Source organism: Phaseolus vulgaris, chromosome 7, assembly GCF_000499845.2.
Source record: "Phaseolus vulgaris cultivar G19833 chromosome 7, P. vulgaris v2.0, whole genome shotgun sequence".
Lineage (NCBI taxonomy): Eukaryota > Viridiplantae > Streptophyta > Magnoliopsida > Fabales > Fabaceae > Phaseolus > Phaseolus vulgaris.
The window spans coordinates 30,153,270-30,212,090 of record NC_023753.2 but is presented as its reverse complement, the minus strand read 5'-3'; the positions used below and the strand labels follow the sequence as shown (position 1 = coordinate 30,212,090).

Sequence of the window (58,821 nt, the reverse complement as noted above, 5' to 3'; positions counted from 1 at the left end):
ACATCTTATTTTACTAATTAGATATGTTGGTCACTTCATTATTTTTTTATTAAAATTTTATTTGAATTAAGTATAATTATAGCTTTTTTTTTTAATAATTGTTGCTATATTGTGTTGCGATTGTCTAGTCACCACATATACAATACGAAAGAAATGATTAGTGATGAAAAATTAAAAGTTATATTGTCTTTAACATGTAGAGATTAATTTATCAGAAACAAAAAAAAAAAAAAAAACATCCATAGATTCGTCACTGATTCTTTTCTTTAACACTTAGTGTCAATCATAAGTGGGGTTCCATGCTATGCTTAATAATATAAGCATTGAATGGATCTAAAAACGCTTCAATTTGTATAATAAACTGTAACAATAAATTATTCTATCCATTTATAAATTGTTACTAGGGTGTGCATAATCTATAAATAGATTTCAATAAGAAATAGATTAAGAAATTAAAAAATCTAATTTATAATACTCAGTACCAACAAATGGGCACTGACTCTTCAAAGTCATGCCTCGAAAGGACTAGGGAGCAATACCTAAATTGCTTAATTTTAAAATTATTTTTCGGGAAGTGACTTGAATATGGAAGTATGAATCACCAATATCCTATAATAATATTTAGATTTACTTTTATTTCATTTTTATGTAAATTTATGTACTTTTAATTAAAATTTATTTTATTATTTTATTTAGTACTTCAATTTTTTATATTTTCAATTGAATATGTAGTTTTGTTATTGGATGACATGATTATTATTTTATTTCGTTATCTTAACTTATTTATTAATAAATGTGAGATCTTTTTTTTTTTGCTTAATGTAAAACAACATATAATTTTTATTGAAAACGTGCTTAAAAGAATAAGATATTATCGTCATAATTTACATTAATAGTGATTATGGCAATGACTTGTTGTGAAAATCAATAAAAAGCATGATGATAATTTTATTTAATATATTTTTAATAAAAATAATAAAATTTATTTTATATTAACCATAAAACATCACATCTTTTCATTATAATTAAGTAAGATGATAAAATAAGTAAAAAAAGGTAGTTAATTAGATATCAATTTAAAAATTATTTAATAATAGAAATTAATTTAGAAAGGAAAAAATATTTAGTTTTTAAAATAGTCTTTAATTTAGTCAATATAAAAATTAATTATTTTTTATTTTTAAAATTTTTTTCTATTTAATAATTTTCTTGTATTTTACACTAACAGGAAAATTAAATGGTAAGAATTCAGCTGTAAAATAATTTTTTAAAATACTTAATAAAACAATTTTTTTATAAAAACTCAATTAAAAAAGCTTAAATTTTTTTAAAAAAATAAAACTTAATTAAGTCTAATATTTATTAGTCATATTTTTTTAACATTGTATTCTCATAAGAATCTCAACTACTTTACCATATTAACACCATTTATGAAATTATTTAATTATATATTACTTAATACAAACATAATTAAATTAAAGTATGTAGTTTAAAAGCTCACATCTTAACATAAGTAAGTAAGATATAAAGCAAAATAATATTAATATCACATAGTTAATAGGAAAATTAAATAATTCAATTAGAAAATATAATTTAAGTATTCTATAAAAACAAAACAAAAATTGAATTAAAGACTTAATAAAAATATTTAAATTTACGGTAAACTTAAAACTTAATTAAGCTTAATATTTATTACTAACGTTCATTTTAATCATAATCAGCTCAACTTTACCAGATTATAACACCATTTATGAAATTAATTATATATTACTTAATACAAGCAAGGTTCCATAATTGATTAAAGTATATATAGCTCCAACGTATCCTTTTTTTTAATTTTTTATTGCAAATATAACAAATACTTTTTTATGTACGGATTATGTGTCTGCTAACATAAAAAAAAAAAAAAATGTCTTTTACTCAAACTTGTCGATAACATTTTACTTTGGAGACATTTTCCGCACTTTTTGAGAAAACAAAAGGTTTCAACAATAACATATGTAAGATGTCAATAGAAATCAGACAAAAAGTTTTTCTTTTTTGAAAAAATGTTTTTCAATAATGTGTAATAGATTTATCCATATAATTATTTTTAACATTTTTCCTATGTAACACAGTCACTGACACAGACACTGACACGACACAGACACAGATACAGAGATACGTAAAATCTCTAAAATGTAGGACACGGGGACACGGATCTATATATTATATAATTATAAATTATATAAATTGACAATAAAGATTTATATGTTCAAGTATGTTCCATATTATTTTTGGAGCGGAAAGATGTTTTTCATGACTGGTTCATAATGATTTGTTTCTTAGTTTTATAATCATAATAACAATTTATACAATAAAGTTTGAATTTTGAAAAAAATTAATATATTTTTTATTTTTAAAATTGTGATAAAACCGTATTAGAATTGTAAAAAATTTGATAAATATTTTTTGAATTAGACACTTTACGGATATGTGTCCTACAGATATCATACGGGTATCAGTATCCGACACACCATTTAAGAGGAGTGTCCGAGCTTCATAATTTTTCCCTACCTAAAAGATTATCCTTCTCAACTTTTATTTCCAGGTTTATCCATATAACTTTTTATGATTTTACGTATAAAAAACTATTTTTTATCGTACTCAAACGAAACTATCTCAAACTCGTTTTTAACCCAAAAAAGTAATTATACATATCAATTAAAACAATAACCAATTATACGTATAATTAGCCAATAAAATAAATTAATTTTGCTAACATTACTAAACACATCACTAAGACAAAAATAGAATGCAGGAGCATGTGGATGAGCAACTAGGTTAAGCTTTTCTATAACCACTCTTCTTTGTTTCACGCTGACAGGGAAAAAGCCTAATACTGATGCAAGGTGCAAGTGATTAAATGCAATCACAAGAAATATTAAAATGAATGAGAGAAAAATGTTGAGCTTCGAATCCTTGGATGCATGCGACCATGCACTACTTTTATGGTGTGTGAGCACATGGACTTTCACCAACACTGTGGTTTGTGAGAGGAAACTACAATCTTCAATACATAAAGATAAATTGGCTTCGTCATTGATTTGGGAATAACGCGGTCAGAAGTAAGAGCAATGAAGAAGAAAAGAAACAGAAGATTTAAAGGAAAAAAAGATACGTATGCCACATTTTACTGATAGATTTATTCAAAACATAGAGTCCAAGGCTTACGAGAGAGAGAGAGAGAGAGAGAGAGAGAGAGAGAGAGAGAGAGAGAGAGAGAGAGAGAGAGAGAGAGGAGAGAGAGAGAGAGAGAGAGAGAGAGAGAGTGCAGTACACTTCCATCGTCAGAATTTTGCAGATACCATGTGCTTCAAAGCAACCACAAAGCTTCCAAAAAATTCTAAAATAGGGAAAGGAAACCTAACTTTTAGCTTTTCTTTTTTTGGTCAAATACATCCGTAACCTATGAGGCTACAACTATTTAATCTAAGTTGAATTATGTAACACATAACTTGGTTGACAGATAGTGATGATGGTGCCGTTGAAGGTGCCATTCGGTTTCTTCTGGTTACACAATGCTCAGAAATTTCTTAGCCAAATTGCTGACAACAACTTAGAATCCACCCAGGTTAATTACCCCAAACTTACCAATAGAGGAATTAGTATATTTCGAAGTTACGAAAATTTGGCATTTCCCCAAAACCTATTGTTTAATCAGCAGCACTGTTAATATTGTCCAATTACAGAACCATTAAAGGAAATGTTAGACCCAACTGCTACTCCATTGAATGATTCAAAAGTGTTGTTACATAATAGATATATACGTTGAAAATGAAGAGTGCTATAATTAACAATTAACCCAATTTGTTTATTTTGTCTCATACGTATACAATAACGATTAATATATATATATATATATTATAAGCATCTTGTCAGTTGTCACCACCACTGATACGTTGATCATGTGGTTAAGATGCTTCTAAGAAAGGGAACTGTAGCAGCAAGAAATTAGACGACCCCCTCATCTTCTTTTGTCATTAATTTTAGTGGGGGCCTCTCTAATTTAGTGTGGATTTAATAATTATTATTTTAGATTTTAATTAATAGCCATTAGTAGACAGTACAGTACGTTTATGGCTTCTTCTGGTTGTTTTCATGCATAAAAACAACAACAGGAGCATATGTATGTAATGTATACATTAATGTGACTGCTTCTGCATGTGTGAGGTGGAACAGTGAAGACGTATATCATCAGGAAAATAACAAAAATAAAAAAACACGACATGTCGAAATATCGACTCTACTTTTGACTACCGAGGTTATCCACACACACCCAGTGCAGTGGGTAGATACAAAGAACCCTTTTTTTTAAATTCATTTTCAGCTTTCTTTCGCCGCAAAATATGCATTTAACACCCAATCATAATTCAAATTATATATATATATACGTGGTAAATCAGAAGAAACTAAATCATTTTTGGAAGACTCTGATATAGGTCTACCTTTGTAGCAGCTTTTTTTAATGTCTGTGTTAGTACATACTGTAATAAATAATCAATATAGAATCTATCTGTGGGGTTATATAATTTATATTTCAGTCCTCATATCACGTTTTCATTTAATTCGAGTAAAACATCGGAATAAATTAATAAGTTGATTAGTCTATAGCCAGTTTGAATTAGTTTTTTTTTTGTTTCCTCTGTACACAAAGCTATACTTGTCGTTTTGTACATGCTGATAAATACCTGCTTGAAACAAAACAAAGTGAATAGACAATAAAATGGTTTTGCTGGAGCCGTAAATATCAAAATTATTTTTAAGTATTTTGTCATTTGATGCCTTCAAAACCTCACTTCAATGTTGTTATTGAGTTGTGTATTATGCATGAAAATGGATGTTAATTACAAAGCGAAAATCAAGTATAAGTATATTACAGCGTAGAATAAAAGTAAATGACAACCCACATACTCTAGGAATCCCATATTCAATCTACTTTGGTTGGTTACATGCTACCCTGCTAGGGCAAAAAAGAATCTTGTATATATAAGATTAATTAGCTGTGCAAAGCAAGTACCGTCCATTAGAAATTCAACCCAGAGAACAAAGAAAATGAGATATTGATTAGGTAAATCCACACTAACCATTATTAATTAAAAGTGGATGTGGTTAGGGCTATGAATGATTATTTAGGCATTAGGCCGGTTTGATCCAGAAGCCGGAGACTTATTCACACAGGTCAATTCTTTGAATAAGGCATGGAAGCATCAAAGGGTACTGATTTATACACATATATCAATTTCATTGGACATATGTGTCTGTGTATATAAATTGATTTCCTTAATTTAAGGTTATTTTTGGAGACAAGTGAAAGTGCAAGCTAAACCAATTATGTTTTGCATATGAAGATATGCATATTTTGTCAAGCATGCTATTGGGCAGATACAACGCACATATATATATATGTGTGTCTGTTTGTGTTTGTGCTGAAGTCTTGGTTTGGTTAACTCTAGGGTTCAATTTGTATACATGGATGGATAAGTTTTGAGCAAATGCATGCATGCCGCGTCGACGATGGAGTGGGTAAGATTATCAAAGTTGTTTTAGATCTTACTCTCACCTTTGCTTCACGATCACTCAGAGAGGGTTAATTCAAGACTAATTCAGAATCAACAAAAGGTTTGGAATTGGTTCATTGGTCGAATCTAGCTAAAGATACCAAAAAATTTGTCCCTAATGAGGTTTGATTTCAAGGATTCAGATTTTGTTGTTGCCGAAGAAGGACGAAACACACATGCCTGCTGGTCTACACTGCCCTTGTCCCTAATGAATGACATCCTATATGTATTAAAATTAACTAATCACATATTTAATCATCACCACTCCTATTTTTGTTATTGTAGCTAATATATTAATCTTTTGGCTTTTAGAAAAAAAACACACCATTCTCCTTTCTCCTAATGTATAACAGCTCATCCTTATGTCATTGCTTATGAGAGAAATCATATATATTAGTTAATGTTTTGATCTCTGTACATAAATACACATGTTAAGCTAACAACAAAACTGCTTGTATGTATTATATATATATTTGAGATCCAAAAAAGCTTTCTTTAGTCAATTACTTAAAGCAGACTGACCATTGTTCCAAGATTTGAGGATGTTGTCTGTACACCTTGTCTTTATGCAATTGGTGGCATTGCTCTGGTGCTAACATGTTATAAGCTTTCAATTTCATAGTGTGCACGTATATGTGAAAATAAATTGGAGCAGCCAGGGATGAGCAATTTCAAAGTGACATGGTTAATTAGAATGTGGAAGAAAGTGATGAGCGAAAAAGGCATATTTTGGGATAACTGTTTGAAAAGAAGGTTGAATTGATTTGTTTTCCAAAACACATACACGGGTATTCTGTTGTTGAACGTGAACATAGGTATATAGCAGAAGAAATTAATTGAGCAGGGGTGGGAGAGTGGAGAAGAGTGAATAACTTACTTGAACCCTTTTGTCTTATAGCTGGCTGTCAATATTAATGCATAGAATAAAGTGCAGAGAGGGTTCAAAATGACAAGTAATTGAGAGAAAAGTCTTTGCTTTATTCTCACTTCAGGAACTATAGCTAGCTATATACTGTGTCTGTGTGAGTGTGTGGAAGCAAAAACTTATTACCCCTTTAATCCTTTTTCATCACCCTTGTGGTGGGGTCCTCATAATCAATGCTTTATTCCCTCAAATCCAACTCACCCCTTTCCATATACACATTAATGTGCAGACACAGCACAAGTGAAGTGAGTATATTATTGAGTAAATTCATCCTCACACAGTTTCACCCAAAAAGAAATTCAATGGATTCAATATGCCAATGAACCAAACCCACGTTGGTCAATTTCAGAAGCCAGTTCAGCATGGAAATCAATCGCAAAAGGTAAGCACTTTTCTTCCCCAAACGTATATCCTAACGTACAGGGCAAAATCAATTTCAATTGTAAGAAAAGGGCTTCACTCACAACCCCTACCTACCTTCTTTACGTCTCCATCCAAAATACCTTTGAATAATTATTGTGATTCTTTATAGTGAAAAGTTCATTCACATCCAATCAAATTCTTCTCAAGGCTTTTAGTGTCTCCAGGTGATAGGAAGCTTTCTCCAGTTTTCTAAAACATCATTATACACATAGTGGAATTGTCAATCTGTGTTATATGGCTATAATTAACCTCTTTGATTATGCACATCCTTCACACTGTCACCACACGTGCTACCTAGCAAAAACATGGTTGGTATCCTTGTTGGTTTTCACTACCTACCTAACATTATAAATTGTGTGTTATATAACTGGGAAACTATATATAAATATATATCCCTTGACACCTTATCAAAATTGAGTGTGAAGAGAACGACACTATATAAAACAACAAATTATGATGATTAACTCTTCATTAATGAACCCTCCCACTAATTATAAACAACACCTTTCTACTATACCTTCATTTCTTAGGTGTATGTATGTATGTATAGCCATATTGTTATATATGTGCCATGCATGCATGGTTTCTTGGAGAGAAGGTGTGCATATAGAATATAGATGAGCAAATGAACGAATGAGGAACCGGGTCCTATGCATGCATGGTTAAGGTTTTTGGAAGCAGACATAGATGTATATATCGATATATATAAGGTAGAGGTAGTGTTTGGCCCCCATGCAGACCAAACATATCTTTTGATTTGTTATTGCTCTTGGCTGTTTGATTGGACATAAAGGAATTTGTCATTATGAATTAGAATAGCACATGATGTAGGCATCTGGACCATACATTGCCCCAGTTGTGATGCAACTGCATCCTACAACATCACTGTACAGTTCCCTCGTGTCATGGATCGAGCAAGGGAGGGACAAGAATCAAAACAACGGCTAGAGAGAAGAAAACCACCTTGCCAAAGCGGAAAGCGGTTTCGACCTTGGATCTGGATTCTGGAAACAAACAAGACAAACAAACACGTTCACTCCCCTTCTCTTTGAGTTTGACATTGACATTGATAAGGATGTTTCACAAACAGTTCATTAGATGTGCTGAATCTAATCACAAACTACAAAAGCTACTACCACTGCTAATGCCTCAACTGTCTATAGCTATGATCCTCATCATGTTTCATCAAATCTTAGATCTTAAAACAAATACTACTGCATCTCCAATTTTATATAGTAGAAGAAACTTCTTTTATACCACCATAAATATTTTTCATAGGTTTTATTAATAAAAAGTTGCAACGATCGATGTATAATTTTTTAGGCAAATATGATAGCTTCTTGCTAAAATATAGGGTGAGTTGAGTTGCTAATTTGTGTTTTTTATCCTGCAGGTATGCAGATGAATTAAAAATTAGCTGTTACTCGAAGCATGATTGCTAACCTTGTTGACCAGAAAGAGCTGATAGCGGACCTTAAAAAAATAAATAGAGAAAGTGAAAAGGGATGAAATATATTTGTACATGTACTACATCAAATTCACATGCTCAAAAATTTAGATTAAGGAACAAAAAGTAAAGTACATAAAAAGAAATATAGTTGAAAGTAAAGTTGATTGAATTAAGAAAAAAAATAAGTAATTTAATTGATATAATAAATTAAAAATAAATATTAATTTAATAAATTAAATATAAATATTCACTAAAAAATGTTTTTTAACAATTACCAAAATTGGTCCTAAATTGATTTTCCATTGAAAAAATTTATTCCAATCACAAAAAGGTTTAGTCGTCCAAATTCGCCCAAATTCTACGAGACTAATTTAGCAATAAAAAATAAAATATTTTTAATGATTAATTCGAGCTATTATTATAAATATTGTTGTTATTATTTAGTGTTATACTACTAGCAATTTTTTGTGATCATAATATTATTATTATTATATTAGTATTATTATTATTATTATTATATTAGAATTATTATTATTACAATTAATGTTAATAGTAATCAAAATAATTATAATTAGGATAATAAAATAATTATAATTTAGTTGCTAATTAATAGTAAATTTAGTCATCAAAATTAGATTAGTCACTAATTTATAGTAATTTAACCACTAAAATTAAATTAATCACTAATTTTTAGTAATTTAGTGACCAAAACTAAATCGGTAACTAATTTACAACAATTTACTTTGTATTTAGTGACCGAAATCAAATTCATCACTAATTTGTAGTAATTTAACTATCAAAATTAAATAAATCACTAATTTTTAGTGATTTAACAATCAAAATTAAATTTATCTTTAATTTATAATAATTTATTTCTATTTAGTGATGGAAACTAAATTAATCATTATTTTATAGTAATTTAATAATCAAAATCAATTCGATTACTAATTTATAATTATTTAATAATCAAAACCAAATCAATTATCCATTAATCAATTGTCCATTTTAGTTGTAAGTTATGACCAAAATATTTTAATTTCTAAAATTGATCACTACATAATTCTTTTAGTAATTAGAATACTTTTTTTCTTATTTATAAAATAAATCTCATAACTAATAGGTTTGATTTATAATATAGTTGTAAATTTTTCATATCTGCTCACGTCATTATATTTTTTTTTAATTAAAAAAAAGTTTAAATATAAATTGAAGAATCCAAATAAAATTTCACCATAAAAATTGAGCACAAATTAAAATATTGTTTATAAAAAAAAGTTGCACCACAAATTACCAAATTAATTTAAATAAATTATTTTTATTTTTAATAACTTTATATAATTTTGATGCTTTAAATAAAGAATGAAAATTCATGGTAATCAGCAACCATATTTAAATAAAGTACTGATATTAATTCACATATAGTGTGACAACCATTAATCCAGATTATAAAATTTTAAAAAAATAAAATTGTTTAATTTCCTGCTACAATGTAGGAAAACACAAAGTTTTAAATCACATCTAAAAGAGTTTTGTCCTCGTATGGTCCGTACGAATGAGACAACTTTTCAGTCCCATCAATGGATCGATCGATATTACGAATCCAATTACGTTTAAGCAGAATTAGTGAAGCTAACCAACAGTTAAGAGTTAGATAATGTATTTCTAAATGTGACCTAACTTCCTAATCTGATCCTGTAAGAAAGGTCCACTAAAATAATATAAATAGCACAAATTTCAAGAATCAAGTACGTCATTACACAGTACTCAGAATATCGAGTGTCGAATACTAAACCAGACTTGAGCGTCAAAGTGCCTTCTGCAGGTACCATCTGAGTCTGGATTTCGTGGAGGCCGAGGAGTGGAACGAGTAGAGGAGAGGAAGGAGCTTGCAGGGAGAGGAACTAAAGTGCAAACCGACCAACCGACCAAGGAATCAGAAGAGTAGTTTCAATCGCTCTCTGAGCCCCAACCCCGTTTGAGAACAATTGGCGCCCACCGTGGGGCTGAGAGAATTCATGTGAAGAAGAAAGTAAATGGTATCAACCCGAAGCATGGCTAGCGAAAGGATGTCCGAAGCTGTTCAGATGCCATTGTTGGTGTCTCTACAAAGAGAAATGGCTGAGATAAGGAGAAGAAGTAAGGAGGTCAGCCGGAAGAATGAGGATGAGATTCTAGCTCTCCGAAAGGAGAACGAAGAGATGAGAATGAAACTTGAGGAAGGGAGACCGTTGTTGGACCGACCAATCTTGTCGGTAGATACTTCACCACTCCTATCGACCCCAAGACAGTTGAGGAGGCAAAGGACAAATTTCACACACAGGAGGTTTTGACAACGAGTCATATCCGAACAAGTCGGCCCCTACGACCGATACCCGGCGCTCGATTCACCAACATTTACCGAAACCATAATCGGAGTACCATTGTCGGACAAGTGGAAAGACTTCATCAGAGATCGCTATGATGGCACGACAGATCCGAACGAACACATGGACGTGTATACCATGCACATGAGTCCTTGAGGAAGTTCATTGATAGGTTCAAAAAGGTAGCTATGAGCATCCAGAACCTAAGTACGGACGTGGTCATGCATACGTATGTAATTTTTGGCGCCATGGAGCGGGAATCAAAATCCGTATGTAAATATTAGCACCATAAAATAAAATTAGCAGTGAATGGGATTCGAAGCCAAGTTCCTTCAGCAATCCTTCAACAATCAAGTAAAATTTAACCACTACACCAAGCAAATTCTTTAGTTTTATTATGATTTTTATTATACTTATTATTATTAATAATACTAACAATATTAACAATATTAATAATATTAATAATACTAACAATACTAATAATATTAATAATACTAACAATATTAATAATACTAACAATACTAACAATATTAATAATACTAACAATATTAATAATACTAACAATACTAACAATATTAATAATACTAACAATACTAACAATATTAATAATACTAACAATATTAATAATACTAACAATAATAATAATACTAACAATATTAACATATGAATCACATTTAATTTATCTATAATCTACTTGAATCTAAACATAATTTATTATATTATCTATTAGTATGAATCAAATTTAATATATGTCATACTCATAGTCATCATATTACCTATTACATTAAAATCAACTATCATATTAATTATTATTTTACGATCATATTGACTTAATTAAGTTCATTATAGGTAGTTGGTTTTACTTGTGTGTTATAGTAAAGAATATTGTCAACAAACAATATTATCTTTTAACATAAAATGATGACTTTTACATTAACTATTAATTAAATCTCTAATACAGATTACTAGTTAGCATATCATTATAGTTTAAACTATATTAATTATTTCATAAATCTATGTAAAAGGTTGTTACTAAATAACCCTTTCTACTAATATATAATATAAATCATAATGACAAAGTGATTAAATAATTTATAATTTAAAATATTTTAAAAATTATACATTATATCAATTTTAATCTATGTAAGTAAATATTTGAAAATAAGATTTTTTTTATCGACAAAGAATAAAAAAAATTAAACAAAACATTTTAAGGATATTTCAATCCTTATACAAGAATCTCAAATCAGAAAAAAAGTGTAAGATACAAGCACCTATATAGCCATCTAACAAAAACTTCACAACTACCTATAATAACCTATATTTGAAAATAAGATATCAAATAATTTTATATTAATATATATATATATATATATATATATATATAATATGAAAGTAAATTTAAATTTAACCATGAGTTTAAAAAAATTAATGATTAAATAAAGAAATATATTAATCAATATATATGTATTTATAGTATTAAAGTTATATTAATATTATATAATTTCTTCCTTTTTCTCTCTATCTATCTATATCCGGATAAAAGTAATATTGATAATATGAATATAATATTAATAATATGAATATTAATACTAATAATATTAATACTAATAATATTAATAATAATATTAATAAATATTAATAATAATTTGAATATTAATACTAATAATATTAATAATATTAATAATAATATTAATAATATTAATAATAATATTAATAATATTAATAATAATATTAATAATATTAATAATAATATTAATAATATTAATAATAATGTTAATAATAATATTAATAATAATGTTAATAATAATAATAATATTAATAATATGAATATAATGTTAATAATAATATTAATTATAACATTAATAAATATTAATAATATGAATAATATTAATAATAATATTAATAAATATTAATAATATTAATAATAATATTAATAAATATTAATAATATGAATATAATGTTAATAATAATATTAATTATAACATTAATAAATATTAATAATATTAATAAATATTAATAATATTAATAATATAAATATAATTTATTTTATTATTATTATTATTATTAATTATATTAATATGTATAAATTATATTAATATGTATAAGTATAATAAAAATGATAATATGACTAAAGAACTTGTCTGGTCTAGTGGTTACATCAGAGTAGTTTTTTTAATTATATAAGATGCTTAGAAATTCCTATAATGCTTCTAATAAATATTGATAAAGCAAATGGACTATACAATGGAACAAATTTACAAGTCAATGATCTAGAAAAAAAAATGTAGTGTGGTGATAAAATATTTCTACCTAGAATGGACTTGATTCTTTCAACTTCAAGATTGCCTTTTAAGTTTCAAAGAGGACAGTTTTCAATATTTATGTACTTTGCAATGACAATAAATAAAATTTAAGGTCAAACATTGTCTAAAGTTGAGTTTTATCTTCCATGTCCAGTATTCACACATTGTCAGTTGTATGTTGTTGTTTATAGAGTTAATTCTAAGAAATGGTTAAAAATACTGATTTTGGATGAAGATGAAAATGTAGCTCCTTCAATAACAAATGAAGTGTACGAGGAAACATTTGATTTTTTTTATTTGAAACATTATGTTACATCATAGATATGATGAATTAATATTATGTTACTTTAAAGTCATTTCATTTGTTGCTTCTTTATTTTTCATATATGAAGTTACAATCTCATTCCATACTCCTTCGTAATGACAAGTTTGTTTTTTTATACAGAAACTCTTATGCAAAAGTCATTTGTACCGGTATGTTTTTTTACTATGATTTTTACATTAAAGTTATTGGGATAATTTCCATAATGCACATTTACAATTTTTTGTTTTTACTAACTGTATTCGTTCTTATTATTGATTACTTCCAAGAATTACAATTTGATTTTTAAGCACCATTAAACATTGAGTCTAATTTTGTAATATATAAGGACCACTGAACTCTAATGAAAAAAATATTTGTGTTGTGTAATTTGATTTACTGTTGTTTACTATTTATGTTTTTTACTATTTATGTTTTTTAGATCGTTGTTTCATAACCAAAATTTTGGGTAGGTTATTTATTTTATTTGCAGGAAACACCAACTTATTACAATAATGGACCTCAATGAAATTGGTAGCTAAGAGCTAGACAATACTAATTATTCATTGTGTGCATTATAAGTTGATAATGTGCTTTTCATCTGCATTCTATTTTTGTTATATTTTTTTTCCATTCATTTTCTGGATTTTTGTAATATGTTGACATAATTTTATTTGGTCAACACTAAATACTTGACGGTACATAAAACCACATAAAAAACTTAGTCATCAAATATTTAAATTATCCATGTTTTTCATATACTTTCTGAATGTCTTCTAAAAGTATACATATCTTTGTATGTTGATAGTTTTAAATATGTTGTAATGTACTCATATCCATGATAATATTTTTTCTTTTTGTTTATATTAATTTCATGCCTTATTGATAAGGCATTGTCATTGCTTTTTTATATGCTAAACATGAAATACTCTTTTAGTTGTTTTGTTTAGATATTTGTATGAGTTGTTAGCACTTTCATATGGTTTGATATCGTTATGTTTTAAGCACCTTAATAGGACCGATATTTTTGTCATTTTATGTATTATTGTTGGAGTGTTGCATAAATTGATGTGCTTAACATCAAACACCTGTTTTGCTTTAGATACGCACATATATTTATCAATATTACATACTTGAATAACACTTATATTGAAATTATGACTTCAATAATTCAATAATTACTTTTATGCTTTCTAAATCGGTTGGGACTAGACAAATGAACCAATATCGGTATCGGAGGTCGTTTGACTGACCAGAATTAATACACCAAGGTAAAATAAAAAGATACGCGATAAATCAGGTAATTTCATTTAAGTTATGATACATATTAAATACGATTCGTTCATCAATTAAAGATGGCAAAGCGAGGTGGACTGTACAGGTTGGCCCACGGCCTGTTGAAAAAACCCAGGACGGGCTGCCTATTCCAACCCACATAACCCACAACCCATGTGGGCTAAGCGCGGGGCGGGACAGGCTGGTCTATATGACCCACATAACTTAAAAATCTATAAATTTCTTTCTGCACCCTCATATTTTCTTCATGCAGTCTCATCTCTCATATTTTGAAAGTTTTACTCACATCTTATTATGCATGTGTCATGATAATAATATTGTGAGACCATTTATCTAATACATCTAAATAAATAAAAATTAAATTTATTCAAAATTTTCTATTTAAAAAATTATTTTTTATTTATTTTTAAAAAAATAAATCATGTGGGCTAGCCCGCAGGTCAATCCTTATGCAAAGCGGGTCAGCCTGCATTGCCATTCCTACCATCAATGATACAGTCCACTACAAACTCTATAAATAAGCATGTTATACAAAAAGAATAAGGTACATTTTGATCAATATATTAATTATACCTAAACATTGAATACTTATTTGATCACTGGAGAATCATTTACATATACACTCTCGATCGAAACCTAAAGAACTAACATGAGAAAAAAAAAGGAAAACATAATCCTCAATGAAAACCATCTTCTCTTAATATTATATTTTTTTATTTTTTTTTTGTCAGTGTGAATCTTAACTTTATCTTCTATTTTATTATAATTTGTATTTGTATACTAATTTTATTATCATAATTTATACAATTTCCATTTTGAATTTAACTTTTTTTTCTAACTGTATCTATTTCTATTTTTTATTACTTACAATATGATATAGTGTTTTGCAATCATTATCTGTCAATGCACATGTAACATTGTAATAAATATAATATCGTTTACAAATATAATTCATTTTTTTTTCTTAATATTGCAATTTAGAATTTTTTTTAAATAAATTCCGTGCACGGTTAAAGAACTAGTCTTATATTATACATAAAAACAAGTGTGATAGGAAGGTTTGTTTTGCTCTACTAGGTATAGATTATAGTGTGGTATAAATACAGAAGTTTGACACGCGTCTATTAGTTAATGTTCCTAAAGTAATTAGTGGTCTGATTTATATATATTTTTTATTACCAATAAAACAATAATTCAAACTTTACTAGAAACAAAATGGCAACTTTACTTTTTATTTAAATATTGTGTTAATATGATTAGTATTTTTTAATTGAATTAAAAAAATTATCTTAAACTTTAACTAATTTAAAAGTTATAATATTTTTTATTTTAATTAAATTTATCTCAACCTAATTTTTTAAATGAAATTTAAATGTACAGTAATTTGAGACAGAAAGTGTCGGCGACACTCAAGAATAAGCAGGTACGACAAGGACACCTGTCGAAACTCACTTCCAATAATGTTCTCCAAAGTTAAATTTATTTAAATTATAAATTTTGTGAACTATATTTTTATTAATAAATATCACTCATAATTTACAAATTTTAAGGAGTCTATTAATTATAAGCTAATTATAGTTAGACTCCACCTTAAAACTAAAACGTCATTTGTATCAGGTTGTATATCAATCCGCAAATAAATAATAAACATTTAATTAGAAATGATAAAATGACCTGATTCAGAATTTACAATTATTTGAAAAAGTTTGAAACTTTTCTTTATTGTATTTAAGTTTAATTTTAAAGATCTAAATTAAATTCAAAATTTTCTTCTTCTCCGTATTCTGTTTCTCACAGCAATCCATGTAGGTGTATTTTGAATTTTAACTAAAATACTAAAAATAATTTTCATTTTCTATTAAAATGTTTGACACTTATTTTATTTTATTTAAAAATAAATAGTACCTCAAATTTTAATTGACTTAAAACACTATATTTAATTGTTATTTTTCAACTCCATTTAAATCTAATTATAGTTTAACTTCGTAAGTGAAAACTATTCCTTCACTAATTTAGCATATTAAAACAACACGCTAAAGAAAAATGAAATGAAATGAAAGGTTAGTTAAGAAAAAGAGAAAACAAATTAAATAACACTTAAACAAATTCCTGTACCTATAAATTGTTATATATAAACACTGTTTGCATTTTATTAGTATTTATTTTATTGATGTTTATTAAAAAAATTAACTAGCTATCCTTTATTATTGTTCTCTCTTTTAATACCAACTTTTTTTTTCATTAGACATAGCACTTTTCTTAAAATATAAAATATCAGTTATTATTTAAATGAGATAATGTTAATGTTTTAATAATAACTTTTTACATCTTATATATAACTTAAATATAATTTCATTATTGGAAAATTATACGAGTATTTATTTTTGTTCTTATAAAAAAACTATCCTTGAAAATTTTAATTTTATTTAGTTTAACTATTAAAACATCTCTCATAAAGATGTTATAGTTAAAATCTTAAATTTAAAATTTGGTAAAAAATTTCTTGGAGGAAAATTTGATATGGCATGGAGAAATCTAAATTTTAACATCTTGCGTCTGAGATTTAAAAAAAAAAAAAATATTTTTTTAAGTTGTGAAAAATTAAAATGATTTAAACTTTAAGATGTTAAATTTTATAAATAAAAAGTATTTTTCAATCTTAATATAATAATTAAATAACTTTTTTATATTATAAAAAATTAAAATGTTGATAAAAAAATGTAAATCTTATAATATTTTATATTGAAACAAAACATACAAAAAAATATTCAAAATAATGTGATAAATAGAATTTATTAAAATAAAATAAGACTTACGAAAAGATTTATGAGATTCTTCATTGAAAATATTTTTTTTATAAGTTTTCATGGCTAGACTGAACAATAATATGTAATCATATAAAAAACATAAAAAAAATTATTAAAAGAAAAAAAAATGGAAGACCAAAACTCCCATAATTTTCATGTGATGCATTAAAAATACTCTTTCTACATCTCATATTATGATACAAACCAGTATCCCTAAGTTAAAATAAAAATGAAAAACTAAAATAAGTATTATTTTTTTATCTTGAATAAAATTGAGAACAAAAGTCGTAATTTTAAATTTTTTTAAAAAAAAGATAGAAAGTACATATACAAAAACAAACCATTGTTTTATAAAAACTAAAAACAATATTTTAAAATTTAGAGATATTATAACTAAAGATTTAAAAAAAAAATTAAAGACATATTTTGAACATAATTAAAAATATATTTGAACTTTGTTTAATCTTTACAAAAATTATCAATGAAAACTATTTTTACAAAAATTAAAGATATATTTAAACTTAAACATACATAACAAAATTCTTAAGTAATTTTAAAAATTATTTAAAATATGTTTTTTGAAATATATTACAGTATCTAGTGATTAAATTTTAATTATTTTCTATAAAAATGATAAAACAAAATAACTTTATGTGTATGATAAAAAAATAGTTACGTGTGAGAATAAAACATAGCCTGAGTCATGAGCCGAACAGTTTGAAACCTGGGAGCCCACACCAATTGGATTTGCCATATTCATGCTCTTTGTTTCCTCACTTTCATCAATATTTCCTATATTAGATATACATATTTTTTATTATTATTTTAAATATTATTTATTTGAGTGGGTACGATTATGAGTTGTAAAAAATCTAAATACTGAATATAACACTATTTTCAATTTTAATTTAAAATAATTATAATTAAATTCAAATAATTTCACTACCCAACAACAAATATGTAGCTAAATTGCTTCAATAATTTTGTTCAATCCATATCTTGTACTACATATAATGATATAATGATAACTTGTACGAGACACTCAAATTATTAGAGCTTACTTTTTTTTCCTATTTTATCAAAAGAAAAACATGGAATCCTCTAGTATTATCTAGAATTTAAAATTTTAATTTAACTCAAAAAATAATAATTTAACAAAATAAAGTTAGTTTCTTATATATTATAATTTTCTATATTTTTAAATAATATAGAATAAAGTTTTCAAAATAAACTATTTAACTCAGTTCATTTGTCAATTAAGGAAAAAGTTTGATCCATCCTACCACGGGTTAGTAGATTAAGCAAACCATCTCACTTAATTTTGAAAATTCAAAAATGTAGAATTTTAGTTTATTTTTTCTTCTTCAGTCTACTTTTTTTTTCTTGTATAAAAAATATAACCAAATTTAAATTTTTTAAAATAACCATGAAAAAAACATAATATTAATATGTATATAATAACCATAACATACGTTAATGTATACAAAATTACTTGTAATTAATTATTCTAAATATTATACTAACATGCATGCCAAAATGCAAATAATAAATTATAATTCTAAACAATCAATACAACATATTTATTTGAAAACATTTGATATTAATGTGACATTATAATACCTTAATAAAGTTTACACTCATATAAGCATGAAATAATAATCATTATTCAATAATGACTATTCTTAAATGATGAGGAAATCACAAGTAAAACTTGCAAGAACGTGATTAATTTTTATCATTGTCTCCATTAATCAAGTTTAAACTCGTTTCAAACTAAACATTTTCTTTAATTTGTAAATTGACTCAAGTTAAAAAGAAATCTTCTAATTAGAAGATTTTTGTTTGTTTTCTCTCCTCCTCGAAGGGTTTTGGTGCCACTAAGATTTGTGTAGGTGGTCATTCATTCTCCAACTTGGTGGTGGACGGTGGTGGCGCAGGGGTCGTGAGTGCTAGTTGGTGACGGTGCGACAGTTTACTGAGACGCTGGTAGTGGCTTTCCAAGGTTTGCATCCAAGGTGTATTATTTCCTTAAATTTCTTCTTGAAAATTCTATTGCACACAACCAAAGTTGCCACCTTTTTCATGTAGCCAGTTCTAATTTGTGGTAAAGTCACGATTTTTATTGAAATTTGTGGTAAAGTCACGAATTTTATCAACATTGGTGGTAAAGTCAAGATTTTTAGGTGGTGGGCTAGTGGGAAGGTGGCGGTTGGAGTGACCTGGTCGACAACTTGTTAGCTATTGGGAATGGTGGAGGGTTCTAAGGGTTTCCTTATCCCATGGAATTGTTTGATGGATCGAGAAGTATCTCCTGATAACAACGTATATGTTATTCCTAGTCAAAGAAAGACATATGCTCAGACTTTGGGAAATACATGTGACATTCATTTTTCCCAGCTACCTACTCCTTGTATTAAGGGAGACAAGATTGTTGTCTGGATTGACGAGACAAATTACTTTGCTAGTCTTGAGAATTGCAAGACCCATCTTCATGGTTGAGTTATTCTATCTAAGGGAGATAAACCTCTCACACTTGGATTTAACTAAAAAGTTGCAGCTGGTGTGGAAAGCTTTTGGACCGTGGAAAGTCATTCCTCTTGGGAAGGGTTTCTATGAGTTTGAGTTCTTCTTTAAAAGACATGCGATAGGTCCTCTGGATGGTTCCTCGAAGTTATCTCATGGTTTCTTGATATTGTTTGTCTGGACAAAAGGCTTTGTTCCAGCTACCATGAAAAGTACCAAAGACGATAAATTATGATAACATCAACATGAATAAATGATTGTTTCATTTCTTTTTAGTTTTCTTTTTATCTTTGTACGTGTAAGAAAAAAGTTAAAATAATGATGGAATATGTATGTATCATAAAAATATTCATGAATATTAGAAGAAAATAAAAAAAAGTATCAAGTTCAAAACACAAATTTAAATAAATTCCATCTTTTTAAAATATAAATAAATAATTAAAATTAAAAAGTTTTCAATTGACATTTCTCCTTCAACAATCTCAAATTGACCATCTATAATTTGAAAGTATCTAAAAAGAAAAACAAGGTCATAAAAAATGTATTATTAACACAAAATTTTAATTAAGAGATTAGTTTAATCACCTAAACATAAGAGTAGTTATTGATTTTTTTAGTAAAAACTACCATGATATTTCCCCTACCTACTTAGTACAATGATGAAGAAAAGCTCATGTATGTGAGGGGTTAGTTTAAAAAACTCATTAATATTTATTACATATTTTATCCACAGTTATCACATATATGAACATTTTTGTCACCCTTATTTTAGAATAAACTATTTAACAGAAGATAGGTGTGAATACTAACCCAACCTGTACTTATTATTGAGAAAAATTAAAACTTCACAATAACTATATATTATCATAATATATATATATATATATGACTCATCCTCATTTTATAAATCACTTTTATGAGATTAATTAAATCTAAATCAATTTAAAATATAATTTAAATATAAAAATAATTATATTAAATAAATACATTTGTAGTATCGTTAATGTTTAATTATGACATACATGTAATGGTTAAAATTATGTTTGTTTGTAATATTATGTTTGAGTAATTAATTATAATGTTTAAATTTATTTTACTATTTGAATTTTAAATTAAGAAAACAACATATAATTACAAAACAATGATAATTATAAATAAATAATATTCGGTTTTTTACTTTTATGAACAACACGATATTTTGTTGAACGGGTGTTACTATATAAAAAATCAAATGTTTTTTTAGTTGTTTGTTATGTTTGGATAGTTTGATGTCATATTTAAGTAATGTAAGTTTGCCGACAAAAAAAAGTAATTTAAGTGTTATATTTTAAATTTTGTAAAGGTGATTTTTTTAATTAAAATAAGGTGTGAGGTGTAAATACAAGAGTCAATATTTGTATTAATAAAATTTAGCTTAATTGGTTGAATATGGTGTATATGTTAAAAAATATTCAAATCTGAAAAAAAATAGAAGAATTTAAGTGCTGAATTTAATTTAATTTTATCCCAATAAAATGAAATGAAATTGTGGGCCTAAGGCTGAGCTAGTGATCAATCATGAGTTTACTAATGGACTCTAAAGCCTTTTAACTTTTCAGGGCTTCATTAAATAGAGAGTTTAATGTTGGGAGATTTCTCTTTACACCCTATGCCTTCCTCCTACACCCTTTAAATGTTAAAATTCTTACTTTACCTTTATTAAAGGTTTTAGCAATCCATAATAATAGGCTTGCAAAATCTAGAATTCACTTAAAAATTGCACAATTTTCAAAAATTAATTTCAGATTGTATGATTGCATGATTCGAAAGTTATCTTTTACACAATTCACAATAGGCTTCTAAATCTAAATCACTTCCGAATTTTACATTTTAAAAGTTTTTTTAAAAATTATTTTAAATTCTATAATCTGCAAAGTTCTTCACTCATCATATAATCTTAAACATAACAGTTGAGACAAAGAGAATAAAGGGAAAAAATACAATTAGAAATGTTCAGAAATTTCATCTTTTACACAGTTCATGTAATGCCTAAAAAAACTGAAAAAGGAAATTCTTTTGCATGACTAAGTCCCATGTGATACACTAATGTAAATAAATAAATAAAATGGCCCATGTGGTGTTGTAGCATTTGGAAACTTTTGACAGTCACAAAAATCAAGAAGCAAAATAAGATTCATGACATCTTTTACAGAAAAAATATATCACGTTTAAATTATTGTATTTTTATTTTATTCTTGGAAGTGACTTAAAAGAGTTTGAGGAAAAAACATTTTTACTCCAAGGAAGAAAACCTGTCAGTCCTTTTTATTATGACTTGTTGGGTGAGTGACAGAATATAAGAGTTTGATAAAAAAAAAATGTGATGAATCAATTTTGCATTATAATTGAAAATGAGAATTCGTCATTCGAAGTTTGTTAATCTTCGTGTTAATGTCTTAAATCCGTTGAGATAACATTATTATATGGTTAATTACTGTATTTGAGATATTATCCGCTTTCAAACTCTGAGTTTCGTCAGAGTTTTATTTTTAAAAGGTGTATGGGTGAAATAAGGGAGGATAGTGTATTTAAATTATTCTTAACTTTGACTCCTAAATGATGTTCTGGTATGTTCAATAGTTTCATGTCACTTAAGAATCAAGATTAAAGCTAATTGAAATACATCTTCCTTCATTAATCTTTCAAGATGTCTTTTAATGACAAAATTATGATGGAGTTTCGAGTTTCAAAACAGACAACATCTCAGATGCGATGATTCACCTAACGATATTGTGAGGGATTTGTTATGAAAAAAAAAATCATGAAAAATTAAATAATAATTTGTAAATGAGTGTGATTTATTTGAAAAAAAAATATTAAGAGGCTGTAGTTATTTTTAAAAAAATTATAATAATGTCTTCGAATTGATGTATAATAATAAAATAACTTCATGTTACTGTAACCATAGAGGGAATAGTAACTCTAACAGAAGGGGCAGTTGTCATGGTTCAGTGTTCTTTTGTTAATTTTATTTGCAATGTTCACATGATGAAGAAGTATATGAAACATTGTGACCCACAAAAATCATCTTTATAGTTTACCTTCATTCGAGGAAACCCAACAGAAATGTCTAAACTATATTTTATCCCTCTTTTTCCCTCACCCACATAACCAAACATAAGTTACATACTATTAAAAATGTCTTATATATTACATAATTAAAGTGAAAGACGTGTGATATAAGTCTATTTTTATAAATAAAAAGTTACTCCTCTTGTAGCATTTCACTTATCGATTTGGTATGGATAGTAACATGAAGACTTTAAATACATATATATTTCATTTAATATTTTCTTTATGTGATATCTGGCCTTATATATATATAAAAAAATACCTTATTTGCTAAAACAGATAAGATACTTAAATCAGCCAACTTTAATTAACCATATTCTAAATTTAAATTTTACCCAATAAATATTCTTAAATGTAATTTTTTAAGTGATTATTACATATCATGAGCCATTATTTAAGGAAATCAAGCGTTAACCAATATTGTTTAAAGGAATTTTATTGAGATGATGAAAAAAAAATGTGCTTTGATCTAGTTTCAATAAAAAAATATTTGTTTAAAAAAAAAACCCTTCTTTTTAAGGATTAGTTTTTTCGTCTAATGGTATTACGGTAATGAAAAAATTACATTTACATTCATGAAAAAATTGATAATGTATCATTAAGACCGAATGGTCTCAAAACGCGTCGATATTTGATATTGACCGAACAACATTTGAGCGTATTAATTAAAGTATGTGTTTACAGTAAAAGAGTTCATTAGATATTATAATTAGGCACAACAATTAAGATAAATGTACGTTATTATTATAACATTAATTGCATCCAAATATTAAATACTCACCTGAGCGTTAGAGAACTTTTTACATGTGCATTCTGACTAAGAGTCTAAACCCGAATATTAATAGAGAAAGAGAAAGGAAAGTGTAAGTGTAACTGAAGGAAAGAAATTAATTGTTCAGTTGGTAGTAGTTACTATCAACAGATCACTTTGTCTTATTTATAAATTTTCAATAAATCAATTATTTAAAGTGATCTATATTTCATTATTATAATCAGGAAAACATATTTTCATACACATAAAAAGGAAGAAAAAAAAATACTATTATAGGATTTATACATTAATATAACATTACCAATTTTATAATGGTGGTGTTCTTTATATTGGATATCACTTTTGAGTGTGTGTGATTGTGAATGAGGTTAATTGAAATATGAAAGATAACTGCTTCTTTATTTGTTGAGAGACACAAGTCAAACCAAAATGGGGACCAAACCTAACTAGGATTCAAATTATTCATCACATAATAAGCCTACACCTAAATGTATTAATATAAAAACACCATTTTGGCAACCAACCACAAATTATGGATAAGAGAGTTATTACATTTGATTTTTCTCTTACTCTCGTTTTTTTTCTTTTCTTTTTATTCAATTATGTAAATTAAATATAATCTTCCATTATTTAAAAGTCGATATCAATTACAATTTATATATATATATATATATATATATATTTAATCTTTCAAAATGCTTTCTAAAAAATATTATGATAGAATTTTAAGTTTAAAAAGAAAACAATACCTAACTAACAATTGGAATAATCCTTGTTATTTATGATATGATCTCACCAATTTAAGCCACCTAACATAGCATATTTGTTTCTTTGTCGGATTCAAATTTTGTCAATTTAAGTGTGAATAGATTAGGTTATAAAAAAGCAGAGCCATTAATAGCAAACCAGGTCCATAAAAACACGTCTAATTAATTTGTCGATGCTAGTTACAAACAAAAAGAATAATAATGGTTTGGTGTTGATGAAGAACAATGTGCTGCACTTTAACTACTTCATGGTCTCTTTCATATATTTATCTTCATATCTATAAAAAAAAATGAGCAAGAAGAACTTTTAAATTGAATTTTCAGTTATTGATGGTTTTTAGATTCTAAAAGTTAATAAATTTATCTGAGTTTTTCATTGATTTAGTTTTATGTTTTATTTTACATAAATATAATTGTTATAGCATAGAATTTAGAAAATCACTTAAACAATTCCATTCAGTTTAGTGTCTTGTTATTTTTTAAGTCTTAAACTCTTATTTATATAATTTATTATAAAAAAAATTCAAGGTTTAGAATTAGACATTGAGAATAATAATCCTTAATTTCTCTGTTTTCGTTTAATGGAGTGGTTTCTTTCATTATTATATTAATTTCATGGTATTTAAATAATTTTTACAAAGTTTCCGTAATAGTTCATATACATTCTTTAATTATTATTGAATAATAAATAAATTCCTGTTTAACTGTAAATTATATACAGAGATACTTTTTCTGATTTTCGTCTAAATTATTATATCCATAAACTATAAAATACTCACTAAATATTTAATGTGTTTAAATAAAAATTTGAAATATATAAAATTTTTAAAATCTTAAATAAATACAAATTTTAAATTATTTAATGTTCTATTTAAATAAAAATTTAAAAAATATAAAATTCTTAAAATATTCAAATTTTTAAATAAATACAATTCTAAATTATTTAATGTCCTATTTAAATAAAAAATTTAAAATATATAAAATTCCTAAAATATTCAAAATTTTAAATAAATAAAAATCTTAAATTATTTAATATTGTATTTAAATAAAAAACTAAAATTTCTAAAATATTCAAATTTTTAAATAAATAACAATTTTCAATTATTTAATGTTCTATTTAAATAAAAAACTAAAATATATAAAATTTCTAAAATATTCAAAATCTTAAATAAATACCAATCTTAAATTATTTAACGTCATATTTAAATAAAAATTTAAAATATATAAAATTTGTAAAAGATTCAAAATCTTAATTAAATACAAATTTTAAATTATTTAACGTCATATTTAAATAAAAATCTAAAATATATAAATTTTTTAAAAGATTCAAAATCTTAAATAAATATAAATTATAAATATTTAATTTCATATTTAAATAAAAAACTGAAATATATAAAATTTAAAACTTAAATATATAAAATTTCTAAAATAACTTTAAATTATCATAAAATTTGATTATGGTTGTGGTGAACATCAATTTTTTCAAAAAATTATATCAACATCGATTATGATCCACCAAATAAGTAAAGACAAAATCGATTATGACAAACACAACATTATCCAGCGTGTTTTTTCTTGAATATTTACCTACAAAAATCACAAAATAACATCAAATCACCACGATTGAACATTTAACATCAAAACACATTTATATGAATTTTCATCTTTCCATACTCATCATTATATTTAAATAACTAACTACAAATAAATACAATTTTCTTAAAATCTGTGTGGCGGAATAGTAATCATCCGGAATGCAAACTAAAACTCTAAGATGATCATAGCTCATTTCCTATGAGAGAGAATACTATCAAGGTGGTAAACATGTGATGTGAGCTTTTCCATTTTGTTTTCTAACGAGGCTATTTTTTTCAATAAAGTATATTAAAAAGAAAATAGTTTATCTGATTCTAATATCTAATTAAGTTCATATACATGGTAGCAGGTTTAATAATAGAACCAAGTATATGTCTCATACGGCTCGCTGAGAGAGTAAATTTTATAACTATCTTTGTTTATGCATCCTGAAATCTTTAATTTTTTTTCATCGTGATTCATGGTTACTTTTTCTTATTTGAAACGTGATCTTTTCATAATAATCATATACATATTTTTTGTAATTATCTACAAATATTAGAAAACCACGTTTGCTGAGATTTATACAAAAATTAAAAGCGATAATAAACATGTCATTTTTTGAAAAAATATTACTAAAATAATGATATTTTTCAACAAGGTCATTACTTTTACTGAGATAACAAAAAAATAGTTTAAGACAAGTTAACAATAAAAATGTATTATTTATCAAATTTTGATAACATCAGTCAACTTTAATTTGAAAAAAAAAGTAAAACTGAGGAGTAACTATGACTCAAATGAAAGTAATTAATATAAAGGATTGAGCAGTTTGATGAATCACAAAAATTTGAGTTGATTTTTTTTTTATATTTAAAGCCCTAGATGGTACTAATGACATACGCATGTTTTGATGTATTAAAGAAAAGTAGAGGATAAGATTTAAAAGGAAGAGTTAGGCGTATAGTGTGAAGCTTACAACACTTTATTTTTTACTAGCCACCAAAGTCCAATCTACGTTTCTAGAATTTGACCAGTGTGTAGCTTAGCTTTCAAAATCAAATTCAATGCATGACCAAGAAAATCGCCAGGGAAGAAACTTAAAATTAATAAATAAATAAAAAAGGTCAAACGAAGAGAGGGAATACACAAGTCCACATAATGAAATCATGCTAATTCTAGAAAGGAATTGTTAACATATTTATTTTTCCATTTTAAATTATTGGGCTTTGTTTGTTTGGTCCAACCTTCCTTTTCTGTTTCAGCTAGGTCTTAATCTTTCTCTTATATATACACCATGTATTTTACTCTATAATACACAAGTGAATAAAAATTTATTTTATATTTAGTTTTCTTTACAATTAGGGTTTATCAAAACCTTTTTTTTTCTCCATTACGACTACGTGCGATTACGTTCGTTATATTAAAGCATCACATCAGGCAAGGAATATTCATCTTCATTTACTGTAATATGGTATCAGAGCTCTTCGAATGAAGAGCTCTGCTGCGCTTCTCTCTGATTTTTATTTCCCTCTTTGTTGTTCTTGGTTATTGTAGGCGATGGCTGATGAAATCCCCACACCGGCTTCCTCTTCAAATGGAAACCCTACACCGACTTCATCTTCAAATGGAAACCCTACACCGATGACCCTTTTGGAACAGCCGATGAACAACTTTCTATACTTACACCCAAGCGAGAACCCCGCAACCTCGTTGGTGTCACCTGTTCTTGATTCAACAAACTACCATTCGTGGAGTCGGTCCTTCATCACTGCTCTTAGTGCCAAGAACAAAGTGGAATTCATACTTGGCTCACACCCATGCCCACAAAGGAATGATCCCACTTTCTCGTCTTGGACACGCTGTAACAACATGGTTGTCTCTTGGTTAGTACACTCTGTTTCAATCCCTATTAGGCAAAGCATTGTTTGGATGGACATAGCCTTTGACATCTGGAATGATTTAAAAGTTAGATATTCACAAGGGGATTTATCTCGCATTTCTGATTTGCAATTTGAGGCTATTTCTTTAAACCAGGGGGATATGTCTGTCACAGAGTATTTTACAAAATTGCGTATTATTTGGGATGAATTAGAGAATTTTAGACCTAATCCTATGTGCACATGCCCAGTAAAATGTTCTTGTTCGGTCATTTCTATTATAAATCAAAGAAAGTGTGAGGATCGTGCTATGCAATTTTTAAGAGGATTAAATGATCAGTATAAAAATATTTGTTCTCATGTTTTGCTCATGGATCCCATTCCTGCCATATCCAAAAAATTTTCCTTGGTTGTTCAACAAGAGAGACAATTATCCACTGTTGTTCCTGCCCCTAGTCTTCATAGTCTTAACAGTAGTCACACTACTACATGCAATTTTTGTGGTAAGTACGGTCATACTGAAGCTGTTTGTTTTCGAAAGGTGGGTTTTCCTTCTAGTGATGTTAAAACCTCAAAGTTTTCTTCTACTAGAAAAATTTGCACTTTTTGTAACCGTCTTGGCCACACTGTCGACACCTGTTATAAAAAACATGGGTTTCCTCCTGGCTACAAATCCATCAATAGGACATCCCAAGCCAACAATATGTTTACTACTAACCCTTCTTTTGAGTCTTTTTCTAAAGAACAGGATGTAAAGGGGATTCAACTTACACCACAGCAGTGTCAATTCCTGACCAACATTTTGCGTCAGCAAAACCTTGAGGATCCTGCCCCTCACGCTCAAATTAATCAAGTCGGAACCTTCTCGGCAGATAAAATCACCAATACCGAGCAATCTTCAACGGGTAAGTTTTTCTCTTCATTATCTGCTATAAAAGAATCTTGGCTTGTTGATTCTGGTGCCACTGATCATGTTTGCCACAATTTGAGCGCTTTTACTACTTGGACTAAAATCAAACCTGTCTTAATTAGTCTCCCAAATGGTCAAACTGTTTATGCCACATATTCTGGTTTAGTACATTTTTCGGCCAAGTTTTATTTGTTCGATGTGTTATATGTGCCTCATTTTCAATTAAACTTAATATCTGTTTCTAAACTCACACACCAACTTAAATGCACTTTAACTTTCACTTTAACTCACTGCATTATATAGGACAATCTCACCCAAGAGAGGATTGGTACAGTTGAAGCCACTGGTGGCTTGTACCCTGTCACTACCTTGCCTGCTTCTAATCGCTCTAAACCACATAATTTTGCTCCTCTTATTAATTGTAATATCACGGACAAAACATTGTGGCACTATAGACTGGGGCACCCTTCACATGAAAGATTACATGTCTTACGCAAACAATACCCTTTTATTACTATTGATACTCATCATGTATGTGACACTTGTAGTCGTGCAAAACAGAAGAAACTTCCTTTCACTTTAAGTACTACTGCTACCTCTGCTATTTTTGATATTGTACACTTTGATATTTGGGGACCCTGTTCCATAACTTCTATGCAAGGTTTTCGTTATTTCTTAACTATTGTTGATGATTACTCGCGCTATACTTGGGTTATTTTGTTGCATAATAAATCTGAAGTGCGTCCGCACATCATTAACTTCACTCTTTTTGTTCAAAATCATTTTCAAACTAATATCAAAACGATTCGTACTGACAATGGTGTTGAGTTTGCTATGTCAAGTTTTTATGCTTCAAAGGGAATTATACATCAAACATCTTGTGTTGAAACACCACAACAAAATGGCATTGTGGAACGTAAACATCAACACATACTAAATGTAACCAGGGCCTTACTTTTTCAAGCAAATCTTCCTCCTATCTTTTGGGAATTTGCTGTAAATCATGCTGTTTTCTTAATAAATTCTATTCCTACTCCATTCCTTAATAACATCACTCCTCATGAACAATTGTTTGGAAAACCGTATGACATTTCTTTTTTAAAAGTGTTTGGTTGCCTATGCTATGCTAGTACCATTACTGCACATAGGAAGAAATTAGATGATAGATCTATCAAAGGTATTTTTCTTGGTTTCCCGCAAAATACAAAAGGTTATATTGTCTTAAATTTAAAGTTTCATCGCATAGAGATATCAAGACATGTAATCTTTCATGAAACCCATTTTCCATATAAATTGGATAGTGGCTTGCCTAGGGACCCCAACACTTTATCTCTCCCTATTTCTAACGCATATAATTTTGCTCTTGATTTTTTTTCTGATACTGCACCTCCTGCCGAGCCGTGTGCCTCTACTCCTGCACCTTCTGCCGAGCCGTGTGCCTCTACTCCTGCACCCAATACTGCCCCTCCACCAGCCTTATTATCCTCTGATTTTCCGGCAAATAATGTCTCTGCTCCTGCATCCAACACTGCACCTCCACCAGCATCATCACCTCCTGCACCTCCAGGAAGCACCTCACCCCAATTTCCAAGAAGATCAACTCGTCCTCACCGACAACCTGCCTATCTTGCCGATTTCCACACAGCAACCAACACTGTAAGTAGTCGATATCCTATTCATAATTACTTGTCTTACAATTCCTTATCTTCTAATTTTAGAAATATTATTTCCTCTATCAACTCTCATCCTGAACCTCGCACCTATACCGAAGCCTCCAAACATGCTTCTTGGCAATCTGCCATGCAAGCTGAGCTTCAAGCTCTTGCTGCTAACAATACTTGGCAACTTACCCCTCTCCCTCCAGGAAAGAAAACTATTGGTTGTAAATGGGTATATAAAATTAAATATCATTCTGATGGCACTGTTGAGCGCCACAAAGCTAGAGTTGTTGCCAAAGGGTTCACCCAACTTGAAGGACTTGATTTCTTAGACACTTTTGCACCTGTTGCTAAACTCACTACCGTCCGCCTTCTCCTTGCTGTTGCCACTACCAAAAATTGGGTTTTAAAACAACTTGATGTCAATAATGCCTTTCTTCACGGTGATCTCCATGAAGAGGTATACATGACCCCCCACCTGGTCTCTCTCTTCCTTCTCCCCAGCATGTCTGCAAGCTTCAACGGTCTTTGTATGGTCTTCGTCAAGCTGGTCGTCAATGGTACGCAAAACTTTCTACTTTTCTTTTATCAAATAATTACTCTATCTCTGTTGCTGACCACTCTCTTTTTCTTAAATATAATAATGATAAACTCACTGTTATTCTTGTTTATGTTGATGACTTGCTCTTAACTGGTGATGACACGGAGGAAATCAATACAATTACTGCATCCCTTCACCATCACTTCAAGATAAAAAATTTAGGTAATCTCACCTACTTTTTGGGACTGGAAATTGCTCGCAATAGTACTGGTCTTCATTTAAGTCAACGCAACTATACTCTTGATCTCCTTCAAGAAACTGGCATGCTTGACTCTGCACCTGTGGCCACTCCTATGACTCACACCTCCCGTCTCTCTCCGGACCAAGGCTCACCTCTCGATGCTGATGCCACTTCCCAATACAGAAGACTCCTTGGACGTCTCATTTACTTAACCAACACGCGACCAGACATTGCCTTCGCTGTTCACAATTTAAGCCAATTCATATCTGCACCCACAACTCATCATCAGCAAGCTGTCTCCCGTCTTTTGCGTTACCTCAAGGGCACCCTTGGTGAAGGACTATATTTTTCTCACACTAGTTCACTTCACCTTTGTGGTTTTAGTGACTCTGACTGGGCAACATGCCCTACCACACGCAAATCTGTCACTGGATATTCCATCTACTTAGGCGACTCCCTAATATCATGGAAATCAAAAAAGCAGCCAACTATCTCCCGCAGCTCCTCTGAAGCCGAGTATAGAGCACTTGCCACCATCACATGTGAGCTACAATGGTTGTCCTACCTCCTTCAGGATTTACATCTTCCTCTCTCCCAGCCTGCAAACCTATATTGTGACAACAAATCTGCCCTTCAAATAGCTTCCAATCAAGTTTTTCATGAACGAACCAAGCACATCGAAATTGATTGTCACCTAGTTCGTGAAAAACTTAACTCTGGTCTCCTCAAATTGCTGCCCATTACTTCTGCAATGCAAGTTGCTGACATATTCACCAAGCCCCTTGCTTCCGCACAGTTCTCTACTCTCAAATCCAAGCTGGGCCTGACAAATATCTACTCCCCAGCTTGAGGGGGTGTTAACATATTTATTTTTCCATTTTAAATTATTGGGCTTTGTTTGTTTGGCCCAACCTTCCTTTTCTGTTTCAGCTAGGTCTTAATCTTTCTCTTATATATACACCATGTATTTTACTCTATAATACACAAGTGAATAAAAGTTTATTTTATATTTAGTTTTCTTTACAATTAGGGTTTATCAAAACCTTTTTTTTTCTCCATTACGACTACGTGCGATTACGTTCGTTATATTAAAGCATCACATCAGGCAAGGAATATTCATCTTCATTTACTGTAATAGGAATCAAAATATCAAATACATTTCATATTGTTATCTATTCACTTATTAAGATATTTACAATGTTATTCCTAATTGCCAACCAAGACTTCAATCCACTTATATTCATTTAATATTTATCTTGATTTGTTCTTCATATTGATGATAGTTATATTTATTTGGTTTTGGTGTTTTTTATTGATGAAAATAAAAAATAGTTAGGAATCTAAGTGTTTAGATATAAAAAATTGAACAACATATAAGAAAAAAGACTTACAAATTTTTGATCTAAAAGTTTTAAGTTGAAGATGGTGTCATGATTTCTTATATGAATTGACTCATGACTCGTTGATATCAAATCTCTTTTATTTATCCTCTCAAAGGACCCAACAAAATTATGGATGGATAATTGAGTTACTTTACATTGATATATATGATACTAAAAGACTTCAGAGACCTAGAGTTAAAAATTTCAATGTCAATTAATGTATATTTTTATAATTTTTACTACAAGAAAATCATGAAATAGAAACCAAACTTTCTTGTAGTGTTTGATTTGCCTTAGGTTACATGATGATTATGTATTTGTGCCTTTTTAACAAGCTAGCTTATAAGTAAAAATATCATATTTATTATAAACACTTAACCATGGCATGGATGGTATACACATACACATAGCTAAATAATTGAAGAGGGTGGAATTCGAAGTGAAGTCCATTGAGTGACCAAAGAAGCTTTAACCACTACACCATTTATTATCATTGTTATTATTAATATATTTAGTTATTTTTTAATTATATTTAAAATAAGTTATATACGGATTTTATCTGTATGTAATACTATTTTTTAAAATTAAATTTGAAATAAGTTACATAGTTTTTTTAATTATATTTTATTACATACAGATATAATTTGTATGTAACACTTTTTACTATTTTTTAATTAAATTTGAAATAAATTACATACGGATATTCTGTTTTTTGAATTAAATTTTAAATATATTACATATGGATTAGAATCCATATGTAAATATCTATATGTAACATTTACATACTCTTTTCTATGTTTGATAGTTTTGTTCCCCAAATGGATTAGCTTGCCTTCTACCAATCTTGCTTCCATCAATTCTGTCTCTTTCTGATTTCTTAGTATGTTTTCTCCCAAAAAGAGTTGTTACTTATTAGTTTCAATAGAATGGTCCAACTTATGGGGGAGACTATGCCCAAAGATCATCGAATGGTTAATAATTTTTTCCAAGCTAAGAAGTCAGTGGAAAAATTGGGTTTGGGTTGTACGAAAATTGATTGTTGTCCAAAAGGATGCATGTTGTATTATAGGGAACATTGTCATAAAAGTATAACTAATTGCTTTATTTGTGGAATGGAGCGATATAAGACAGTCAATAAGAGGGGAATTGAAAAGAAAATTGCTATTAAGAAAATGTGGTACTTTCTCTTCATTCCTAGACTTAGAAGGTTATACTCTTCAATGGCAATTGCACCTCACATGAGATGGCATAGTGAGAATCAAAGGGACCCGTCTATTTTGTCTCATCCATCTGATGGAGAAGCTTGGAAGCATTTTGATAGAATGCATCCAGATTTTATTCAAGACCCAAGAAATGTCAGATTAGGTTTATGTGCAACTGGGTTTAATCCTTTTGGTCAATATGGAAAAAGTTATTCTTGTTGGCCAGTTATCCTAACCCCATACAACCTTCCGCCTTCCATGTGCATGAAGAGAGAGTTTATGTTTTTGACAATCTTAGTTCCAGGTCCTTCAAATCCAAAGCATAAGATTGATGTGTTCTTACAACCACTTATAGATGACTTATGCACCTTGTGGACTGAAGGGATATTGACTTATGGCGTGTCACTAAGGCAAAATTTTATGGTGAAAGCTGCTTTGATGTGGACAATTAATGACTTTCCAGCTTACGGCATGTTATCGGGTTGGATGACTTCTGGTAGACTTTCTTGCCCTATATGCATGGAAAGAACAAAGGCTTTTTATCTTAGTCATAGCCACAAGATATCCTTTTTTGACTGTCATCGTCAATTTCTTTCACCTGATCATCAATTTAGGAAGAATAAAAAGGCATTCAAGAAGAAGTTTGTTGAGACTGATCCCCCTCCTCCACGTTTGTCTAGTCTTGACATTTGGAATAGGGTTGCACACTTACCAGTTTGCACTGAATTACAAGAACAACCAAATATTCCTGAATATGGTATTAAACATAATTGGAAGAAACAAAGTATATTTTGGAGGTTGCCATATTGGAAAACTCAACTTTTACGTCACAATATTGATGTTATGCACACAGAGAGAAATGTGTTCATGAATGTGTTTGACATTGTGATGGATATCAAAGGAAAAACTAAGGACACAAACAAGGCTCGATTGGATGTAGCACAAATATGCAATCGAAAAGAGCTATAGTTGAAAGACATTGGTGGTGGCAAACTTATCAAACCAAAAGCAGCATATACATTTACGAAATCCCAAAGAGTCTTTATTTGTAAATGGGTTAAAGAACTGAAGCTTCCAGATGGATATGCTTCCAATTTGGGTAGATGTGTTGACCTTAATCAAGGCAAGTTACATGGCATGAAAAGTCATGATTGTCATGTGTTCATGCAACGTTTGCTTCCAATTGCATTTGACGCATTACCAAAATCAATCTGGAAAGTTCTTATTGAACTTAGTCTTGTCTTCAGAGAATTAAGTTCGACAACACTAAATGTTGAACACCTAAGAGTTATGGAAGAAAATATTCATGTGTTATTGTGTAAATTGGAATAAATATTTCCACCAAGCTTCTTTGATTCCATGGAACATCTTCCAATTCATCTACCTTACGAGGCAAAAGTTGGTGGTCCAGTCCAATATCGTTGGATGTATCCATTTGAGAGGTATAAAATTACTAATCACTATTACAATATTTGTTGTTTATTTATTTAATATTTAAAATTATGTACATCCATATTCTTTTTTAGGTTCTTACACTCCCTAAAAAAAAAGTAAAAAATAAAGCGAGGGTGGAAGGCTCTATTTGTGAAGCTTACTTGATGGAGGAAACATCTACATTTGCCTCATTTTATTATCCTGATCATGTTGAAACAAGAAGGACTAGGATCCCTCGTAATCTTGAAGTAGGCGAGGGTTCTTCACGTGCTCCTCCTATTTCAATTTTCAATTATCCAGGAAGAGAAATCAGAAAATGCATGACATATTATCTAAATCAAAAAGACTTTGATGCTGCCCAATTGTATGTTCTTCAAAACTGTGAAGAGGTTTAACCATACTTTGAGTAAGACAATGTTCACTCATTTGAAAAGAAAGTGAATTATGTTGCATGAGGTTTGAATAATCAATTTCTTTGTTGCAGTATTTATGTTGAATATTTAAGAGAGATTAGTCCTACTGCTTCAGAAGCTCAAATTGGCCAATACATTTCATCCTATTTTGCTACATGGTTCAAACAATATGTATGTTTTTAATTTGCCTTTTATACAAATTTTACTTTTAGATAGACATTGTGTAATTTATAATCTTTTGTTTAGGTTCTAAATCCAGAAAATAATATTGAAGATCCATTATTGGTTAACTTAGCATAGGGTCCTAAGAGAAAAGTTCAATCATGGTCTATCTATGTTATCAATGGATACAAATTTCACACTGTTCTTTGGAGTGAAGGCATGAATTCCACTAACTATGGTGTTTATGTACGAGGAACCAATGGTTAATCAGAGTCAGATTTTTATGGAATATTGTCTAATATTATTCAATTGGAGTATACTGGCTTTCCAATAATGAATGTAGTTCTCTTCCAGTGTGAATGGTTTAATAATACTCCTAATATAGGAACCAAAGTAGATAAGAACTATGGGATCGTTCAAGTAAAAGAATCACGGAGATATAATAAAGCATATGATCCATTCATATTTGCCCAACAGGCAGAGCAAGTTTATTACACCAAATATCCAGAGGGACACCAAGGTTGGTTGGGAGTAATTAAAACAAAAGCTCGTATTAGAATCATTGATAACACAGTAAGTGAGGTTGAGCATGACACTCCATACCAAGATGATGAGCTTCTACAACTTGAAGTAGTGCTACATGTTGATCCAGAATTCATTCATGATTCTCTTGCTGATGTTGATGGGGGGGGGGGGGGGAGAGAGAAGAAGTAGATATACAATTACTAAATGAAACAAACTTAGATGAACAATACGAGGAGGAATACATTTCAAGTGAGGATAACATTGAGAGTGATTTCAGTGACACAGATACCTCTTCGATAATTCATGCATTAAAATTGATTGTATACCTTGTCCAAATTATGTTTAACATTAATTTTATTGTGGTTTCCCATAATTGTAGTGAATAACAGGGAAGATGACTGACATATTTGGTTGTAGAAAACACAATCAGGTTTGAGTCTTTTTATCATGATTACTTTATTTGTTTATTCAAAATTGATTGATCCACTTTGATTATTATATTAATTACATCTTATATATGTAATATTTTTTACTTGCAGATGACACCAAGGGGTAGAGGTGGTGGTCGTAGACCACCTAATCGTGGTGGTCGAGGTGTTCGTGTTTTTGATATATCTTTACCCAATATCAACATTCCCCCTTCGTTTGTTCTTCCAACAACTATGGAGTCTACACATCCTATTTATGAAGGAGCCGCCCCACTTCCTACACTTCACGGACAAGATATTGAACATCATGTAGGAGAATCAAATCCTACTACCTTTTCTACAGGCCAACTATGAATCAACCTTCACCGATACAAGACTCTCTTACACCTGACAATGAGTCTGGCAATGTAGTTGATCAAAGACCCTGGCTTCATGCAGAAAGAGGAGAGTAAGTATATTTTAATCTAATTGTAATTCGTAAATATGATCTAATTTTCATATATCATTTTGACAATATATTTTGAACATAGTTTTTCACCTGCAAATGGACCTTCCAATGTAATCTCACGAATCATCAAGCAAAAATATGATGAACCCAGTCCCACTTGGAAGAAGGTTCGTCTTGAGCTTAGAGATAGATGGTTTGGACAGTTCAAGGTAATTTGAGTTATGATTACATTTAAAATGATATTTTATTTTTCTACAATGTTTTTTTTCTAATTTATTTTACATGCAGAAAGAGTATAGGTGGGATATGGAACAAGACCAACTCATTAGATCCATTTTTGATACAAAAGTCTCCCGTATCTTTAAAAATGCTATGAGTAAAGTTAGGCATGGTCAAGATAAGGGTACCTGGATTCCACAACTTGTTCGAGCAACCTTGGACCAGCATTGGAGTTCTACAGAATTCCAGAACAAGAGTGTTATTGCCAAGGCGAATCGGGTTGTTGAGAAGGGAGCCTCAGCCTACTGTGGTGGTTCCATATCTACCGCAGCTCACTTTGAGAAAATGGTAATATTATTATATTTCTTCTCTTTCTATATTTAATTTAAATACAATCTATGATATCTTTTTATTGAATTTATGTAGACTAAAGAGCTTGAACGACAACCAACTGCTTGGGAGGTTGTAGAAAGAACAAAGAAATTGAAGACTGGACAATGGGTCAATGACAAGACTCGCGACCTTGCGGTATGTTTAAAATTTGTTATAGTTTAATTTTTACTATATGTTTTCTTCGCAATAATCAATTTGAATTCATTTTCAGGAGAAATATAAGAAACGTCAAGAAGAAGCCCAACAACAGCAAATGCTTGAAAGCGCATCTTCGCAAAACTCTCATGTTGTCTCTATTGATGACAATGAAATATACATCGATGTTGTTGGAAGTGGAAATAAAAAAGGGAATGTCTATGATCTTGGTGTATTGAGCAAAAGGTTTAATAGTTCAACAAGTGCTCACTCTGCTGCAAGTCAAGTTCCTGTAGTCCATCAAATAGAAGAAATGCGTGAGATTATTCAAAAGCTAAATGATGAACTTATGACAAAACGTGTCAAGGAGCGGACACTTGAAGAAAAGATGGAGCTATTGATGAAAACTCATGAAGAGCAAAGTGAACGCATGCGCAAACAAGATGAGAAGATGCAACTCATCCTACAACACATTCAAATGAATAATCCTGCATCAGGCTCTTCAGATCCTACTACCAGTGGACATCATAAAGGAGACCAGAGTAGAGATGACAGTTCAGAAGAAGATTAGTTATATGTTGAATTATATCATAGATTTGACTCTTTTAACTAGTTTTCAACAGTTTTAGTTGTGTAGTATGATTTACCTTTAATTTGAGCACACTTCTTCTTAAACTATGTATTTGAAGTTCATTACAATTTAGTTTGATTGAATTTTGAGTATCTCTATATGCAAGTCTGAATTTTTTTATAAAATGGTCAAAATACCATTTTAAATAGGTATTAATAATACAAATAAAAATAGCCACCGAAAATTGATTTGGTGGCTATTTAGCCACCGAAATCAAATCTGTCGCTGTAGAAGTCTCCATTTAGCCACCAAAAGATTTCTTTTTAGCGACCGAAAATGGTGGTCGCTATCACCTTCTAATTCAGCCACCGATTTGGCCACCGAAATTTGGGTAGCTAATTTGGGTTTTGAATTTCTGTGACCAAATTTTTTGCGACTGATTTAGTCACCGAAATTTCGGTTGTTAATTTGGTTTTCGAATTTTGGTGACTAAATTTATCTGCGACAAATTTGGCAACCGAATTTTTGGTTGCTAATTTAGTTTCTAAATTTTGGTGACCAAATTTCCTGCGACCGATTTAGCCACCAAAATGTCGGTTGCAAATTAGCGACCACTTTATAATTCGGTCGCTAACGGCTTTGCGACCAGGGTTTTCGCTTCCATCTTTATTTGGTGACTGTTTCGGTCGCAGATATGATTAGCGACCGATTATAGTGATTTTAGCGACCGAATTTGGTGGTCGCTAAAAGTGATTATTTTTGTAGTGTATGTTTATGATGATGATATAATGTTTAAAATGTGAGATTGAGTATATATGCTTAGGGATGTTGAGATGAATGATATGATGTATGCATTTTACATCCTTTTTTGGTGACTCTTTCTTGGTGATGGATCCTTTTGGATCACTTCTGAACATGTATATGAATTTGGTATTTATGTATACAAGGGTTAATCATCGATGAGTGACCTCGATTGGTTATAAGTGATGTAGGGATATACCTAGAGTGATATTGAGCCTTGAGTGGTGATGATAAATTAGGAACTCACGATAAGAAGTATCTCAACTTCACTATTTTCTAGTTTTGTAGATATGACTTTAAATGATGAGAAACTGAGAGAGACTTACACTCTAACATTGAAAACATGAGTTAACTAAGGTCTGATAACTAAGGTCTGATGAGTGCATAATGTGTAAAATGTTAATCTTTAACTTATTTATCATGATTTTTAGAAATATTTAAAAAATATTCATATTTAATTATGACATGTGTGAGTAAATATAAATTTATTTGTGTATCTCAATTATATGCAAGTAGAATCATATTTGAGTGTATGATAAGATGTTTGTGTTATATATATTAGTTCATCTGAACATAATGGTTATATATTATATTATATTCTAATAAACACATGTAAGTTATATTTATTAATTATTATGTGTAATATTAATATTGTCCATTCAATATTAAATATATGTGTAAAAGACATGATAGTGTAAATGTTTTTATGGTTTCTATTTAGATATTTTTATTTGTATATTTTTATAAAAGACAGCCATTTTGATATTGATACACAAAATATGATAGACACATTATTTTTATATAACAAAATGTTGGGAACTCTAGAGGTCTCGTTTGATTATATTTTCCTTCATAACATTTGGTTTACTTCACAATCTAACTCAGAAAAATAGCCAGCCACAAGTACAATAAAGTAAACAGTTTCGTAAAAGTCGAAATGAGAGAAATCCTTTATAAGTTTTTCTCACTTTCCCTTTTCTCTTTTATGACAACATTACCATGTGTGGAGTTCAGCGTGGTTGTGCTACAAACGTGACAAAATCAATTTCATTTATTTATTTTGCATGGTCAGGGACGTGCTTCTTCATGCAAAAAACAAATATTATTTTTCAGTTTTGATTAATGAGCTAAATATGCATTTACATGAGTGTAATAAGATAGTGTACGTGACGTTATGGTTGGGTTTTTAATAAACTGAAAATAATCTCTCGTTTTTTTTTGTCGTTTAACATTTTTGTGTAGATTTCAAAATTATAATTAATACTCCATTTATGAAAAATTAATGTTTATTTTTCAAAAAAATGGTAATATTTTTTGGTGGAGTTTACGTGTATTATTAACATTGGAAAATTAAATTGATAAAACTATATATTTAAGAGTCTCATTGAATACATAGACTAAAATAATTTGATATGAGTGAAGGTTCGTGGTGAAGAGTTGAATAGATGCGAAATTAAAAATGAAAAAAATATTAGTTTTGGTTGAATAGTTATAGAAGATACGTAATAGATTATGTAACGAGGAAAAAAAGAGAGACGCGTGTGTAAGATGGAATTAAATAGTTGACTAAGTAAATTAAATTTAGGAAAAAAGAAGAAAAAAGAGGCAGTTAGAAAATGATATGATTTAGTTTGGAAGTTTGTGAAGGGTAATTTACATAAATTATATTGATCCCAGTGGTACACCGTCTCTGACCAGAATCTGACGTAACTTCAGCCAAAGACTTCATACTTTATGAAGCTTCTCCTCCCCTTCATCACTAACAACAAAACCAACCATTTATAAGCGCTTCCTCTTTTCCTTCACTTTATGAAATCTTCTCTCTCTCTCTCTCAAAAGCTTCACCACCTTCCTCTAGAATGAGCCAAATGAAGAACACAAATGGCTCTAATAAAAATGGAGGAATTTACTTTTTTCTCCTCCTCCTCCTCATTGTTCCTCTTGCGGCTGCACAATCTTCTGACAATAACCAGAACACATCGTATTACAACCGCTTCAGCCCTTCCATGGCCATCATAATCGTCATCCTCATCGCTGCGGTCTTCCTCATGGGCTTCTTCTCCATCTACATCCGCCACTGCGCCGACTCCCCCTCCGCCAGCATCCGCAACCTCACCGGAGCCGCCGCCCGCCCGGGCCGCGGCCTCGACCAGGCGGTCATCGACGCCTTCCCCACGCTGGAGTACTCCGTGGTGAAGATCCACAAGCTCGGAAAGGGAACGCTGGAATGCGCGGTGTGCTTAAACGAGTTCGAGGACACCGAAACGTTGCGTTTGATCCCCAAGTGCGATCACGTGTTCCACCCTGAGTGCATCGACGAGTGGCTCGCCTCCCACACCACCTGCCCCGTCTGCCGGGCCAACCTCGTCCCTGAGCCCGGAGACTCCGTCAGAGGAATTCCAGTTCTCGACGCTCCTCATGACATCGAGGCCCAATCCGAAGCCCAGCCCGAGGCCCACAACGACGCCGTCGGGCCTTTTCCCGAACAAGAGCGAGAGCCTAAGCTTCCAATCTCCTCCGAACCCCCTCAAGTAGTCAGCCTAAACCAGACGCTCAACCGGAACCGCACGAGAGGCTCTCGCTCGGGCCGCCCCCGCCGCTTCCCGCGCTCTCACTCGACCGGTCATTCGCTGGTCCAGCCCGGCGAGGACACTGAACGGTTCACCTTGAGGCTCCCCGAGGAAGTTAGAAAACAGATACTTCTCAACCCGGAACTGCATCGAGCGAGAAGCTTGGTTATGCTGCCCAGGCAAGGTAGTTCGCGGCGTGGATATCGAACCGGCGAGGGAAGTAGCAGAGGGAGGTCTTCGAGGCGGTTGGACCGGGGGTTTAAGTCCGACCGCTGGGTTTTCACTATGGCGCCGCCATTCTTAGTGAGGGCCTCTTCTGTTAGGTCGCCAAGGGTGGCCAACAATGGCGGCGCAGGAACATCTGCTTCTACTCCCTTTCCGCCGCCGGCTGCTGTGGAATCTGTTTGACTTCCCCCTTTGTTCAATATTTTATTGAATTAATCGATTTTTTTTTCTGCCACGATTTATTTTTTGGTCTGAAATTGGAAAGATGTGTATAATATTTGGCACACTTGTTTTGCGTTGAAGAAAAATAGCTGGAATTGTGAATGGTTATGGTTTGGAAAGAAGGGAATGGCAGAAAGTTGAAAGCAATGGGAGCGACGAGAACAGAAAGGTTTATGATCTGCAGGGAAAATGGTATGCACAATAGGTGTACATACTATACACTATGACAACCCAGACATAAATAAGATGAAGAAATTAAATGTATTTGATTTATAATTTTTGTCATTCTAGTTTTAAAAAGAAAGTATTTTTTTTATATAATCACTTGTGTGATTAATAACATTTTAAGAATTATGTCTTATCTTAAAAAACAAGGAATACGGGTCAGGGATTATTTTATAAAGAAAATATAATTTCTTTTTTTCGTTCAAAAGATATTAGATGAGTAATGCATTAGCTAGTTTTTTTTACTGGGACCTAATTTATTGGTTTACAGTCACTTCACAATTATATTTAAAAATTTAAAGATAAAATTAATGACTTATGCTTTTGATTTTTATTTATTTTGTCTCTTCACAATTTTAAATCTTTAATTTTAATTTAGATTATTTATTTTAGGATAAATAAATAAATAACATTTCTTTTATTTAATATATTAACAGTTATTTTATGTCATATGATATTATGAGAAACAGTAGAGACCTTAAATTTTAGAAAATAAAAAATATTTTCTTATGTAAATCAAAATATAAAATTAACTCATTTTACAAGAATAATAACGTACTCATGTCCATCTTCTGAACAAAATTATTTCACCTAAAAATCATATCATTTAAATGATTATAGTATTATAAAAATATCTCATTTTCATAAGAATTTTTAACATATAAATATATATGCTAAAACAAAATATTTAAAGAAAAAAAATAAACTTTATCTACTTACTCTCGAGTTCTAAGTTCTAGGAACGTAGTACATGGTCAATAGTCCAATTTGGTAAGAAAAACTAATTTTACTTTTTAATAGTACTATAAACTGATGCAAAGGTGATATGGTTATAAATTCTAATTTTTTCTTGCAAAGATTGTATTGATGCGTTATATAAGTGTTATACTTATTTTATGTGTTTTTTGAATTAAATAGATGTTTGGAGTAAATTGAGTTTGATTTGGTTTATTTTATGTGAAAGTTTGTGTTGAATTGAATCAATATAAAAAAAACTAAGAATTTTGTTGATTAAAATGTAGTTTGTTATGATATTTGGTTAAATGATTTCAAAATATAATTTATTTTGAACTAAGTGTAAATTACTTGAGTAATTTTAGAGTTCTAAAACTCTGAATAAGATTAAATGACTCAAGTTGGAGGTGGTAATTTTCAAAACTAGTAATAAAGGATTTGGAAAACCAAATTTAAGACACTTGAACCAATTTCATAATTACGCAAGTGAGTCATATGCTCGCTGGGTGAAATTCAGAAATTAGAGAACTCGAGAGCATTGGATGTTGGGCAAGCCACTCTCATTGGATGAATTTGGTTCCAATAATTTGGTCATTGGGCTAGCAATGTTTGCACTCGCAAAATTTATGAATTAAAAATCCAAGAGCATTGGTCACTAGGCGAACAACTCTAGCTAGGATAAATTGGTCCTAGTGATTTGGTCACTAGATGAGCCTCACATTTACTAAGCGAATTTAGTCAGAACTTGGTAGTTGGACGATCCCGAGACTCGTTGGGCGAGAATGCATGTTCTGCACATGTGAATTATGAATGTGAGATGTTCTATTATGTTTTAAAAGTTAAATTTATATATTATTGTATGGTATATTGAGGTGTTGAATAAATTATGAACCATGTGGAAGTGTGATTGAGTCATGGTATTTTTAGAAAATAAAATAACGTGTTGAGATTGTTTAGGATAATCATTGAATTAGATATTTATCTATAAATAAATATTTTAACTCTATTGGTATATCAAAATTATATTAATGAAATTTATTAGGTGATGAGAGTCAGTGGATGTTCATATTAGTAAGTTTGTAGTTTGAAAGATAATTGGTCTAGCAGGTTATACGGGTTTATCATATCATATAAGAGGATAATTCTTATGTTCATGTAGTTGTGTGGAGAACACAATGAAGATAGTAATACATATACATATATCTTAATCAAATTCAACATGTGTATCTTTTGGAAGTAGAGTCAAGTGATTATATACGCATGTAAGTGGATCTCTAACATGAGTGATATAAAATATGAAATATGTGTAAACACTTGATTGTTGTAAGGAATGAGATATGAGTCAAATTCAACACATGTATTTTTTTAAAGTAGAGTCAAATGTCTATGCATGTTAATGAATTTCTAGCATGAGTAATATTGAATATGAGATATTTGTAAACATTTGTAAGAGATAAAATATGAAAGCTTGAGATGTTTTGTAAGTTGTTTGAATGTCTTCTAAAAATCTCTAGTTTGTATTATTTATTGTTGTGTTTGTTTAAAATATGTGATGATCGTATCTTTCAAGAGAAGAGAAGAGAAGAGAAGAGAAGAAAATGTTGCAAGTAATAGAATTTCACAATGAGTAAATGAAGTTTTTTATTTTTTTTTTGGTGTTTTGTTTTGATACATGTATATATTTAAAAATTTATATGAAAAAGAGTATTATTTGATAATGACGTGAATGTTACATTATTGATCAACCAAGCATATAAGTTATATGGTTTCATGAAAATTTGAATTATATTCGATTTCATGTAACTACAGCTGATCTTGTCACTATTACACGTATCTCCGTATAATTTGGATACGAGTAGGTATAAAACTAATTTTATTTTATTAAAATTGTGATATTTTTTAATTTAAAACTTTGTGACATATTTTGACCTCTTCAATTAACTAGAGTTTTGTGGCAGCCAGGGTTATAGTGAGGGAGTAGGCATGGAAAAATGACTTAAATTAGAATGATGGTTTATTTGACTTGGCCTTCCAAGAGACCTTAAGTTACCCAAAACACATTTCACTACGTTTGCAATAAAATATCCAGTTATAATTCAATGCTTTTAATATGACAATTCCTCACTTCATATATTAAAATCACTTTAGACCCTTGAATGATTTTGGTAATCACGAAGACATTAAGCCATTAAGGAATAAAAGTCCCCCAAAACATAAAGAAATATTTAAAGGAAAGTCTCCCAAACTTTTATATATTATTTTAATAATGATATTTGTAGTTTGTTTTCTCTCTTCTTTTTTCTCAGAAAGTTTGTTTTCTTTGAAAAACAGTTTGAAAGCTTAATTTTGAAATGTCCGCAGATAGCTTAATGTTTTTCTTTTCCTGGTTCACATTAATTATTTGTCTCTGATCTATATTTTTTATGTGTAGGTGGTACACGACATTTCACCCGAACTGAATTGTCCGGTCTTTGAATCCACAATGTTGGGAAACATTAGAATGTTTAGACATTTGGAAGACAATGCTGTGTGTTTTTTTTTACACACATGGATATGGTGTTAAAGAACTCTGCCTCACTTTATTCTTCTTTACTACACAACTTTAATGTATCTTTATTCATTAAACTTTTTATAAAGTTCTGTATTAGTCCTAAATATTTTTTAATATTTAATGCTTTATTTTTTTTTATCTATTAATAATTAATTTATGATATATTCAACGTTATCTCTGAACATAAGAGAGTAAGAATAATTGACTAAGTACTTTCCATTAATTATCATTTATTTATAGTTCTTTTGGAATTTAGATGATTAAAAAATATTAAATAATTATTATGATATATAAATAAATTTTATACTACTAATATATAATTTTTAATTATAATATAATTTATGTGTGTTAAATATTATATTAAATAAGTAATTATTTACGTACATAAAGGAACTCAGTTTGAAGTCTCTAACAATGCCTACTGTTGCATGTTTGTTGCTACCAAGAGAATTATAAGTTTGAAATAAATTAACTTTGTTCTACACATTTTCCATATTTACATCAATTTCTTTTATGTAACATAATTGAAGGTTAAAAACTAAGAAAAAAACCTATTTTATATTAGTGTTAAGAAAATAAATATAATAATTAACTAGAAAAGACTTTTATATTTTGTTTGAATTTGAAGATAGATTTGAGAAGATTTTAGGTGAAAGTAAGTGAAAAGTGAGATTATTTAGATTAAAGGAAAGATGATAAGAAATAAAGAGAAAGTTTGGGAAACTTAGTGAATGATGTGATTGATAAAATATTATTTTTAGATAAATAAAAGTGTAAGATTACAAATTTATCTTTGTAGTTAAAATTAAATTAAAATAAAATATGATTAAATTTTTTTACGTTAAAAAAAAATAAAATTTATGTAAAAATATTTTACATTTTTTTAAATATATATTCTGTACAAATAAAATTCCTAAATTATTAAAAAAATTAATAAATATAAATCCTAAATTATTTAATATAAATAAACAAAATTATTAAATTATTAAAAATTCTAAATAAATACAAATTAAAATTATTTAATATCAGTATTCAAATAAAATATAAAACAAATAAAATTCTTAAAGTATTTAAAATCCTATATAAATACAAATCTAAATTATTTATTATCAGTATTTAAATAAAATATAAAGTAAATAAAGAATACACCGTGTGTGTATTGCTTTAAGAAGAATTTTTAAACTTTTCACAAGGGAAAAAATATAATATCTTTTAGTTTATGTGGATTTCTTTCACAATCACTATAAAGGTACAAGGAAAGTTTTTTCTATTTCTTTCCTAATCTTCACTCTCTATTCCTCTCCAATGAGTAGATACAAACACATATTTTCTTTACTATTCCAACAACATGAACAGTATTCATACGGAAGAAAAGAGGCACTTAATGCATAGTGATAGATGAATGACCCATTTTTAAGATCGTACTGAATTAAGTATGTATTTGCACACTCAAACTTATCTTTAAAACATTTTAAAAGTTGAGAATGGTAATCTAATTACATTTTTTTACATTTTAAATGCTTTAAAAATCTGGCCAAATTATTAGAAGTTGGACAAAAGAATTTGAGTAAGGTTTTGTGACATAATAATAGTTTGGTAGAATTTGAGAATTGAGAGCAGAATTTATTAACGGTCATACAACAGGTGATTATAAGACAATTATTTAGCCCTCTAATTTGATTAACCCTTTCCTAGACTCTGTTGAAAGCATAGTCTTATTACTCGTTGTTGGCCACTAATACGATTTCATTGAATGCATATTTGATTGCATGAACAGAGATACATGTGTTATGTGTTGTATAGTAACTGTCAGTGTCTGTAGCAACGAAACGTTCAAAAAATGTTGTTGTTAATTAATAATATAGGTGCCAAGTAAGAGAAACATTGTATGAAGTTCAAAGACTCTGAATTATGGTTGGTAGATATTGGCGAGGGAGCAATTGTAAGAAACAGTTGAAGAAGTGGTTAAAGTAGATATTAATTAGACGGAGTGGGGACGTTGCGTGACTCACTTTTCTTAATACTACCACTTCTTTATTAACCAATTTAATTTGTCTTTTCATACTTTCCAACTACTTTCTACGTACCCTTTTCAGCTATAAATCCTTCCTACACCTCTTTCAACACTCCCTAATACTCACCCACCAGCCCACTAGTCGGGAAAACATCAACATCTCCACCAAACTTTTATCTTTCTATGTAATTACAAACATTTACTTTAAAAACCTATAATATATATATATATTTTAAAAATTCTTTATAAATTACATAAAATCTGGAAAGTATTATTAGATCCTTTTTATTGTATAATATGTAACACATATTTACTATAATATGTATTTCGTATTTTCAAAATATACATTATTATAGTAAAAAGGTGTTACATATTTTACAATCCGATATATACGAAAAAAATAAAATAAAAATAAACAAAAGGTAAAAATATAACTAAACTTATTTTAACCATTGACATTTAGAATCAACTACAACTATTATTGATCACCACACCAGCTGAAAATAAGAAGAGATCACCATACTCTTCACCAAAATGAAAACCCTAATATATTCTCAAAAGAGTATAGTTGAAATTAAAAGAAATATGCAGGTGTAGGAAAAAGATATTAAGGTGTAGGAAGAATTTGACAAATTCTCTCTTATACTCTTCTAAGTAGGGCATGCTCTTTATTTGTACAAGTCCCAAAAGATTATTGCTTTTTAGAAAGCCCAAACCTTGACTCTTTCTTTCACCACCCCTAAACTTTCTTTCTTCACTCTCATAAGCTTTAGGTTGTGGATAAAGTGATAATGTTATTAAGTTCAAACACTTTTTTAAGAATAAAATGAAACTCGAAGCTTAAAACTGGATAATACTTCGATTACAGTAATTAACCATCTTAATAAACTTGAAATCGGAATATTATAACTACTTAATTGTATTCTGTAATATCAAATTTAGTTTATGAATTAAGAATTCCGTTTCTAAATCTGGAATTCAATAGATTAGAGAATCTGTAATCTTATTTTAGATTATAATATTCAAAATATATTTTTAAATCTAAAAAATATATTATAAATTATACAATTTAAAATATATTTTTAAATTTCAAAATATTAAAATCTTCCCATGCGCAATTTTAAATTTTTCCAACACCTTTGATGACGGAAGAATGAACCCGAAATTTGCAGTGAAACTTTAACAAGCCCAAGCCCAAGCCCACTTGACTGACCCGCCTCACTTGCTAAGAGGACCGTGAAAAGCAAGAGCGAGGAAGTTCGCGCGAATTGAAGTAGCAAGCGGAGAAAGTAGGAAGATGCAGAAGCAGAATGAGGAAGAAGAGAAAAACATTGATGGAAAGCAGAAGAAGAGTTCCGTGGTGATAAGAATACCTTCTTATCAGGAAGTGGTTGAGAGTTCGCAGGCGAAATCGACTCCACCGTCTCTCTTCCTTCCCTCCCAATCGTTTTCCCAAGCTTTCGCCTCCGTCAAATCCTCCGAGTTCTACGCTCCTCCTCCTCCTCCTCCACAATCCAGGTATACACGCTTGTTAATTCTTTACTCATTATCACTATCACCGTTATTATTTTATCTGCTCCTTCTGTTAATTCTTTTCTTTATTAGGGAAACTGCTCAATCGGACGCTCCATCTTCAACTTCGACACCATCTCCCGCTGCTGCTGCATCTTCAACAAAATTACCCGCCTCTCAGGTCTCTCAGGCCTCTCAAAATCGTAATTCAATTCTTGTCAGCCACAGACAGGTCCAGTGCCTTTTAAAATTGTTATCGTAAAAAGTACGACAATCGATATGATTTCAGCGCATTCTAATTAAATTCTCATTATTTTTTCTCGTGTATAATCTTAGGAGATTATTTTTTCAACGTGTTTTTCATATATTATTAGCGTCTTGAAGTGAATTTTCTTTTCCGTTATGTAGAAGGGAAACCCCTTGCTCAAGCACATAAGGAACGTTAGATGGGCGTTTGCCGATATTGTTTGTGACTACATGCTTGGCCAAAGCTCCTGTGCTCTCTATCTCAGGTTATTTTGTCTCTTATAGTTTCTCCGCTGAATTTAGAGGTTTTACTGCACTGGAAGTTCTAGAGTTTGTTTGTTGCGGACTTGCTGTCCTCAGTGTCAATGCCAATAAAACAGTGATTCTTATAAGTTTCTTGAGTTGCTGGAAAAAATTCGCTGTTGAAAATCCATGTCAAACTGTCAATCAACACTGGATATCCTGATGTGATGCATGCTCTATCAGGCGGCGTTTCGTGGGATAATATTTATGATTCAATGTAGTGGATTGGCTATGTTATATAGTTTATCATTGTGCTTGCGGAGTTGCTTTTATTCTGGATTCCTTGTTGTGCATGGTCACTTCAAAGTCTTACAAGTTGTTATTCTTCTACTAGTTGGGTTCATTATAGTTCTATATTTTGGCATCAACTTAACTTAGTTGGATGGTTCAATGCAGTCTTCGGTATCATCTTCTGCATCCAGACTACTTATATTACAGAATTAGGGAGTTGCAGAAGAATTTCAAGCTTCGGGTGGTTTTATGCCATGTTGATGTGGTGAGGCTCTCATTCGAACTTCTATAGCATCTATTTTAGCTTATGTTTTCCAATGATCTATAGAAATTTTTAATTAACTATACCTGTTCTGGTATCTATACGGAGGAAGTGAAATTTCTGTGTTTTCTTGTCGATTGCAGGAAGATGTAATAAAGCCTCTACTTGAAGTCACAAAAACAGCTTTGCTTCACGACTGCACGCTCCTATGTGCATGGAGGTACAATTGATTTTACTTTTAACTGCTTGTGAAGTATGCATACTGAAAATATCATTTTTTTTCTTTACTCTCTCGAGGATGAGTGTGCTGCTATTATCTACTACAGTCTTGTGAACTTCTTATCAAACTGAGTAGAAAATTTAACATGCGATCAAAATTTCTTGTTAAGGATAAAATTGTGGTTGCAACTTCATGAAGCATGTTAATGTGACTATCTATTTTCCAACTGTTTTTTTGGGACACAGTTATAATATACACCTTGGAAGGAGAAATGCTTATCGGAGTTTCTTTAGGAGACTTTGGTCTGGAAGAGTTTCTTCCATTTAAAGGAGCTTGAGATTAATGTAGCATCAACATACATGTGAATTTCAATATCAGTAGTAGTATCTAGCAAGATTTCTCTCACATGTCTAATTGCTTTTATGTGATTCCTTTGTACTGTTGTTATAGTCTGGAGGAATGTGGCCGTTACTTGGAAACCATAAAAGTCTATGAAAACAAGCCTGCAGACATTATTCAAGGCCAAATGGATTCAGATTATCTATCACGGGTATGATTATGTTTCTTCTTTTCTGTTCGTTAATTTTTCTGGGTTTTATTCAATAATTTTAAAAGCAAATGATAAAGGATGCAGTTCGTAAATTGATCAAATTCTAAGCATGGCCACCAATTGTGCTGAAGCTATTTTATTTTCAACTGTAGCTAACACATGCCCTTACAACAGTACGACATGTTAACAAGACTGATGTTGTCACCCTTGGCACAACATTTGGGGTACGTCAACTGCTTTTTAGTACACGCAGATACATATTGATTGATTTAATTCACAAAAGCATTTTCATCAAGCTATATTCTTGTCTTTTCAGTCTCTTTCTAACATTATGGGTGCATCTATGGAAGATCTAGCTCGTTGCCCTGGCATAGGAGAGCGCAAGGTATATTAATGTTACCAATGGTGTAACTGGACTGCAATGGGACTATGATTTGAACTTGCACCTTTTTGTCGCATTGGTTGAATGATCTTGAGCCACTGCTCACTTATATTAACCAAAAAAAATCTGAACCTTCCTGGTGACAGGTCAAGCGCTTGTTTGACACTTTTCATGAACCTTTCAAACGGGTGGACTCAAGCCGGCAGGCCACTCTAGATACTTCTGTTCAGAACAAGCCAGCTAGCCCAGGGTCATCAATCCGGAACAATACTGAATCTTCCTCCTTGATTGAAGACAAGCAAGAGAATGTAGACGATGTAAGCAAACGTAAGAAGAAAGAACCCGAAGTTACTGTCAAGTCTGCCCTTTCTGCAGCTTTTACCAAATACTCCGATAGAGTTGGAAAGCGGAAAAGAACTTCACAAGTGGAGGAAAAAGGAGAATAAGATGTTTTCAAAGAATCAGAAGCTGAAATATAAAATTACCATGAAGTTTTTCACTGGTTGTTTAATAATTTACCCTCGAGCAATCTTATGATATTTAGAGGCTTCGGTTATTATGTCTATGCAAGTAAAGCCATGGAAACTCTATTGGGACTGTAAAGGGGAAACATTTGTAACAAGTGAAGAAGTGGTACTTATAATATGATAGCTGAACTGGAAGGAGGTTAGGAGGCTTTGATCAAAGTGGGAAGTAAGAGAAAAAACTGGTGGGGGCGCATTTAGGGTATAACAATTAATGTAGGGAAGATTGGATTTTCGGTTGAGATAAGTTTTCCCTGTTTAAGAGATATTCTCATTTTTGTACATTGTCTACCTTTTGTTGATTCTCAAACCATATTGGGATTTTTTTGGTCCAATGTTTGTACAAGATGTAGCCTATTTCTGAAACCCCGTAAGGGTATAATAACAAATAGAGCGGAGATTGGGTTTTCGGTTGTTGAGATAAGTTTTCCCCATTTATTATGAGGTACTTTATACATTATATCTAACTCCTTTTCTTGATTCTGAAACAGCATTGAGGTTTTTTTTGTCGATTTTTCAATCAGTTCTAACCTATTTTCTGAATCAGTGTATATCAAACTCCTCTTCTCTCTATTGCATTATTTATTTTTGGATCTTGCCCTGCTACCATTTTTGGGTAGTGTTGGGCTGTACAGGTTTTTCAACTTCACTACCGGATGCAATAATATCATAATGACTACATAACTTTTACTTAGAAAATAATCTATTAAAAAATGAGTTATAACCCCACTTAGGAACCTATGATCTACCTCCTGGGTAATTTCTGCTCGTTTGGGATATCGTATTTTTCGAAGTGGTCAATATGGCGCTAGAAAAGTGAATTTAATATTTAATGGAGAACGAAGGAATATCCGACAGATGGCTATAATTGACTTTTAGTTCTCAAGTCTGGGTTACAAATACTCATAATCTACGTAATAATTTGCCATCATCCAGAGTTTTTGGTTCATCCCTGGTTGTTCGGATGGGTAACATTAATATTTCTCCATTCTGATGGGCTGTTGCCTGTTGCAATCATTTTAGTGATCTTTTTAATCATGAAATGTCCATTGAGATATGACAAGCGGGGTTTCGTCTTGTGCTACATGCTTTGTTGGGAATCCTTGCTTTCAGCCAGACACCAGTCATGCAAGTCAAAACAGGTCAGCATTATCCCATTATATCTGTCACGTCTGCATGGTGGTTTTCTCCTTATAGTAAAAGGGAATCAGCTTTTAATAATAGAGTTTGTCTCCTATTGCACCTTATGCTAACATTCAGCTCTTTCCAATTGCCAGATAGAAAGAAGATTCCATCGATCTCCTTGTTATTCTCTAAGAGGCGGGTGGGGGGGGGAGCTCTATATTTAAGCTCGTTGGTCAAAAGTGATTCAGTCAGATTTGAGGTATGTCAGTAAGTTTGTTTTCACGCGGTGAGTTACGGGATTTAAGAATTTACAGGAAACGAAACTCTTGAATATTAAGTTTCATCATATGGCAGAAGAAATGTTCTGTTCATATTAGCGACATAATTATTAGAAAGTTCATATTCCTCTTATTTTCTACCTTGTATCTTTGCAAATTTCTCATGACAAAGGCATTCTAAAAAAATACAGATATTAAAATGATAAGAGCAAAATCTAGAACTAAAAGTTCCATGAGCCCTTATAGTCTTTCTGTTTACATTTTCTTCCCTCCTCTCTTCTCCGCTATTGAAGACAGTAGGGATGAGGGAATTCCATTGGTCTTTGCCAATTCGATGGTGCCCCCATTAAGTGTGATATTGCACGTGTCTTGGGGCCTAATATTTGTCCAGACTATTTTAGTCTAAGACGAATACTACTTTATTTCTAGACTGCTTCTGCTCTTCTCAGATCAGACAGAATGTCGAAGAAACATAATGCACATCTAATGACTTGGACTAGGCGTTTGTTTCTGAAATCGTAGGGAGATAGAGCTAAGGGAGGATGGGTTCCTAACAAGCGGTATCAGTGATTGTACAACATCTGTCATGAGCGGCCTGTAATCAGCTTCTGGCTGTATGCACATTGCTGCAATGGCAGCTATCTGCAAAATCCCATAGAAGCAGAAAGCAAATGTTACTTGAAAGGAAAAATATGGCAAGTCCACGACATTAAGTGACAGTGATTAGAATGAGAGAATAACTATGACTAAAGGAAACTAAAGTTGACCTGAATTAAATCCTTCTTCGAGTACTGTCCGCGTAGAGCTGGGTCAACCATTTCAATCACCTTTTCTCTGTTTGTCAACCTTGGAAGAGCCTGCGGAATACATAATATCATATGCAACAAAATTAACTAGAAACTTAATTCTCAATTTTTTTTTTCTCCTCTGATTTTCTTTAAATAAAAGTTACATTATCAATTTTGTTCTATTCAAAATTGCAGGGTGGTATTCACTAACCCAAGAGACAAGGACGTGTTCTCCCGGGGCCCGCTTGATATCAACAGGTACACGTCCCGTGAGGAGTTCGAGAAGAACCACACCATAGCTGTAAACATCTGACTTTGTGGTAAGCTTACCCGTGGCGTACCTACACATGCCCAAATTCAAGGGACAAATTAAATTTATGCAATAAGTTATGAAAGAAGCTGTAAATATATGATGAATGGTGTGCAGTATGGAGTTTATATATGTGATGTATCATAAAATTGAAAATCACAGCCTGCTTGATAAGGACTTGGCTGTGACCATGTGCATGGTTCTTTTTTTTAAACGTTGTAAGTTATGTACTGGGATTGGGTGGAGAATGAAGATAAGGCAAGGCACTTCCAAATGACAGATGAATTAGGGCACTCGTAATACTCACTCTGGTGCCAAATATCCAGTGGTCCCCAACACACGGGTGGAAACCTGACCGTTCCTCTTCTCTGATCCCATCTTAGCCAATCCAAAATCAGACACCTTGGCACGGAAATTTTGATCCAGTAGAACGTTGTTACTCTTGAAGTCTCTGTGGATCACAGGAGAGACTGCATGTTCATGAAGGAATTCCAGTGCCCTGGCACAATCAAGGGCTATCCTCATCCGGGCCCACCAATCCAACGGTTGAGTTTGATCGTTGGGGGAGTGAAGATGGTGGTGAAGTGTACCATTGGGCATGTATTCGAAAATCAATAACCTGTGGTGTTGGTCAGCGCAATAGCCAAGTAACTCCACCAAATATGGAGAGTGCAAGCGACTAAGGAGATCGACCTGCAATAAATGTCATTTAGTCTTCATACCCATGTGCTGGATTTGAATAAAGCTCACAATATGAGTTGGCAAGTGGATGGAGTGATTCAAAGGTAAAGGGATGTTCATTCCCATTTTCATGGTCCCAAATGTGGTTGCAAAACGCCAGATTTTTTTTTAAAAGAATGATAATCGGTGGCAGAAAATGTCTTACTGCCTGTATTTTAACGACCTATGAACAAGTTTTATTAATATTTTGATTCATTAGTGGTGCATAATTCAAATGACTTAAACCTTAATATCTTATTTTAGTTTCATGAATGATTGTTTTTATCTTTGACATGTTTTCACAGTTTACAGAATCTTCTAGGTTAGCAGATGCAGAAAAGTTAAAAATTGAAGATATTAGATATAGAAAATCTAAGAATAATTTATATCCCTAATTGCTAGAGTCAAGTGTCAAGGCATGAAGAGGGCATAAATAACATGCTACAGTAGGATATTAAGGTTGTCACGTGATAGTTTGTAAAATTCCTTTGACATTAATGTAAACATGACTTATAAATTTTGTAAGTTTGGCTTAACAAAAGACAAAAACAAAGTCTCTGAACAAACTGGATCTAATACAAGGAAAGGAGACAGTGCAAGTAACAACAAGAAATAATTAAATGTCTGCGTGCTGAAAAGAAGAGGATATATGAAATCATTAAATGAAGCACACTGACTCACCTCTATTCTGAAGGCACGCTCCCCTTGCTTACCCTCACTGCGAAGCGACTTAATTGCTGCCAAAGTGCCATCACTTAGAACTCCTCTAAACATCAAACCAAGCCCTCCAATACTACCAATCACATTTCTTTCACTGAATCCACCTGTAGCATTTTCTAATTCCCTATATGTGAACACTTGGACTCCTCGAAATGCAGCTGCTGGGGTCCTGCTCAAATTTCCCCCGTGAAGACAACCACTCTTCATTTCTACAATAAATGTCTCCAAGCATTTATGGATTAGCTTCTGAATCTCAAAGACTATTTGAATTAATGTTAAGAACAATTAATGACACACTAGAGACAAATTTATATGATCATCTGCAGCCTGGAAAGTTACACAGTTGTAAGTCCTAGCAAGTTAATCCTTCTAAGTTTGCATATAGTTATGGTATTTGCTTCACTGATTAGTAGTTGAGATACTGTTTGCAATTCATTGATAGCATGTGATGGGCAACTAGTTAGTTACCTGGACTAGAATTCAACGTGGATGAAGTAATGAGCCTGCTGCTTGTGTCATGAAGCTCTCTGCTGTCTTCTTTGCAAGTTCCATTCTTGGTGGAAGATTTTTGGCGACGCATCAAGAATAGGACCAAAAAAATGACAAATAGGAGCGTGACTAAGGTAACCAATGAGATGATTATGAGAATGGTTTTGGAGGGGAAATGGCCGTGGCTATGGCTATGTCTTTCTGAATGTAAGCGGTGATGAGTGAAAGAATGGTACTTAGTTGGTGGCCCTGCAGGTAGAGTGGTTGTAGTAGTAGTAGTATTAACTTCCATGACTGAGAACAGGGAGAAAAAAGAGAGAAAAAAGTAAAAGGGTTGTGTGTTTGGGGTGAGAAAGAAGGAAGTGAAAGAAGATGTGGGAGAGTGGGGAATGCAGAAATGGATTTTGTTTATAGTATTTTGCTAGTTGTAAGGCTACTTTCCTAGGAGGGGAAGCCAGCCTCTCGTGAATATTTAATTAAGTGGTTTTGGTGTACTTCCTTCGTCTCTTCTATTGTTACTTTCTAAAGAATTGTCTTTTTCTTTGTATAAGAAAATCTTGGAAGCTTTTGCACAATCTTTCACTCACGCTCTCTAATAATTCCCCAATTATAGATCATACCCATTCTGTTTTACTAAAACCATAATGTATTTGTAGCGCATCTTTTTCTCACTCTTCTTTGGAAATAGAAAACAAACAAGATAATTATGCTTTGGGCTGGCTAATGACTCATATTATATCTGCTATTGCTGCAGAGAGTGGTCACCGGTCAACCAGTTCCACCACTGTTAAGAGTGGAGCAAGGATGAGTTTGTTAGGTGACTTTCCCATTCTCACCACTCACTGCCAATAACAACAGTCCAATACCTGAATTCAATAACAACCAGTTCCATCATGCATCATAATTAGTGTTATGAGTGTGTGAGTGTTTGTCTGCAATGCTTAGGCAGAAGAGTGGTAATTACTTATCAAGTCCCACATCGCTGAGTGCTACGGAAGATTGGCAATGACGTGTTTGTGTGGTGGAAAAAGTGAAGTGGTGAAACATTCTCTAGAATCTCACCAAATAACATTTGCTACAAACCCAATTATCCAATTGGGTATTCTTCACCTACCACTTTACATTATATAACTAATCAACACCTTTCCTCTTACCACAACATTACAATTATCTACCCTTACAGTAAAAACACACTATTAACATACAAATAAAATAATATTTTCATTTTAATTTTTAATTAAAAATATTATAATATTATTATAAAAGGTTGTTGAATAGTGTTATTTACTGTGTGGAGTGTTAACAAAACTTTCTCCTTTAATTTATGGAGAATCTATTTTTTTCTTTCTCATTTTTAATTTTCTCTAAAAATCTTTCTAAGTGAGTTAATTTAAATAGGTTCATATTCTCACCTGCATAGTATTGGTGATTTATTTTTTCTAAATTAGATGGATAAAGAAAAACTTTAATCTTGAATAGGTAAAGGGATTTTAAAATATAGCCGTAAATAGTAGCTGACCTAATGATTTTAATTTACAGTATTCTAACAACTAACATAAAAATCTAAGAGATCCTTCAAGTTAAAATACATAATATAAATATGTCATTTTTTCTTAATGTTTTTATAAGGTTGCAATTATGTTTCTTGAGATACATAACTCTTAATTTTTTTATTATTTAATTGATTTATTTCTTTTATTTGATCGCGTCTAAAAAGTAATAATATCTGAGGGATGAAGATAAATAAAAAGTGAACTAATGAGGTTGATAAAAAAATGTACTGTGTAGAGTCTCTTAATTTTAAAGCGAAGTAAACTCTGAAATGCTCTAAAGTGTATATATTTTAGAATAAGTAGTTGTTGTGAACTTGAATTTAATAGTAAAGCCAGGTTGGCAAGTGTACTTTGTGGAGAATGTGAATAGGGAAAATTCTTCATGCACTTCCTTCAATACTCCATCCGTTAGAAAATATAAAAAATTATCATTTTTTATTGATTTTTTTTTTAATTTCAGAATATTGAATTTGGAGATTTATTGGATAACATAATCTAGAAGTT

The 58,821-nt window shown here is 30.6% G+C and overlaps 4 protein-coding genes across 4 annotated transcripts; 3 read left to right on the top strand and 1 right to left on the bottom strand.

Annotated features, from left to right (window-relative positions):
- Positions 1-37,815: 37,815 nt before the first annotated feature.
- LOC137829385 (uncharacterized) lies at positions 37,816-38,847 on the top strand. The gene is made up of 3 exons (XM_068636190.1): positions 37,816-38,010; positions 38,089-38,190; positions 38,267-38,847. Exons 1-3 carry the CDS (start codon positions 37,816-37,818, stop codon positions 38,759-38,761), a joined length of 792 nt encoding a protein of 263 aa, XP_068492291.1. The 3' UTR covers positions 38,762-38,847.
- Positions 38,848-41,179: 2,332 nt separating this feature from the next.
- Positions 41,180-42,900, top strand: LOC137829847 (E3 ubiquitin-protein ligase ATL6-like). The gene has a single exon (XM_068636805.1). It carries the CDS (start codon positions 41,422-41,424, stop codon positions 42,538-42,540), a length of 1,119 nt encoding a protein of 372 aa, XP_068492906.1. The 5' UTR covers positions 41,180-41,421; the 3' UTR covers positions 42,541-42,900.
- A 6,336-nt stretch (positions 42,901-49,236) lies between these two features.
- LOC137829845 (DNA excision repair protein ERCC-1) lies at positions 49,237-52,758 on the top strand. Its single transcript, XM_068636804.1, has 9 exons — positions 49,237-49,622; positions 49,710-49,848; positions 50,025-50,128; positions 50,562-50,661; positions 50,802-50,878; positions 51,329-51,428; positions 51,581-51,652; positions 51,745-51,813; positions 51,957-52,758. Exons 1-9 carry the CDS (start codon positions 49,402-49,404, stop codon positions 52,254-52,256), a joined length of 1,182 nt encoding a protein of 393 aa, XP_068492905.1. The 5' UTR covers positions 49,237-49,401; the 3' UTR covers positions 52,257-52,758.
- Positions 52,759-53,844: 1,086 nt separating this feature from the next.
- Positions 53,845-57,386, bottom strand: LOC137829844 (probable serine/threonine-protein kinase PBL7). The gene is made up of 6 exons (XM_068636803.1): positions 56,744-57,386; positions 56,237-56,484; positions 55,143-55,528; positions 54,737-54,866; positions 54,505-54,594; positions 53,845-54,379 (listed from the first exon to the last, which is right to left on the bottom strand). Exons 1-6 carry the CDS (start codon positions 57,054-57,056, stop codon positions 54,221-54,223), a joined length of 1,326 nt encoding a protein of 441 aa, XP_068492904.1. The 5' UTR covers positions 57,057-57,386; the 3' UTR covers positions 53,845-54,220.
- Between the last annotated feature and the right edge of the window lie 1,435 nt (positions 57,387-58,821).

What these genes read in the sequence shown, in the direction of transcription:
- LOC137829844 (XM_068636803.1), bottom strand. Translation starts at nt 57,056, where the DNA reads ATGGAAGTTAATACTACTACTACTACAACCACTCTACCTGCAGGGCCA. An exon ending in ACTGGATATTTGGCACCAGA is followed by an intron (nt 54,867 to 55,142) that starts GTGAGTATTACG and finishes GGGCATGTGTAG; the next exon opens with GTACGCCACGGGTAAGCTTA. An exon ending in AACACGTCCTTGTCTCTTGG is followed by an intron (nt 54,595 to 54,736) that starts GTTAGTGAATAC and finishes TGTATTCCGCAG; the next exon opens with GCTCTTCCAAGGTTGACAAA.
- LOC137829845 (XM_068636804.1), top strand. Translation starts at nt 49,402, where the DNA reads ATGCAGAAGCAGAATGAGGAAGAAGAGAAAAACATTGATGGAAAGCAG. An exon ending in TCCTGTGCTCTCTATCTCAG is followed by an intron (nt 50,129 to 50,561) that starts GTTATTTTGTCT and finishes GGTTCAATGCAG; the next exon opens with TCTTCGGTATCATCTTCTGC. An exon ending in CCCTTGGCACAACATTTGGG is followed by an intron (nt 51,653 to 51,744) that starts GTACGTCAACTG and finishes TTGTCTTTTCAG; the next exon opens with TCTCTTTCTAACATTATGGG.
- LOC137829385 (XM_068636190.1), top strand. Translation starts at nt 37,816, where the DNA reads ATGAGTAAAGTTAGGCATGGTCAAGATAAGGGTACCTGGATTCCACAA. An exon ending in CAGCTCACTTTGAGAAAATG is followed by an intron (nt 38,011 to 38,088) that starts GTAATATTATTA and finishes GAATTTATGTAG; the next exon opens with ACTAAAGAGCTTGAACGACA. An exon ending in ACAAGACTCGCGACCTTGCG is followed by an intron (nt 38,191 to 38,266) that starts GTATGTTTAAAA and finishes ATTCATTTTCAG; the next exon opens with GAGAAATATAAGAAACGTCA.
- LOC137829847 (XM_068636805.1), top strand. Translation starts at nt 41,422, where the DNA reads ATGAGCCAAATGAAGAACACAAATGGCTCTAATAAAAATGGAGGAATT.